Here is a 72,089-nt window from a genome sequence, read left to right as displayed (position 1 = left end):
AAAGGAGGGGGATACCTTTACAGATTTAGGTTCTGCTTTTAGACAAATGGGGAAGGCAGGGAGCTTTTCTTATATCTACTTCTTAATTGCCTTCAGCTTAAAATAATCTTGTTGCCAACATGGCTTATATTGGAGAGGCATATTATTCTGCTATGCTTCAGGGCCCACTCAGATAATCTAGTACAATTTCCCATCACAAGAGACCTTATTGAATCACATCAGCTGTGTAGAGTAACATATTCACAGGGATTTGGACACAGGCTTTTCTGGGGGGAAGAGAGGGGGCATTGTTCAGGCTACCTGATGCCTTAAGACAGAGTTCTTCTGCCAGGACACTTTGCTGACTGACAGCCTGCCTGGAGAGCATGACTTGTCAGTGGTGGATAGAGCAGTTAAATCACAGAATGCAACTCAACTTGGCAACCTGTGGATCAGGAGGCACCCCAAGAAACTGGGTTGTTGTAGATGCTCTCCTGGGCCATGCCTGCAAGGCCTGCCCTGATATTTTCCCAAGACTATTTATATTTTTGAAGATAGCTTTGGATTAAACAGCTAAAAGTCAAAATGGCAAGGGGGGTATTGGGGATAGAGCCTTTGCCTTGAGACAGCAGTAACCCACTCTATTAAAGGAAACAGACAAGCAATGTTCAAGCAGCCAGAAACTCAGAAAACTCCAGATGCAGCAATATCCCCCAGTCTGACCCCACTCCTCCTTCTGAAGTTGAGCAAGATATTGCTTGGGGGAAGTGAGGTCACCCGCTTCACCATCACTTTAGCCAAAGTGCAGCAGAGTGCAATATACAAAGTGTTTGTGGAGGTTTGGATTCGTTCATTTTCTTTCTCCAAGAGCAGATTTTCCCCCTAAAAGCATGCTTTTAAAGAATGGCCCCCAGCTAGTCACAAGGAACTCGAATGCTAACAAACACATCATTAAACATATATGACTTCCTTTCAGTATATTCCATCCAGATGCAGGGGACAGTTACCACATTTATTTTCAGACCACTCTCATTATTGCTCCCACCCATCTCTAATTAAATTGCCTTCAAGCAAAAAAAAAAAAAAAAAAAAAAAAAAGTCATTAAGATCTAACTTCTGCTTCTCCTTTTCCTTTATTCCATTCTGTGAAGTTAAATAGGCAATAGTTGGTTCAAACAACCTAAGATATTTCCTAATTTTCTGTATTTTGCAAGTCCTGAGAAGCTGCCATTACCTCTCAAGGGTTTGAGAGTCCAGCCAGTTTCTCCAGAGTGAAGTCCCCCTCCTCGGAGGAACAAATGCTTTCTGAGAAACTCGCCACTGGGCAGATCCCGCTGCCCACCCACCTGCCGCTGCAGAGCAGAGCCTGCTCAAAGAGCCGCCATCATTCCTGGCACTGCTACATAAATGCTGAGTGTGGTGGCTTGAATTGTGTCCCCTGAAAAGATATGTTACAGTCCCAATCCCTGGTACCTGGGAATGTGACTTTATTTGGAAAGAGGGTCTTTGTAGATATAAGAAGATGGGGTCATGCCAGAGTAGGGTGTGCCTTAAATCCAAAGGCTGTGTCCTCCTAAGGGGGAAATGTGGACACAAGCACAGAGGTAAGATGATGGAAAGACACACAGGGAGGATGTCATGGGGATGGGAGGCATTTACTGCAAGCCCCGGAACCCCAAGGATCCTTGGCAACCACCAGAAACCAGGAAGAGGCAAGAACGGTTCTTCCCCGAGTCCCCAAGAAGGAATCAGCTGATGCAGACTTCTGGCCTCCAGGACTGTGAGAGAATACATTTCTGTTTTCTTTTTGGTTTGTTTTTTTCTTTTCTTTTTGGAGACAGGGTCTCACTCTATCACCCAAGCTGAAATACAGTGGTGTGATCACAGCTTACTGCAGCCTGGACCTCCTGGGCTCAAGCAATCCTCCCACCTCAATCTCCTGAGAAGCTGGGATTACAGGCAATCACCACCACCATGCCCAACTAATTTTTGTATTTTATGTTGAGATGGGGTTTCTCTATGTTGGCTAGGCTGGTCTCAAACTCCTGAGCTCAAGTGATCCACCTGCCTTGGCCTCCCAAAGTGCTGGGATTACAGGCATGAGCCACTGTGCTCAGCCCCATTTCTGTTGTTTGAAGCCACCAGGTTTGTGATTGTTATGGCAGCTCCGGGAAACTCACACACTGAGTTCCACCCTAAAATGCCCCTTTAGGTCACTTTAACTCAAAGTAAGTGCCTATCTCTATTTTTTTTTTTTTTTTTTCCCTGAGACAGTCTCACTCTGTCACCCAGGCTGGAGTGCAGAGGCATGATCTCAACTCACTGCAACTTCTGCCTCCCGGGTTCAAGCGATTCTCCTGCCTTAACCTCCCAAGTAGCTGGAATTACAGGCACACGCCACCATGCCTGGCTAATTTTTTGTGTTTTTTTAGTAGACATGGGTTTCACCATGTTGGCCAGGCTGGTCTCAAACTCCTGACCTCAAGTGATACGCCCACCTCACCCTCCCAAAGTGCTGGGATTACAGGCATGAGCCACCATGCCTGGCATTATCTCTATACTTAATACATCTCTTCTGCTGTTTCTGTCTGCTTCTGAGGTTTCAGCCTAAGCCCGATTTGGACTGGAAATCCAAGTAAGAACCACTAAGGCCCTCTGGGAATTTGACTAGTTCCAAAAGGGGTCCTGGGAAATGAGCTATGTCCTCCCCAACCTTCCCTCCCTCCAAGTTCTCTTAAAGTAGGATGGACCATGTTGAAGAATGCAAAACAAAAGCAAAATAATGCCATACACATTGCCTACAAGGGGCAGGGCCCAAGGAGGAAGGAAAGAAGGTGCTGTTAGGTGTCTAGTCATGCCTGACTGTCTGCTATGAGTGTCCCATAGAATGTCTGGTTCTCACCATCATAAGGTCAGGGCCAAGGTCCCCATCCTATAGGTGCAGGGTGTCTGGGCTGGGATCCAAGCAGAGTATCCTTGTTCCGAAGATCACATGAAAATTCCCCCCACGACCTGGTGTTACAGCAGCCTTCTTCTGTATCCAGGGTCTGTGCAGGGCCACTCGGTTTAAGTTCAGTTCAACATAATTACAGCAGCAGTTCTCAAACTTTCAGGGGCATCAGAATCACCTGACGGGCTTGGTGCAACACCCGTTGTTCCTCGCCCCACAGTTTGATTCCATGGGTCTGGGTAGGGCCTGGGATTCTGCATTGCCAACACGTTTCCAGGCAATGGTGAGAGGTCAATCCAGACTCTACAGTTTGAGACCCACCACTTCGTGTAAACGTGGGATGGTATCAGGTATGAGCCAAGTCCTGGTGTCTACACCCTCAAATGATGGATGGAAAAGACCAGAAGATGCAGGGCCCGGCCCTCCTTCTTCAGCCCCCCTCCACCCACACACACGGCTTTCATGACCTCCCCTTTGTTAGCTGCCTCTGCCAGGCAGTGACCTAAGTGCTCTCACTCACATCCTCCATCCTTCCTGTGCCCAGACTCCATTTCCCTACTTCCCTCTATTCACGGTTAATTCATGTGGAGGGAACGTCCCTGAGCTTATGTTCACATGAGCAGACACACCCTCAGGAGCCGCCATGTCTTTTCCCACCTTTCCCTGTTTACCTTGTCCTTCCCTTCTGGATTTGTTTTGCTACAGATTGTGTTATGAGTTGGACTGTGTTCCCCTCAAAACTCATGCTTATAATCCCAGCACTTTGGGAGGCTGAGGCGGGTGGATCATCTCAGGTTAGAAGTTCAAAACCAGCCTGGCCAACATGTTGAAACCCCATCTCTACTAAAAATACAAAAATTAGCCAGGTGGTAGTGGCGCACGCCTGTAATCCTAGCTACTCGGGAGACTAAGGCAGGAGAATAACTTAACCCGAGTGGCGGAGGTTGCGGTGAACCGAGATTGCGCCACTGTACTCCAGTCTGGGTGACAGAGTGAGGCTCTGTCTCAGAAAAACAAAAACAAACTCATCTCTTGAAGCCCTATCCCCCAGTAGCTCAGACTGTGACTGTATTTGGAGACGGGGCCATTGAAGAGTTGATTAAGGTTAAATGTGACTATCCCAGGGCCAGAAGTCTCTTTTATGGCTGGAGGCTTTTCAGAAATGATGGGTTTAAGGATTTTTTTTTTCTTTTGAGACAGAGTCTCATGCTCTCACCCAGGCCAGAGTGCAGTGGCATGGTCTCAGCTCACTGCAGCCTCTGCCTCCCGGGTTCAAGCGATTCTGCCACCTCAGCCTCCCGAGTAGTGGGGATTACAGGTGCCCACCATCATACCTGGCTAATTTTTATATTTTTAGTAGAGATGGGGTTTCACTATGTTGGCCAGGCTGGGCTTGAACTCCTGACCTCAGGTGAACCACCCATCTCGGCCTCCCAAAGGGCTGGGATTACAGGTGCGAGCCACCGCACCAGGCTGGGTTTAAGGATTTTTCAGATGAAGAGATTGTCCTGGTATGTCCTAAATGCAATGACAAGAAGCCTTATAGAAGAACTCAGAGGAAGATATGCTACAGCAGCAGAAGGGCTGTTACCAAGGAGCAGGATGCTACGCTGTTGCTTTAAAGATGGAGGGAGGGGCCATGGGCCAGGGAATGCTGGCAGCCACCCTGGGCCAGAAAATACAAGAACAGATTCTCCGCTAGACCCTCCAGAGCGGGACAGCCCTGCCAATGCCTTGCCTTTAACCCAGCAACTCTAACTTCAAATTTCCGCTCTCCAGCCCCATAACAGAATGAAGCTGTGTTGTTTGAAGGCATCAGGTTTGTGGTCATTTGCTAGGACAGCCACAGCAAACTCCTACAGATGGAGGAGAAAGGACTTAAACCCAGGCCGTCTGTCTTCAGAACCTGTACTTATTAATAAAGAATTTTACCATTTAAAACATTCTTAATAAGGCAAAGTTTCATTAAGTGAAATTCACAATACGATTTGACAAATTTAAGCACGTGCATAGCACCACCTGAATCAAGATATAGAACAGATCATTCCCCCAAGAAAACTCCCCCCTGCCCCTTTCTAGTGGATCCAGTCCCTGTCCCGAGACAGCCACTGTCCTGATTCCCATCACCATCCATCAGTCCTGCCTGTTCTTGAATATCATATAAATAAAATAGTACATTGCTCCTTTTCTCCTATCCATGGTTTGAATATTCCACAGATTGCTATCGTTTGCCTGTGAACTAACTCTTGGGATCCAGTTTTTGGCTACGAGGCATCAACCTGCTGTAAACCCTCTTGGGCAGGTCTTTTGGTGCACACATGTTTTCATTTCTCTTGGGCAAACCCTTCTACGAGTGGAATTTTTGGGTCATGGGAGTGGTATGTGTTTCATTTTACATGAAACTGCCATGCTGGTCTTCCTAAGTGCCTACCATTTGATGGTGCCCCCACAGTGGGAGGTCTCCCTGAACTTCATGCCCTCCATAGCGCTCACTGTCGGGCCCCTGCACTCTTGACCACTGTACACAATGAGGTCTAAGCTTTCGTGGAGTTTGCTGCCAGGTTGAAGTGAGGCGCCCCCTGAAAAGCACCCAGCAAAGCTCCAGGCAAGCACCTGCCTCATGCGCCGGAATATTCCTTTCTGTTCCTTTTACTAAATAAATGAGTTCACTCCTCTGAAAAACTAAGCAGCTTTGGACCACAGAGCCACCAAATGATATTTTTGTAAATCGTATTTCTTTTGAAATCTTGCTGAAACATTTGAGCCGCTACTTAAGTTCTCTTACTACCCAATTAAAATGCACAGTCTCCAGGACCCGTCCTCCAAACTCTGCTTAGCACGCGCAGACCTTTGTTTACATACATCTCAACAGTTGTGTATGGGGACAGCGCTCCTTTCCATGGAACCACAGGTGAGACGCAGGCCGCTCCTGAAAGACTGCTTGGAAAAAAACAGCTCCAAACGCTGTCTCTCTCTCTCTCTCCTCCCCGTCTCTCTGTCTCTATGTTTCTCTCTCTGTCTCTGTCTCTGTCTCTCTCTCTCTCCTCCCCGTCTCTCTGTCTCTATGTTTCTCTCTCTGTCTCTGTCTCTGTCTCTGTCTCTCTCTCTCTCTCTCTCTCTCCAATGTCAGGTTCAGAGAAATAGATTACCACCCTCTTCTTATTGGAAGCACATCTAAGTATGTACACATCCCCACACATCTGCATACTCTCAGCCCAGTGAGGTCACCAGCACCATGTGTCCCGAGCCTCAGCACCAATTCACACCCGCTTACGGCTCCCTCTTCCTGTAGAGGCACCACTTGGGCTGAACCTGTGTTTGGCTTTTTTTTTTTTTTTTTTAACACTGTAGTTTTATCCTGGGTAGTTATTCCTAAAAACACACTCTTTAGTTTTAGTTTTTTCATATTTTTCTAAAAGGTTATCATGGTGCCTGCCACTTTCGGGGATTCATGTTTTCAACTCTGTTAGGGCTCGCAGTGTCCAAGACCCCTCCAGTCCTTGGACCACAGAGGAAACCGAGCCTCAGAGAAGGACAAGCTCCTCCCCACTGCACAGCCATAACCCATCACATAGATTGACATGCAACCAACATATTAACATGGAATGATCATTTCTTAGAAGCTGTGGGAGGAACTTCCACCCCCACATAGTTTCTCTGTCTTGCCTTGACCTGGTATCAAGGTTGTTTTGTTCTATATTTCACAGATGAGGAAGCAGGGACTCAAGGCAGGTGAATTTAACTCTGGTCACATGGCTGGCAGAGCAGGCCCTGAACTTGGGCTTGTCTGACCTGCTGCAGGAGCCCATGTCAGCCTGACTCTCCCACGTGGACACGAGTTCCCAAGGCATGTGTGGCATCAGAGGTCCTGCCAATCAGAGTGTTGGATGTGTGCTTCCACCATCAGGCTGGCACTGCCTGTGCAAGAGGGAGACCAGACACCCGCAGGAGGAAGGAAGGGGCAAACACCTGTTCCTGGGAGCAGGGTCAGGTCAGCCTGAGGCAGCAGCAATTTCAGCAAATCCAGGTTTTCTCATCTCTGGACAGCACCTTGTAGCACCCACTCTGATGGTGCCAAGGCTCAGGCCGAAGCCAGTCCCATGAGTGCACCCATGGCAGTCTCATGCACAGCTGTGTGTGGTCAAAGTGACCTGCCCTGAGGTGTCAGGGCTCTGCACACACACACACGCGCGTACACACACACACACACACACTTCACATGATGCATCTCTGAATCCTCACAACAACCTTTGCTATGAATTGGTGATTCCAAGCCACCCCATTGTACCGATGAGTGCACTGAGGCTCTGTGGGGTAGAGACTCCTGTCCGCGCAGTCAGCTCATGACAGCAGAGCTGACATTCCTCTCCCGTGAAGAAACCACAGGCTTCTTACACCAACCCCAAGACAAGAACATCAAGGACACGCCTCAAGTCTACACAGGTGCCAAGACTCTCTTCCAATCGCCGTGCATTTCCATCTGTCTGTCAGGGAGTTGGTCTTTACTGTCTTCATCAAAGGTAAGGAGGTAAGGATAGGAGGTCACTGTTGCATGTAAATACATTTGGAAGAGCCTCCCACCCACCTTATTGCAAAATAGAGACTGTGGGAGGGAACGGGCCCCTGCAGTCGCCCTGTTGCTTTGTTCATGTGAGCAGAGGCTCCCCTCTCTCTAGGTAGACACAGCTGCTCATCAGGGCTCAGGGATACTTCAAGGAGCACAGGCAGGCTCCTGTGTCCTCTTCCGGGTGTTTGGTGCAGGGCACAGCCTGTGCGACTGTACGTAGCAGCCCTGCGATGAAAGAGGAGGCCAGCCTTGGGTGCTGTGGGCTGGAAGCAGCTTTTGCTCTGTCTGGTTCTGCCAAATCTGGTGCCAGGCTCAGCACAGGGAGAGAGACACAGAGTCAGCCTACTGCCAGCACTGGCAGCACGTCTGTCCAAAGAGAAACATGCCTTTTCCTAGCACCACCAGCAGCACCTCTCCTCATCTGTCAACCGTCTCTGTTTTTCTCCTCTCTCTCTCTCCCTCCTCCCTTCTTCCCCCTCCATCTATCTCTGACTTTGTCTCTCTCCATCCCTCTCCCCTCCTCTTTCTGTCTCTGTATCTTTGTCTCTCTCCATCTCTCTATCACTCTCTCTGTGTCAGTGTCTCCCTCTGGGTCTCTGGGTCTCTGACCCTCCCCAGTAGGTTCCATTTAGATTTGTTGCAACAAATAGATGTCATATTCACATCGATGGCATTTTAAACCATGGAGGTCTTCAGAGCAACAGTTTCATTCACACTGCAGGCCAGGGACACTGTTGCCATGGTAACATGACTCTCCACTTCCTGCCTTACCCAGGCTCCTGCATTCAGCATCACCTTCATCTCCCTCAGCAACACCACAGATGATTAAATCAAGCACTTTAATTAACTTGGCTTTGGTGTGGGGGTCTTCATCATTGCTGCTGGGAACAAGCGTTTGTAAACCCTTGGGGCTACATGTGCCACTCTCAGAGGCAGTTTGTGAACCCACACTGGCCATTTCTCACAATTTGGGCCATAGGAAATTTATACCCAAGTAACACTTGATGAGATTCTAAGGCAACAGCCGCAAGCCACCTCCTTCGCAAGGCGTTAGCTTCCTCCATCTGCGGAGACACATTAACTTCATGGAAATTATAATGTCTTTGAGATGAAAATGCCTTAGCCTGTTCAGGCTGCTATCACAAAATACCATCAAGTAGGTGGCTTACGAACAACAGAAATGGATTTTCTGCAGTTCTCGAGGCTGGAAGTCTGAGATTAAGGTGCTGGCCGAGTCAGTTCTGGTGAGGGCGGCTTTCCCTCCGATGGCCTCTGCTCACCCTAACTTCACATGGGAAGGGGAGAGGGGTTTCTCTGGGGTCTCTCTCATGGGATCGCTAATCCCAGTGGTGAGGGTTCTCCCCTCACCACCTAGTCATCTCCAAAAGGCTCCAACTCCTAATACCATCACCCTGGGGGTGTGGATTTCAGCATATGAATTTTATGGGGACATAAATATTCAGATCATTGCAAAAATCAATGCATTATTAGGCATGGCTAGGGAGAATCGATTCTGGATCTTTTAGATTAAGGGACTCTGGTGCTGGGGAGACAGGCCTGCCTTCCTGGTTTTCACTCCAGAAGCAGGCAGGAAGGAGAAAGGAAAGAAGGGAAGGGGGAGGGAATGAAAAGGGCCCTAATGACACAGGCAGGGGCCTCTGAACCTGGATCCAGGAACTGAAAGGGTAAAAATCACATTTTTATTTTTACCAGCCTTTAACTGAAATGTAGCATTTCCTTTCAATAGGTACCTAGGCAACAACCACAGTGGTATGTTAGCATCCTTGTGACTTTGACATCAGCAAAAATCATTGGATACCATATTATGCCTGTCCACCACTTCTGCCCATCACTGCTTCAAAGTTCCCATGTTATTAGTCCCACCTCTGAGGCCTGTTAGAGATCTGGTTAGGTATATTAATAGCACATGTGTTGCTACCTCATTCATTGTTTTATAATGGTATCTTAACATTCATATAAGTGGTTTCCTTTGTAACCTGTGTGTTTTATTTTGTGCATTCAAAAATCTAATTCTGAAAAGTGGCCCAAAGGTTTCACAGACTGCCAAAGAGGTCCGGGTGCATAAATGTCTCCAGAAAGAAAAAAATCTAGTATTATTAATACGATCCATTATTACTGGTGTTTTTGCCATTCACAGGTGTTAGTCATTGGCCTTTCAATAAAAAGGATATCTATATCAATCAATCAGATAGATACAACATTCTGAAGATATTCATAGAAGATATAGATATACAGGTATCTATATCTACCTGTAGGTATGGATCATTTGTTTGCCATGAAAATTGAGGATTTCATCATTTATTTGTCTCTATTTGTTTTCTATTGAAGTCCTCAAAAGTGATGCCGATATGACATGTGGAAATGAGAACTTGGGAAGCTGGCCTGGAATTTCTAGTGGGAAAAAGTATACTTTAAAAATCAAGGGCTGGGCGCAGTGACTCATACCCATGATCCCAGCACTTTGGGAGGCTGAGGGGGGCAGATCACCTGAGGTTGGGAGTTTGAGACCAGCCTGGCCAACATGGAGAAATCCTGTCTCCACTAAAAATACAAAATTAGCCGGGCACAGTGATACCTGCCTGTAATCCCAGCTACTCAGGAGGTTGAGGCAAGAGAATAATTTTCCCTGGGAGGTGGAGGTTGCAGTCAGTGAGCCAAGATCGCACCATTTCACTCCAGCCTGGGCAACAAGAGGGAGACTCCGTCTCAAAATAAATAAATAAATTAATTAATAATAATAAAAAGACCCAAGGCATGAGAGAGATAATACAAGGCTCATTACAGAGCACAGAAGCCCTTATGCTTGTTATTTAAAATCTAGGCCTGTTTCAATTCATTTTACCAAAGTAGACACTGAAGCAGGAATACCACTCTTTAACATAAACGGACACACACAAAGGTCCAGAACCAGTGCCAAGAGTTTTGCATCCATTAATTCGTTCCATCATTTGTTTATTTGACAAATGTGCAGATAGTTCTTCCCATGTGCCAGGCACTGTTCTAAGTGCTTCAAAACATTATCGTATATAACCCTTTGATATGGTTTCGGTCTGTGTCCCCACCCAAAGCTCATCTCGAATTGTAATCCCCATAATCCTCACATGTTGAGGGTGGGACCTGGTGGAAGGTGATTGGATCATGGGGGTGGCTTTCCCCAGTGCTGTTCTCATGACAGTGAGTTCTCACAAGATCTGATGATTTTATAAGTGTTTGACAGTTCCTCCTGTACACGCATTCTCTCTCTCTTGCCTGCCGCCATGTAAGACATGCCTCTTTGCCTTACGCAATGATTGTAAGTTTCCTGAGGCCTTCCCAGCCATGCAAAACTGTGAGTCAATTAAACCTTTTTCCTTTATAAATTACCCAGTCTCAGGTATTTTATAGCAGTGTGAAAATGGACTAATACACCCTTATAACAATACCAAGAGGTAGGTACTATTATTGTTGTAGATTTTTAGATGAAGAACTGAAGAACAGAGGGTACAGAAACTTGTGAGAAGTTCCTACAGCAAGTAATTGGTAGAGCCAGCATTCAGCCCCTAAGTCCACCCACTGTGGGTATTTTGGGAGGCTTGTCACACTGGCCTTCCTACTTCTGGCTCCCCCTAGTCTTCAACAGCTAATGGTAGGATTCAAGCCTAAGTGGTCTGAATGAGGGCACTGATATGGTTTAGCTCTGTGTCCCCACCCAAATCTCATCTTGGAGCTCCCATAATTCCCACATGGTGGGAGATAATTGAATGATGGGGGCAGTTTCCCCCATACTGTTCTCATGACTGTTCTTATGGTAGTGAATAAGTCTCACAAGATCCGATGGTTCTATAAAGGGTTTCCACTTTTGCTTCTCTCTCTTTGCCTGCTGCCCTCCATGTAAGACATAACTTTCTCCTCCTTGCCTTCCATGATTGTGAGGCCTCCCCAGCCATATGGAACTGTAAGTCCATTAAACCTCTTTCTTATGTATATTGCCCAGTCTTTGGTATGTCTTTATCAGCAGCATGAAAATGGACTAATACAGGCATGAACCCTATCACCTCTAACTTGCCAGGGCAATTGTCCAGGTGGGGAAGCAGGCATCCAAGAGTTCAAGGAGATCAGTGAGATCCTGCCCTGGGCTCCTCAGGACACCCTCTGTGTGCCTCATCACCCGTCCATTAATGCGAGGCAAAGAGGAAACTCACACTTTCCTAACTTTGCTTATTTTTCATCCTTCAAAGGACAGCTGTTGTGCAGATCCCAAATCAACATCAGATGAAAGTACGGGAGCAGCATCTAATCAGCCATCTCGACTTGGGTGGCTACTTAACAGCCACCTGCCCCGACCAGTCCTTCATTTGCAAGCAAGGCTGCCACTCAGCATTCTCGCCCACTCGGTGGTTAGTTCTGAGAGCCACATATTGACCAGTGAGCCCATCTGCACAGCCCTTTGGAATTGGGTCTAAGCTACCACACTTCATTCTGATGATGGAAAAGCAGGAATGTGGAGTCCAAGTGACTTGGCCCTGGCTCAGCGAGATCTGAATTCAACTCAATCCTGCAATGCTTCCTTCTCCCAAGCAAAGCCTGTGGCATTCCTTTCTAAAAAATCATTCCTGCTATGAACTAACACACAATAAAATGCATCCATTTTTATTTGCACAGCCCGAGCTTTGACAAAGGTAAACATACATGACCATCACAACAATATAGAATTGTCGGCCAGGCGCGGTGGCTCAAGCCTGTAATCCCAGCACTTTGGGAGGCCGAGGCGGGCGGATCACAAGGTCAGGAGATCGAGACCACAGTGAAACCCCGTCTCTACTAAAAATACAAAAAATTAGCCGGGCGCGGTGGCGGGCGCCTGTAGTCCCAGCTACTCAGGAGGCTGAGGCAGGAGAATGGCGGGAACCCGGGAGGCGGAGCTTGCAGTGAGCCGAGATCGCGCCACTGCACTCCAGCCTGGGCAACAGCGTGAGACTCCGTCTCAAAAAAAAAAAAAAAGAATTGTCCCGTTACCCCAAAAAGTTTTCTACGTTCCTTTGCAATCGTTCCCACTCCTGGCCCAAAGCAACATGGGAGATCTGACTTCCGTTTTCTAGAACTTTGTATAAATAGAATCAGATAAAACTTCGTAGACATGGAAGCTAGAGACAACGCTGTCTGCACATTGACTATCTGCTGTGCTCCGGGGGGGTTGGGAGGATATTTACATCAATGCCCTTTGAAGGCACTTCTCTACCCTAACTAGGTGCACGTCTCATGAGCTACCTGTGAGAGTCTCGTTGACACAGGACTGACAAGATAGTGCGCTCTTAGTCCTCCAAGCACTGAGAACCCAGCACAACCTTCCACACACAGCTTCCCCCCACCTACATACACCTGTCCCTTAGCAGTCTGGTTGCTAGGAAACACTCATTCCATTTCATCTTGCACATGACACGCCGTATTTCCCTAAGCGCCCAGAGTGGGCTCTTGTCACCTCTGTTTCATTTCTCCCTACTCAGCCCACACCTCTCCCAGGGCTCCCCGTAAAGCACATTCCCACTAGAGGAGCACAAGCTGGTGGTTCCTCTTGTTTCCTTTTAGGTGAGCATGAATGAAATGCGCGGGGGCTGCTGTGGGAGAGAAGAATCTCACAGAACATCTTGGTTTAGAGCACAGGCGGGCGTGCACTGAGCCCCAGGTCTCCCACTCTCGGATGAGAGAGGCTTGTCTTTGTGAGTCTGGCTTCCCGCATTAAAAAACTCAGGCTAAAAGTGGTCCCCATCTCCAAGAACTATGTGGGGACCGTCATTCCCATGCCTTGCATGTAGCATGTGTGCTCAGTCAGGATTTACCGCTGTCAACACCCGCCTCACCATGCCCATGTGTGGCATCAATGAAGGTCAATGCAAAGGATCTGCCCTTGTCAAGCTCAACACAGGGTTCCCTGTATAAAAGCATCATGCTGGCCTGGTGTGGTGGCTCAGGCCACTCATCCCAGCACTCTGGGAGGCCGAGGTGGGAGGATTACTAGAGCCCAAAAGTTTGAGACCAGCCTCGGCAACATAATGACACCCTTTCTCTACAAAAAAACTAGGTGGGTGTGGTGGTACACATCTGTAGTCCCAGGCCACCTGAAAGGCTGAGGTGGGAGGATCGCTTGAACCTGGTAGATGGAGGCTGCAGTGAGCTGTGATTATGCTCTTGCACTCCAGCCTGAGCAACAGAGCAAGACTCTGTCTCTAATAAAAATTAAAACTAAAAATAAATAAGTTAAATAAAAGCATCATGCTCAGAAAAATAACACCACGTCTTTTGTTTCAGACTTTGGTAGGCAGAATAGTCCCCAAAGATGTCCACGTCCTAATCCCCGGAACCCATGAATGCGCTTTGCTACACAGCAAAAAAGACTCTGCCAATTGATGAAGGCAATCTCTTCATCTCCTTTTTGAAAGGGCGATCGTCCGGGATTCACTGGGTGGGCCCAATCTGATCTCATGAGGCCTTAAAAGCAGAGAAATTCCTCAGGCTGGAGGCAAAAGGAAGGTGGGAGACACTCCAAGCCTGAGAAGGATTCCCTGGGTCCTTGTGGCTCTGCGGTGCAGGGGCCACATGCAAGGACCAGAGAGGCCTCAGGAGCTCGGGATGGCTCCCAGCTCTGACAGCCGGGAAGGAAACAGGGCCTCAGCCATGCAGCCACAGGGAACCGGAGGCTGCCAATGGCCTGGAATGGTTTAGAAGTGGATTTCCCGGAGCTTCCTGATGAAAGCCCAGCTGGTCAACTCCAGGACTGCGGTCTGTGAGAGCCACAGCAGAGAAACCAGCTGAGCCGAGCGGGCCTTTGGGCCCACAGGCCTGTGTCAGAGGACAGTGGTGGGAGGGAGCCATCCGCCTCGGCCCACTGTGACCCCAGCGCACTCGGGGTCCCACTTCCACACCCTCTGCAAAGGCCCTCGCAGCTTGCCCGTGTCTCCACCTCCTCCCCGAGGTCTCCTCCCGCCCACTTATCCAGCAGATGGGCCCCTGGCTTTGCACTACTCCTCTTCTCCCCTCCTCAGGACTCTATTCCCGTATCACCTCTCAGTGAGACCCACTGTCACCTCATCAGTGCCCTCTCCACCCTCCCCTGCTTTACTTCTCCTTGTCATCCAGCATGTGTCTATTCACTGACATATTATTTATCACCTGGCTTTTCTACTAAACAGATTCTCAATTGGTGGTGACAACACTCCTCACTTCCCCAGGGGGACAGTGGGCAGTACCTGGGGTCATTTTTGATTGTCACAATTGGAGGAGACCCCTGGCATCTGGTGAGTGGAGGCCAGGGACACTGCTTCACATCCTACAGTGCACAGGAGGGCCCTGCCACAAAGCACGATCCAGCCCAAAACGCTGGCAGTGCCTCGGCAGAAACGTCACCTCCTATGTCATCAACTCTGTGAGAGCGGGGATTTGTCTGTCACGACTGCATCCTGGTGCCCAGACCACAGCCTGCACATCACGGTACTCTGTGGATGGGTTTGGAGCAGACCCGGACCAGGGCGCGCTCTAGGCCACAGTGAGTGCCGGCCCACCGGGAACTGGCCACTCAGTGGTTACCCGTCTCTATCGCTTTCTTTCCCAGTGTCGGAAACCTGGAACCACTTTCAACTTTTCCTCTTCTGCTTCCCCTCTAGGGGTGCCTCACTGCTGGGCAGGGCCCTCTGGGCTCCTCCATCCTCCTCCACCCACCTCTTGTCTTCCCAGCGAAGAATCTTCTGCGGAACATGGTGGGATCCCATTGTCCCTGCTACAGGAAGTGGAGCAAAGAAACCGAGGTAGGGGGCCTGGTGTGATGGTTCAGGTCTGTAATCCTAGTACTTTGGGAGGCCGAGGCAGGTGGATCACCTGAGGTTAGAAGTTCAAGACCAGCCTGACCAACATGGTGAAACCCCATCTCTACTAAAATACAAAAATTAGCCGTGCGTGGTGGCAGGCACCTGTAATCCCAGCTGCGCAGGAGGCTGAGGCAGGAGAATCGCTTGAACCTGGGAGGCGGAGGTTACAGTGAACCAAGATTGTACCACTGCACTCCAGTCTGGGCGACAGAGTCAGACTCCATCTCAAAAAAAAAAAAAAAAAAAAAAGAAAGAAAAGAAAAAAAGAAAGAAACTGAGGCAGAGCCATTTCTCTCCCTTCCTGCTGTGGGCTCCCTTTCCTTCCCTGGCTTAGCTGATGTTCATCAGCATTCCAGAATTCTGCACTGAAGGAATCCCATGCAAGTCTGTCTCACAGCGGGAGGGCAAGGCCCCCATTTTATTTACACAGGTTCTGGGAAGACCAGGGTCAGCGCAGCATGATTTACACACGCTGCCTGAACCAAATCAGTGAATGGAACAGCCCTGGAGTCATTGTAAACAAACCCAGACCCGCTGGATGCCCGCTGAGCTGAAAACCACAGGAAGAAAAGAGAAGACATGCAAACCTCTTTCTCAAATGAGACTTTCTCCCAGAACCTAATGTTCTGGAAAAATCTTCCTAATTACTCATTAATTGATATATCATCCGTGCTATGTGCCAAGGATTAAGTGGATAATTCCCATTATTTCTAGAGAGCAAGGTAATGCATCCACTCAGCCCAGGCAGAGTGCACGCAGCTCTGGCACTGTCACCACTGAGGCCTGTGGGCAGCCCCGTCCGCCAGCCCAGTCCTCAGCCCTGCGGAAACGCTGGCTGCAGTGTTGAAGCCAACTCCTGAGACTTGCATTTTTCCAACAATGTGAAAAAACATTTCATCATTCAGGCTGATTTTCATGTCTCACTTCTTAGGTATACATTTTGGAAAATGGATTTTCCTCTTAAAGAATAATTTATTGAGTACATCAGTCTAATTCTCCTGCTCTGGAACTTTGCGTCTGGAACCTCTTGGTCATTCAAGTAGGACACTGGGGTCATTTAAGCGTTGCTAATTGGCTCGATAAAGAAATGTATTTTAAACAACTATGATTCAGCACTTAATCATAGCATTTGATGATACTGTCATTACAGAAACCTCTATTCTCCATTAAAAATAATTAAACCATCTTCAAGTTTGACCATCCCATATTGGTCTAAACTTTCTATATTACTCGAATGTTTATGGACAAGAGAATTGTGGTGCAGAGAGAGAGAAGAGAGAGAAGGGAGCATGCACCTTGGAACTTGGGTTTAAGTCCCAGCTCTTCCATCTGCCGACTATGTCTGCAGAACAGTCCTCACCCTCTGAGACCATTTCTTCTTCTCTGTGGGGAGGATGTGCTGGGACAAGGTATCAGTACATCCCTGTCCCAGGGGTAGGGAAGAATGACCTCAGAAGGAAACGAGGAAGAAGGGGAGCTGGGATAAGGCAGGGGTCTAGTAGGGTGAACCAAGCACTCCTGTAGGGCAGGTGCACCAGGAAGAGGCAGTACCTGGCCAGGAGTGTCCCAGGAGGCAGACCAGGGACAGAGCACCTCCCAAGCCTGCTCTGTCCAGTGGGGCCCACCAGTGGAAGGGAAGAGGCAGAGCGTGGGTAGAAAAGGCTACAGATAGGAAGAGTGCTGGGAATCAGAGAATGCTGAAGGTCTCTTTAGATTAGAAAACAAAGCGCTCTTCCTTGTCTCTCTTCTCCTCCCAGAACTGTGAGAAAACCAGACACCCTGAGAAGGAGTACAGATGGCCCAGCACTGGCTCTGTGCTCCTCTGCATCCTCTGCCCCAGCTCAGCCACCCCCCAGGAAAGGAGGCCAGGGCGTGAGCCTGCCGGGACCACGATGGAAATGCGCACCCCCTCGGATGAGTTAGCAGGTCAGAAAAGAACCCTGCTTATGAAGTGCTGGGAGGCACCTAGGCAGGAGTGCCATGAGATCCCCCGACATTGTTCCTCCCTTGTTTTGCTTTTTCTGTGCCTCTAACTTCTTGTCACTTACACTTAGAACACCCGCCCCCCGTCACCTATGAGTCAGGTTTATCATGATGTTCTGCTTTCCCTTTTTATTGAGGGGTTCTGGGCATCAGTGCGACACCCCTGCAGTGTTCTCAGGCAGCTCCCTGCACGAGAGATACACGATACAGGCCAGTAATGTTCTCGGGAGTGATTCAAGAGATTTTCCTTTCCAGAGTCCTCGCCCTCTGAGACCATTTCTTCTCTGTGGGGAGGATCTGCTGGGACCGCAAGGTATCAGGGCAGCCCTGTCCCCAGGGGTAGGGAAGAATGACCTCAGAAGGAAAAGAGAAGGAAGGGGCACTGGGATAAGGCAGGGGTCTAGTAGGGTGCACCAAGCACTCCTGTAGGGCAGGAGCACCAGAGGCATATGTGAAAGCACATACATCTTGGGGACTATGTGGAAGCGCATACATCTTGGGGACTATGTGGAAGCGCATACATCTTGGGGACTGTGTGGAAGCGCATACATCTTGGGGACTATGTGGAAGCGCGTACACAACACATGATCCCTCTCTCCTTCCTAGGTGTCTGCACCATGGGACATGCTCTCGGAGGCAGCCTGCCAGGAGGGCCACCAGTCTCCAGTCACTATTCAGGCAGCCCTCTACTTTAGCCCCCAAAACTTTTAAAAGGTAAAAGTCTGAAAGTCCAAGAATGAATTTACCTATTTTACCAGTTAGGATCAGGTTGGCCGCAAGTATCATAGACACCAAATCACAGTGGCTTAAACACCACGGGACTGGGTTTCCTTTTCCCTGCAAAGTGTGGCAGAAATGATCCAGCTCCTCTTCACTGAACCTGCGGGACCTGGCTTCTTCATTCTGCCACTTGGCCACCTCTAAGGTGAGGTCCTTGTCTCACAGTCCAAGATGTCACCCAGCCACCACATCCACATCCACATCTACAGTGGGGTTTGTTGCTGTCACCTCATTGGACAGAACCAACTACGTGTCTTCACCCAGTTTCAGGGGAAGCAGGAAAACACAGTGATTGCTTCTAGGCAGTCATGTGCTCAGCCAAAAATTCCACTCTATAGAAGATCTGGGGGAAATATAGCAAATTCTGCCTCTCACATTAGGGTGCAGAAAAGTGGTAGTTCTGTTTCTGGAAAACAAAAATACCTGTAATGATGGTTTCATAAGTGCTGGCAACTCAGTAGGAAGGGGAGAGCTGCAAGAGAGCCTGGCCAAGGGGGGTTGGTGCTGGTGTCGCCTCCCTGCATCTCCCCACACTTCTGGAGAGGCCACGACAGGCATGTCCCCTCTACATGGACACATTGGGTGCCTATAGCCAGGCTCGAGCAAAAGTCTGTCTTCTCCATTTTCCACAATGCAAGACCTATGGGGCTTCATCTCCAGTCCCTCCCCTCCACAAGCCCCCTCTGCAAGTACCCTGAAGAGTGTCCACGGCATTTAGGACTGCACAGGTCTTTGTTGAGGGAGCTGTCTTGGGCACTGTAGGAGGCTGAGCAGCATCCCTGTCCTCTACCTAAAAGATGCCAGGAGCACCCCTCAGTGTGACAACCAAAACTGTCTGCAGAAGGTGCCAAATTTCCCCTGGGGGGTAAAATTATACACACACCCTCCCCCACTGAGACTCACTGCCACAAACCCGGAACCAGCTACGTCTCCATCTCCAGGTGAAGCACCCATTTTCATAAGACACAAAGAAAGGAGGCAGGGCTGGAACCTCCTCTATCTGCAGTAGGGGTGGTGTTTGTTGATGAAGGGGCACAGGATCTCAAAAGAAAAGGTGGGAAACTTGGGGGAGAGAGAGGCAGATAACAAGAGGGAGTGCCACTAGAGACATGCTCAGTTGGAGACCTCGGACTGGAGCCATGGCTGCCCTGAGATGCAGGTGGTACAGGTGACACACCCCTCGCAGCACTTCCCACGTTTCATTATAATCTCGTTTCTTCAGTACCTTCTGCCTCTATAATTATGAGCTCCTTGAGGGCAGGTCTGGGTCGAGGTCACTGCTGCATCCCCAATGGTAGGCAAGTACTTGACCCTTCACTGGTACTTAATATTTGATGAATCAATGAATGAATCAATGGGTGGATACTTATTTCCCTACTAAAGGGACTGTTTCATATCAAAAATATGTGGCTTAAACAACACCAGGCAGAAGCCACTCAACTACGTAACATTTCCATATGCCAGGCGCTAATCCAAGGGTTTTGTATGAAGTAGCTTATTTCATTCTCAAAGCAATCCAATGAGGTGGGGTACTATTGTTACCTTCACCTCGAGGAAGGAGAGTGAGACACAAAAGTTAAGTAACTTGCTGAAGGTCATATCGCTAGTAAGTGGTATAGCCAGGATAGAAGCCCATATCAACCATTTTACTCCCAGGTTACGCTGAGTTTTTGATATTTACTCTGCAATACTGCCTCTTCATCAAACAATAATACAATTCTGACATGTGTTACCTGTCCTGCCTCCTTTCCTTCCCAAACTGCTCTTCCTCCCTTCTACACAGGTCTCTCCACTGGATGTCATGACCATGTGATCCACTTCACTCACCCTAGGAGTGGGTAGTCACTCAAGCCTATGAAATTGTCCCACCCCAGTCCCACCCACACTGTGATTGGCCCAGAGCTGGCCCAATCAGAGCTCTTCGGGGGAACTGAAACGGAGCTTAAGGTAAGAGGTCATACTTGGTCTGGAGGTCCTACTATGTATGTAGTCACAGAAGCTACTAGGGACCATCTTGAAGCCATATGAAGAAAATCTGTGAAACTGAAGTTAAGCAGAGGCAGCTAGAGCTGAGACAGTCATCTCGATGATATCATCTGAGACTCTGGATCCAGCTGGACCCAAAGTCCCTCCTTCCCTTCTGCCTTCCCCTTTTTCTTAAGCCAGTCTGAGCTCAGTTTTTGTCACTTGCACCTGAGTAAGTCTTGAACGTTTTAACAAATATCTAGATAGTATTAGTTGACTCTATGAAGGCCTAGTATCTATGGACCAAAATGGTCTTGATTTTATTGAATTTCTATTAATTGAGTGAGATGCCCTTTAATCCAGTATTTGCATCTCCTCAGCATGAACATGAAGAACAGAAACAAGAGCAGCCCTTATTTCAAAATGGAATCTCAAGATATATTTGGCTTCTGGGGGGAAAAATGCCTTATTGACTTTAGCATGAAGGATGGGCTTCGTTGCATCATCACCCCCAAGCATCAGTGCTCTGTGCTTGTTCTGAACGATAGAGCAGGGCCTCATCCACACCACTGATTCAACACAGAATGTACGGCTCATTTCCTTTGCTTCAGAGAAAGCATTTAGATGGTAAGATTGGTGAAACTCTCAATGACCTTTGCATTTTCAACACCTTTGTAAGATCTGACTCAAGGCTGATAGCATACATGCTCAAAAAGTAGTACTGATTCATTGAAAGAGCATAGGTGACAGGTGTCAGATATATGAGATGGTTCTTTGATTTTGAACCATGTGTTATTAACTATCAGTATCCATTGAAAAGCTTCTGATTATAAGCAATTCTTCTTAGTTTCACATTTTAAGCTGAAGAATAATCGTTTTGTATTTATTATGAAAATTTGCTATATATGAAACAACTCAAGCTACAGCAAAGAAAACTCAAAAAGTGCAAATGATCAAAAGCTTAGAGATAACGGAAGGAAAAACTTCTCATTGTAATCTGAATAATACCAGCAATTTTTAATTAGCTCATTTGTGTTCCAGAAATGCAGGATGATTCAGAAAGGTGAATGTGCTTAGGATCTCAGAAACATTTCTTTTTACCTTTGGCTTTCTTTTTAAACACTTGATATGGTTTGGCTGTGTCCCCACCCAAATCTCATCTTGACTTGTAGTTCCCATAGTCCCCTCATGGGAGGGATCCAGTGGGAGGTAATTGAATCATGGGGGTGGTTACCCCCATGCTGCTGTTCTCATAAGATATGTTGACTTTACAAGGGGCTTTTTCTCCCTTTGCTCGGCATTTCTCCTTGCTGCTGCCATGTGAAGAAGGACACGTTTGCTTCCCCTTCTGCCATGATTGTAAGTTTCCTGAGGCCTCTCCAGCCCTGCAGAACTGTGGTCAATTAAACCTCTTTCCTTTATAAATTACCCAGTCTTGGGTACGTCTTTATTAAAGATGTGAGAACATACTAATACAACACTCAAACAGTCTCAGAGATATCATCCCAGTGTTTTAGCCTTTCTGTTTGCGTTAAAGAGGGGATATTTTATCATAACATGCCTATTATTTCTGATTCATAGAACAGGAATGGATCAATCAAAACAAAAGCTTTGGTTAATGAAAAACTTCATTGGCAGGAGAAAAAACTTCCTAAGTACAGCAAGTTTCCATATGTTTACCATAAAATAACCTAGACTCCACCTTGGAGCATGTAAATATACAGACTGTTCATTGTATATGTTGGCAATGGTTTAAAAAAAGATTTGGAAACATATCCTATTAAAATATAATTGCCACTTTTATCATTTACTCAAATAACATATGAAAGAACTGGTACACATTCATCAAGGAAGTAGTCATTTTACTACGGTCAAGTGATGGGGTGATGTATTGTGCAACATGCCCTGCCTTCCTGGTTTATGGGACAGTTAGAGTACATTGCCCATGAGTGTTATCTACACACAGCTGTAAAGAGCCTTTTAAAGACCATCCAGAAACATCAACTAGTTAAATATCTCTATGTATAAGTTCGTGTGTGTATATTTTTCAATTTCCTAATTATGTTTGTTTAAGAGAAACCCAGTTTAGTATCTTTAGACCCAAAAGTTGGATTTCAACTCTGAATCTAAAGTGAAATGGGAACTTTCCCCAGGGTTGAAACTTACATCCAGGGCAACTCCTAGAGATCCTATGAAGCCCTAAAGATGTTAGAGTGAGATTTACCCAATTTTTCATGGAGTGATTGATTCCCCTGTGTTCAGGACTGGGCTGAAGGCAGCATCTATTCCTAAATTCTGCTAGATTCTGCAAGATGTTTTTTTTTGTTGTTGTTGTCTTTGTTTTTCTTCTTTTTACCATGAGGAAGTGTAGTCAGGTACTGACCTTCAGGCCTTTGAACTTGCCTAGTTACCAGCATTTTTCAAACTTTAACACTGTGACCATCACCTGGGAAATCTCGTGACAATGCAGACTCTGATTCAGCAGGCTGAGGGTGGGAGGAGGCAAAGGGGAATTCATCCCATCTGTCCACAGCCTTCCCATTGGAACCTAAGTCCCACGTGCCTAGAAACTGCCCTGGCCAAAATTTCTCCGAAGACAAATAAAATGGCAAGAGCCAGGGGTGCTTTCCATTTTCATCTGCCACATGAGGTTATAGAAGGCTGTTTTAGAAGGGCCACAGCCCAAAGAGGTCTAAGTGATGCTGAAAAATGACACTTGGCCGATTCCCAAAGAAATGATAGAATTTCCCATCCAGCAAAGACACCAGAAAGCGGAGCTCACCTTTCATCATTTTTAAAAAAGGAAAGTCCTTGGGAAGTTTTTCTTCCCATGAAATCTTACTGCCTTCCCAGGGTATCACACACTTAAAGTAGAGCTGTGCTCATCGAAGGAGAGAGAGGATGGGGTAGGTAAAACCTTTCTCCCGCCCTGTAGGGGCCTCTCCCCAGAATTCCTCAGGACCCACAGAGGAAAGCTGAAATGCTTGCATTTAATACAATGCCCCATTTTTTAAAAACCGAGGTGAACATAAAATTAAGCATTTAAAAGATTCAGTACATTCACAACATTGTGTGACCACCACCTCTATCCAGTTGCAAAACATTTTCATCACCCCCCAGTAATCCCCAAACCCATTAAGCAATCAATCCCCATTTCCTCCTCTCTTTACCCCAGGACACCACCAATTTTCTTTCTGTGGGTACAGGTTTACCTATTCTAGTATTTCGTATCAGTGGAATCAGACAATATGTGCCTTTTTAGATCTGTCTTCTTTCACTTAGCATAATGTTTTCAAGGTTCATCCACACTGTAGCACATATCAGGATGTATTCCTTTTTACGGCTGAATAATAATCTGTTGTAGGGAGATATTCGTCTCTCCACTGATGGACATTGGGGTTCTTTCCACCACCTTCTGGCTACTGTGAATTACTGTGTCTCTGAGCATTAGTGTGTAAGCACTTGAGTTTCTGTCTACAGTTCCTTTGGGTCTATACCTCCATGCTCCAATGTTATAGATGAAGGACCAGGCCACAAAAGATCCAGTGACTTGGCTAGGCTCACTCAGCAAGCTCATGGCTAAGCTGGACCCCAGGTCACCGAGTACCTGCTCCAGCTTATACTGAACCCCAACGTTGCATGAGAGCCTGGGCTTGGCCCCACCTCTCCACTTACGGAGATGCCAGTTCCCTGGCTGGGAAAGCCCCCTCTGGTTTCCTTTCCCTTCCAAATCTTCCCACCTCAGATCTCAGCACTCCGTCCTCCTTCCCCACAAGGTGTTCCCTGACCACTGACAGGCCTTCCACTTCCTCCTGTCATTTCCAGCCTTATGATAATCTAATTATAAGCCCACATGGCACACAGTGTGTTTCACGGGTATCTTGCTGACTCGGGTTGACGGTAAGATCTTTGAGGACAGGAGTTTAGCAAATCTTTATGACAGATTAAATACGTGGGCAGAGGCCTGCAGAGCCAGATGGGTGACTTCCTCTGGCATCCATTTTGGCTGACATGACTGGTGATGTCACAGTCGCTACACAGCTGACATGATGACAGTGTCATTCAACAACACCAAAAGGTCTAAACGGCGCATTAGATCCCCTGGCTGGTGATGTTCACAGCAGCGAAGTCACCATGAATATGCAAAGACACAACAAGCCTTGTCAACACCACCTTGCCCCAGCTGGAGCCACTAAATATGTGGACAGAGTCCTGGCCCAAGAGTATAGCCCAGGAGGGGAATGGACATCCCTCTCCCCACCTTTGAGCAGAAAACAACCACTAAGCCGGGCATGATGGCTCACGCTTGTAATCCCAGCACTTTGGGAGGCCATGGTGGGTGGATCACCTGAGGTCAGGAGTTTGAGACCAGCCTGACCAACATGGTGAAACCCCGTCTCTACTTAAAAATACAAAAATTAGCCAGGCGTGGTGGCAGGTGTCTGTAATTCCAGCTACTCAGGCGGCTGAGGCAGGAAAATCGCTTGAACCTGGGAGGCCGAGGTTGCAGTGAGCCAAGATTGTGCCATTGCACTTCAGCCTGTGCAACAGAGCGAGACTCCATCTCAAAAAAAAGATAAAAGAAAAAAAGAAAATGACCAGTGAAGGCAATACCAAAGAGACCAATGACCTCGTCAATTACAGGATCATGCTCGATTACTTAAAACTCAGTTTACCCTGTTGTAGAACTTGATCTTTCATAGAGATTGTTTTTACAGAAGTACTTTAAGGACTTCAGAAATATGCCAATAAAACACACACATTTTTTAAAATTCATCCCAGAGATTTCCATTCCCCAATTAGGTCCTCATCATAGTCATCAAAGGAGCAGCACATCCAAGAAAGTCCAAAACAGTCAGATTTCTTTTTAAATGACGCATTAGAAAATCTGAACCCCCGCCTTTTCTTTGTCTACTTTCTCACATTTGTAGGTTTAGAAAACAGATTGTCTTTCAGTCTCAACACTTTTGGAAAAACTAATGTCCTACGTCTTTCATATCAAATAAAAAAGACAAATAGGTTGATCGTACAGAGCCAATCTCCTCTTCACATACTGAATAAAGAGAAATTTCCATTCTTTTGGCCACAAAACAGGTCAGTTTCTTCAAAATGTACACACTCAAACACACAAGGGGCTGCGACCTCTTCACCTGCTGAGCGAGCCCTGCCACCGAAGCAACCAGCTGCCCACAGGTATTGTGTACGCAAGACTCCAATAAGGGGACACCTGTGTGTATCCAATTTTCTACCAGCAGCAGCTGATCCATTGGGTATGAAAGGGAGGAAAACTACTCAGCCAGTCGTTAGGTAAATAGTTGCTGCTTATCTCAGTGCAAAAAACAAGCACCCTTCTGCAGGAGTAAAGGAAGTGTGGAAAGGTGGAGAGAGCGAGGGGCAGGAAGCAGACCGTTCAGAATCGGGAGACTTCTCTGCTTGTGTGGACAAGCTACTCACACTCTCTTACCTCGACTTTCCTATCTGTGAATGGGGCTGGCAATCAAACCACACTACTGTAAAAAGGATACGTTTGCCCAAAATAGTCAAAAGGTGGAAGCAAACAGGTGAATAGATCAACAAAATGTGGTCTCCACATACAATGCAATATTATTCAGCCTCAAAAAGGAATGAGCTTCTGACACAGGTCACACCACAGATAGTCCTTGACGGCATAATGCCAAGTCACAAAAAGGCAAATACTGTATGATTTCAACTAACATGAGGCACCTGGAGGAATGAAATCCATAGACAGAAAGTAGAATGGTGTCCTTCCAGGGGCTGTAGGGTATGGGGAGTTAGGGTTTCATGCATAGAGAATTTCACTTTTGCAAGACAGAAACAGGCCTGGAGATGGACAGTGGGGATGGTTGCACAGCAATGTGAATGTACCTAGTATCATAGAACTCTCTGTAAAAATGGTTAAGTTGGAACATTTTATGTTATGTGTATTTTACCACAATGGAAATTAATACTAAAAAGAAAAACATGTTTGCCATGATTCTGTCATCGTTGCTGAGGACAGAAAAAACCACCTTGTATTGTGGACCCAATCAACTCAAATTAGAATCTCTTGGGATGGAGCCCAAGCACAGACATGTTCTAGAGGCTCTATCACACCCACGCCAGAGCTGAGCATCACCCAGCGAGCCAAGTGCTCAGGTCACATCAGTGACTCATGTCCCTCAGCCTGACACTTACTCATGCTGCTGCAAAACAGCAGGATACTTTGGGAGCACCCGGGCATCTGTGTGCATTGAATTAACTTTTATTTAGTTTAACTCGAGAAACATTTCTTGCCTATCAACAGGGCTGGAATCACAGACACCTGCAGGTCGTGCCACAGGGGGCGCCCTCAGAAGGCCCTGCTTGTGGTTTAATGCTCAGTGGCTGCCATCTTGAAATTCTTAATTTTTGAACAAGGAGTCCTGCATTTTCCTTTTGTACTGTGGGCCCTGCAAATTGTGTATTTGATTCTGCCTACAAAAGCCAGATCCTGTTCTAGGCCTGGGGAAACCAGAGATAAAAGGCAAAGTGGCTGTGGGGAGGCCATAGGCCGCAGAATGCCCAGGGCAAGGTGAGGCCAACCCCATCAGGACCTCCTGGTCCACCACCCACCCCACCCTCTTCACCGGAGAGCCAGACATGGATTTGCCTGCAGAGGAGGGAGGAGGAGAACCCCTGACTGTGGATGGATATAAACAAGCTCATGACGAGTGATAAGTAACATATACAACAGGAACAATGACGCAAAACATGGGTGCATGTTGGGCTTTAGGACAGGGCAAAACTATACACAAAGCAGGCATCTAAGAAGCAGAGTTCTGAGTTCTCAGCTCACCCCATGCTCACTCTTCTTGCCAGCATTCACGGAGCATCTACCATCGCGCACCGGAGTCCCTGCAGCTTCCAGTCTCAATCAGCCGTGGCCACAAATAAGCACCAGCTACCACTTACTGAAAGCTTCCTTTGCGCCAGGCACTGTGCTGAGTGCTTTATATAACTAGCTGCAAGTGCTTCCCATCATGGCTTCCTAGCTGGCTATTAACTGAACTGTTTTACAGATGAGGACCAGGAATGATCAGAGAAACCAAGGAACATTCCCAAGGTTACGTAGCCAGTCAGCAGGTGATCAGATGTGAATTTGGGTCTTTTGCTTTGAAATCTGTAACTTTGCCCTTCACTGTAAATTACCCTTAGGTTGAACCACACGCAGCTGGTGTTTGGCCGAATATTGTCAATTTCATCGGGCAGCGTGTGATGCAGCTCAAACTGAGACCATCCATAAGCCCTGTGGAAGGCCAGTGAACCCACAGATAAATCCAGATCACTCCCCGTTCTGTAAATCGGCGTGCCGGGCAAACAGCTCTCTTAAGCAGGGAAATGAAGGGAATAAAAAACAAACAAGTGGGAAGCTCTGTGAGAACAATACCCGGTGAGCAAGCTGAATGAAAGCACCTGCCTTCCTCCCCAGCCCAAGCCAGCTTGCTTAATAAATTAGACTGCTTGTTTGTTATAAGCACCTTTTTAAAAGGTGAGTGTAGACAGCTGCACTCCAGATAATGACACTAAGCAGAGCTGTTGCTACCAAGCCACACTAGAGATAAGGCTGCTTTCCCAGAAATCCATTTTGGGGCAGGGTAAATTGAAAGTGCATACTTCTCAGGTAATAGGTAATAAACGTTCCGTTTTTGGAGCTTTCTATATTGAGTTTCTGCACCTGGTCGCTGGAAGGCTATGGTGTCAGCACCAAGCCTGCAGATTGCTTTGTATATCAACCGCCCCTGTTTTTCCCCAGTAAAATACCACTCCTGACTTGGCCGCCAGCTCCTTCCTCTTTCTTGGTGGAAATCTACTGCCTTCTTAAACTGGTGCATGGAAAATTACATGGTCAGCACCACCCTTGGGGCTAGAAAAGCACACATCCCACAGTGATTTCAAACGATCCAGCCTTTCATCATTAAAAAATAAATTCTGTGGGCGAGGAGAAAAGAAGAATCGTGAGGCCCCTAAGCAGGTGACTCATTTCAGACAGAAATGACAAAGCCATTTCGGAACAGATGGGTTGACAGGACACTTAGCAAATGCTGCTTTTAATTCTTTCCTGCACTCATTCATTCATTCAACAAAAATTCCTCCAGGCTTACGGAGCACGGGGCACCACTGTAGGCACTGAGGAAGTAGCTGCCAAATACAAAATAAAACCCAAAAAATCCCTTCTTCCCTAGAGTTTCCACTCTACAGGTGGAGACAGAGAGGAAACTGATGAGGAAACTCTAAGCGTTATGGGGTAAAGCCAGTTGGGGAGGGGCAGGAGGAGGGGCTGCCTTGTTGGAAAGGTGATCTTAGAGCAAACAGGGACGGAAGGTGCAGAGGGAGCTCTGTGGTTACCTGGGGGGAAAATGGTCCTTCCAGGCAGAGGGAGTGGGAAGGGCCTAGGGGGAAGTAGGGCCAGCTTGAGCCTGGGAGCCATGTGGCTGCGGACATGGAGTAAATGAGGATGAGCAGGTGAGAGGTGAGGCAGGTACACTGAAGCCAGACGGCCACCAGGAGCACCTCGACTTTGCCTGTCAGTGGGTTGACAGTCACTGCTCTGTGCAGAGGAAAGTCATGACTGGACTTGCTTTTTGCCAGACACACTTTGAGGCCAAGGGGGAGCAGGGAGAGGAATGTTGACATCGTTGGGGTGTAGGATGGTGGAGCAGGGGACGGACATGGTGGAGTGGGAGCAGAGGCCAGGATCTAGCTAGGTGTCAATGGGGATGTTACTGATAGAAAGACTCTACGATTCCTCCAGGTGGTGCATACCCTCAACATCAGCCCATGGATGGATGTTCCCGGACCCCAGGAGTCTCACCATAAATTCTCCCTGGGACAGCCTGTGGGTGGCAGTGGTCGCCATCTGTCCTTGGCTGGCAGGTGCCCGGAGCTGTGGCAGTGTCATTCGCAGCAGCCCCAGGATTAGGCTGTTATCTCTGTTTACCAACAGGAAGGGACACGTGACGAAGGATTCAAACTGATACAGGAGCTATGGATTGCCACCTGCCTCTTCTCCTATGCCCGTCATAAGTACACACACCAGTCCTGTCTGCTGGCCAAGCCCCCTTGCTCCCAGGTGGGAGGACAATGTGTAGAAGCACAAATTATAAACCAACTCTTGTTTTTTCTAAAGACAGTCTGTTTTTCAGATCATGATTAGGAATGAGTAGACGGTAAGTCTCAGAGTCTTCAGGGGCTTATTATACAGGGCTTATCAGAGTAAAACTAGAAATTACAACAGCTCAACATGGAAGAAAGGTTTCCTTCCTACTCCCAAACTTCAAACGGAGTCCAAGGGTTAGGTTGTGGGCGTATCTTTTGGGGTGGCCACAATTCAACCCATTCCAGCTAGCTTGACTGAGTACTGATGCCTTTTAAACAAGCAATGGAGTGATCATCAGAGATGAAGAAGCAATTTAAGCTCAACCCTCAAGTGCAACCCCTTCCAAAGCAAACATCCTAGGAGGTGCTACTTAAGTTAACCTCGGAGATGATTAACCTGGGTTTTGCACCACTGCCCTGAGCCGTTTTCCACTGAACAGAACATAATTCTTTGTTATGTTTCTCAAGATGCTGCTTTTCTACACTGCAGTTATTTCAGGCATGACTCATGTTAAAATGAGTATGATAAGATGTCTTGGTAAAACCCCTGCGAGGCTTTGAGTAGAGAGTTTTTAACAGTAGCTCCCCCAAGCAAGGCAGCTGGAGTGGGTTGAATGGTTGCCCCCAAAAGACCATCCCTGTCCTAACCCTTGGACCCTTATTTGGAAAGAGAGTTGACAGATGTAACTAAGTTTGAGATCTCAAAATGAGATCACCCTGGATTACACAATGGGTCCTAAAGTCAATGACAAGCGTCCTTATAAGAGCAGAGAAGACACAGACACAGAGGGAAGGCCATGTGAAGGCCGAGAATGCAGTGATGCAGCCACAAACCAAGCAATGCCTGGAGCCACCAGAAGCTGGAAGAGGCAAGGAAGGGACTCTTCTTTAGAGGGAGCAGGGCCCTGCCCACACCTTAGCTTCAGACTTCCAGCCTCCAGAACTGGGAGAGAAGTAATGTCCTTTGTTTGAAGCCACCCAGCTGTGGCACTTTGTTACAGCAGCACGGGAAATGCATACAGCCTCCAAAAGAGAACACAGCCCTTCTGAGAGCTTGATTCCAGACATGCAAGACCCTGAGCCCACCGCGCCTGGGTTTCTCCTACAGAACTGTGAGATGATCCATGGGTGTTGTTTTAAGCCACTCCAATTGCAATAGGAGAGTGAGGATGTCATGTGAGTGACCAGCAAGGCATGTGGCCCAACCAGACAGCCAGCGAAGACCTTTAATGAGTAACTTGAGGCTGAGAGTGAGGTGGTGAGTCGTGGAGAAAGTCCCAGCTCAGGGTTCACTGTGGACCAACAGCTCTTTATTGTGGGGTCCTACCTTCCTGGAGAACTTCCTGGAGAGTATAAGGCCTGACGTGGGTCTTCAAATATCTCAACAAGAACAATAAATCCCTCCAGAAAACCATATTACTCCACTTTCTTTCCAAAGGAAATTCAAGTCTGTTGAAATGCTTGCTCTAAAACAGTCTCCAGTGATATTAAACAAATTAGTGGCTCTCAAAATACCTTGGGTGAGGACCAATAAGTGTTGTATGCGCTTTACATGCTGATAATCACACCTAACCCACAGCATTTGTCTGATGCCTAAGTGGGCTCAGATTTGCCCGAGGCCCTGGTCTTCTGAGGGACACAGCCTCGTCACTCAGAGAGGAGAGCCCGACTCAATGCCAAACAAAGGCCAAGGGATTCTGCACATGAAGACAAAACAAAGTCTTCCTTCTCAACTAGAGAATGGCTTATCTAAGAAAAAAATCAACTGGAGGGGAAAAAAAAAGTGAGGATGTCAGCGTTTACCAGGAATCTTGAAACTTTGACAGGAAGGGTGACCCTTTTCATTCAATCTGAAATGTACACAGACAGGTCACAGATATATTCCAAATACATTTTTAAATTGCTAAATATGTTTAAAGAAGATTTTAAAGTAAAACTCAATGGACCAGTTTATACACAGCAACTTCATTACATTTTTCCAACCACGCAGAGCTAGGCTGAAACTCAATTATACTGAAATTTAAACTCAACTATTACCAGTGTTATTCTATCCCAAAGAATGAGCCAGGTCTAAGCTGATGTTTCCTCCTGTTGTGACAATAAGAACTTTCCCCATTGGCTTGCACCTTTCCCCTTCTTGCTCCATTTCCAGCTCTCCATCACGCAGGGAAGGCAGATTAGAGTTCGCTAGAAACACAATACCTCAGACATAAAGGCCTTGCGCCTACCTGCCTAGAAGTACAACTCAGATGTACTCCTTTCTAATGAGGAGTGGCAACGGAGCTTGCAAGCTGAAGAAAATATAACTTGGGTGTGATTAACAAAAGCTTAGGCTAACACATGCCTGCTTCTATAATTATATTCTGTTTATCTAGAGAGAAAAAACAAAAAAACAATAAATCATCCAGTGGTGCATGATTGGCTTAGTTCTTTGTCTCTCTCTCACTGGGAAACTCACAATGAAGTTCTTCCAGGCAGAGATCGCAACTCAACCTGCCCACCATTCTCCCTGACACCTGTCACTGACCAAGATGACTGGCACATGCAAGAAGCACATGGGCCCCTGCAAAATCTCTCGATTCATTTTACTGTTTCTTGGTGAATTGACTTCTATTACCTCCCTTTTCTCTACCCGTATTAGTTTCCTGAAAACCACTACAAGTTAGCAGCTTAAAACCACACATGGCTGGGCGTGGTGGCTCATGTCTGTGATCCCAGAACTTTGGGAGGCCAAGGTGGGCAGATTACGAAGTCAGGAGTTAGAGGCCAGCCTGGCCAACATGGTGAAACCCCATCTCTAATAAAAACACAAAAATTAGCCAGGCGTGGTGACACACGCCTATAGTCCCAGCTACTCAGGAGGCTGAGGCAGAAGAATCACTTGAACCTGGGAGGAGGAGGTTGCAGTGAGCCGAGATCGCACCACTGCACTCCAGCCTGGGCAACAGAGCAAGGCTCCGTCTCAAAAAAAAAAAAAAAAAAGGTACTATCCTACAGCTCTGGAGGCTGGAAGCTCAAAAATCAGCCTCGCTGGGCTAAAATTAAGGTGTTGGCAGAGCTGGTTCTTTCTGGAGGCTTTAAGGGTGAATCGTTCCTTTGCCTTTCTAGCTTCCAGAGGCTGCCCACGTTCCTTGGCTCATGGCCCCTTTGTCCATCTTTAAAGGCAGCAGCAAAACCCAAGTTTTCTCCACCTTCCATCGTCACATCACCTTTTCTGACTTGGATGCTCCCAAGTTCCCCTCATAAAGTCTGTGATTACACTGGGCCCACACAGATCACCCAAGACCATCTACCCGCCTCAAGATCCTTCACACAATCACGTCTGCAAAGTTCCTTCTGCTGTGTCAGGTGACACATTTGCAGCTTTGGGAATATTACTCTGTCTACTTCCTCTCCCACTGCATTGGCCAGCACAAAGCTGAGACATCTCACAAGAGTGAGCCCTGATCTGGGATTCGAGAAGTATGGTCACTAGAAGTCAGACAGAAATCTGCCCACCTGCACTGTAGGTGTCATCCCAGTATTCAAAGGTCAGCTAAAAAGCTCTAGGGTGTCTGCAGATGCCATCAGCCCAGCTTCAACAATGACCATATCTGCGTGGGCCTGTGTGCTTACCCACTGCAAGTCTAAACAGCTGTCACCAAAACGCCCCAGATCCATCCCCCTCTCTCTGCCCTATTGCTCCCCCTGGTCCAAGACACCATAGTCTCTCCTGGGGACACCTACAGCAGCTGCCTGAACAACCTTCCCATTTCCTGCTGGGCCCGCTGTAGCCCCTGGCCCATGCAGCAGCCACTGACCTCCCCAGAAGGTACACCCAGTCCCATCAGTTCCAGCTCAGAAGCCCCCACTGGCTTCCCAGCACATATGCAGTTAAATTCGAGGCTTAAGTGGCCTCACAGCCCTCATCCTATGGCCCTAGCTCCCTCTCCAACCCCATCTCACTCCTCATCTGCTTAGTTCATCCTCCCTATGCCCAAAGTTTTCTCTTCAGTTCTTCTTATGACACTGGGTCTTCTTTAGGCCTCTGGCCCCAGCGGTTCCCTCTGCTGAATCCACCTCCAGGCCCCACCCTTCTGGCCTGGGGTGGAGTGTGTTGACTTTAATCACCAGCCATTCTATCCTCCTCCAAGGCCACTTCCGACTGCCTTGAGGAAGCTGGATGTCATGTCTCCCCAGGTTTCACATGCCGAAGTCCTAACATCAAGTACCTTAGAATGAAACCGTATTTGGACATGGAGTCACTGCAGATGTAATTAGTTGAGATGAGGTCATTAGGGTGGGCTTTAATTCAACATGCTGGTGTGCTTATAAAAAAGGGAAACTTAGACATGGACACAAACACAGGGAGAACACCCTGTGAAGACAAAGGCAGGAATCAGAGCAATGTGTCTACAAGCCAAGGAGCACCATAGATGGCCGGCAACCCAGCAGAAGCTGGGAAAAGGCCTGGAGGAGATTCTCCTTCACAGCCTCAGGAAAACTAACCCAGCTGACACTCTGATCTTGTACTTCCACCCTCCAGAATGATGAGACAAAAAATGTCTGTTTTGTTGTTGTTGTGGTGGTGGTGGTTGTTGTTTGAGATGCAGTCTCACTCTGTCACCAGGCTGGAGTACAGCGGTGCGATCTCGACTCACTGCAACCTCCGCTTCCCAGGTTCAAGCGATTCTCCTGCCTCAGCCTCCGAGTAGCTGGGACTATAGGCATGTGCCACCACACGCAGCTAATTTTTTTGTATATTTAGTAGAGCCGGGGTTTCGCCACACTGGCCACGATAGTCTCAATCTCTTGACCTCATGATCCGCCCGCCTCGGCCTCCCATAGTGCTGGGATTACAGGTGTGAGCCACCACACCAGGCCAAATGTCTGTTGTTTAAGCCACCCAGTCTGTTATGGCAGCTCTAGGGAGCTGATATGCTGGGAAAGCTACCATTGTATTTTCTGATCCCCTGCGAGGACTCTAGAAGAGTAGGCCCCCCAACTCAATGCACTTGCGTGAGGTTTGGATGGTGGAGGTCAGTGGAAGCAGGCGGCTCTGTTGCTGCTTCTTGGCTGTTGCTCTTGGGTGGCCCAGCTGTGGCAGCACTGCGGGTTCCTACAACAGTGTCGAGAGTCTTCATTTTGTGAGTGTCATGAGGCAGTTCCCATGGTTACGGGCAGACTGCTCCCAGACCCCTGGATCCAGCCTGTAACACGTTCGTGTGTGTGTGTGTGTGTGTGTGTGTGTGTGTGTGTGTGTGTGTGTGTGTGTGGAGAGAGATGGAGTCTCACTATGTTGACCAGGCTGGTCTCAAACTCCTGGGCTCAAGTGATCCTCCTATCCTCCCACCTTGGCCTCTCAAAGTGCTGGGATTACAGACATGAGCTGCTGTGCCTGGCCTATCACACTTTTTTTTTTTTTTTTTTTTGAGCCAGTCTCGCTCTGTCACCAGGCTGGAGTATAGTGGTGCAATCTCGGCTCACTGCAACCTCTGCCTCCCAGGTTCAAGTAATTCTCCTGCCTCAACCTCCCAAGTAGCAGGGACTACAGGCGTGTGCCACCACACCCAGCTAATTTTTGTTTTTAATAGAGACAGGGTTTCACCATGTTGGCCAGGATGGTCTCGATCTCTTGACCTCGTGATCTGCCTGTCTCAGCCTCCTAAAGTGCTGGGATTACAGGTGTGAACCACTGTGCCCCGCCCTGTCACACATTCTTGAGCTGGTGGCTACTACCCCAGCTAGTGGTTCCTGACTTTCCTGACAGCAGCTGTGAGCACAGTTCCCGGCAGCCCACTGGGGTGTGATTTGGGGAGCTGCTGCGGAGGCCTAGCCTTCTGAGGGATTCTGAAAGCACCTAATACCCTGCATTAAATCCTGTTCTGCTCAACTTAGCCAGAAGGACGGCCTTTTCTGCAGGTGGACACTGGCAGCCTCACATTTAGAAACAGATGCTGCTTTCCTCATGGACGCCATCCACTCTTACACCACCCTCCCTCTCACTGAGTTGTTTTCTATTGCACTCACTGGTATTTAAATGTGCTGCGTTTACTTGTTTGTTTGTGCACTTACTGCCTGAATTGTGACCTCCATGGAAACATCGACCTTGTCACTGGGCCTCTCTTCTGACATCCTCACGCCTAGAACAGCACTTGGTGCAGTGGCCGCTTTGGGGTATTTATGGAAGAAGAGAGAGAGAAAAGGAATTTCTAAGTTTGGCTTCTCTTTGAAGAAGCTTCCAAAGGCGTTTCTAGAACACTTAAAATATGTGAAAATAAGGGCTACCTGGGTTATATGTTAAATGAATTATGCTAAAGAAGACTCAGCAGTTGCTAACTTTTCTCCTCTGCTCTTAAATATCCCGTTCTGTTGTTTCAAATTAGAAACTCAGAGATCCAAAACAGTGAGATCGTTTACTTCTTTTTCTAAAAAAAAAAAAAAAAAAAAAAAAAAGTCATTGGAATAACGGAAGTACTTTAAGAATCTATGGGGCAAGAATAGAAGCTAGTCATCATTGTATAAACCAAAAATAAAATTCTAATGCCCCACAGCTATCTTAATGGACCCCACCTCTTGGCCAAGGGCCTTCCAGAGTTAACCTGAAAATCTAGTTTAGGTCAGGACGGGAAGCGGGGGTCAGACATGCCTCATCACCCCAACATCAACACAGACCTTAAGTCTGATAAGACACATGTACAATATCTTGTTTCTGAAGCCTGCTACCTTGAGGCTTCCTCTGCATGATGAAACCTTGGTCTCTACAACCTTGCATGGTAACTCAGACATTCCTTTCTATTGATAGTAACTCTTTCGACCAATTGCCAATTGGAAAATGTTTACATGTGCTTATGACCTGGAAATCACTCTGCCTCTGCCACCAACTTTGAGTTGGCGGCCCTTTCAGACAGAACCAATGTACATCTTGCAAATATTGATTGATGTCTCATGTCTCCCTACAATGTATGAAAGCAAGCTGTGCCTGACCACCTTGGGCACGTGTCCTCAGGACCTCCTGAGGCTGTGTCACGGGCACGTCCTTAACCTTGGCAAAATAAAACTTTCTAAATTGACTGAGACATGTCCCCGATACTTTTGGGTTCACATCTGTCACTGAGATGGTAACTGTGGTCATTTGAATACCCCTCACATTATCCTCATCTACTCACAGCAGCCCTATTCATCTGGCAAATTGAGGGATATCACTTGGAATATGATGTTTTTATTAAAAATACGATTTTGGTTTTCTAAGGGATGCTCTGGGCTGCTGTAAACCAGGGTCTGCAGGGCCCACCGGTTTCTGCAAATGAGGTTTCACTGGCACTCAGCCAGGTCCGGTTGTTTACATATTGCCTAGGCTCCTTTCTAGAGCTGAGTTGTTGTGTCAGGGACCACATGGCCTTCAGAGCCTAAAATATTTACCCTCTGGCCCCTTAAGAAAATGTTTGTCAGCTCCTACTCTAAACAAAACCTCTGGCCACGTGGCCTCTGGCGCTGCCTAAAGTCTTTGCTGTGCCCTTTGCGGATGTGCTAAGGATGAACTGAGCTCAGAGGCGGCCAGTTTCAGGCTCCTTCCCGGAGCGATAGGAACCTGGAATTCTCAGCCCATGTGACCAGTACTGGCCAATGAAATGCAAGCGGAACTGACCTGCGCCTCCAGGCTGAGGCAGTGAAACGCCCCTGAGCCTTTCCCCAGTCTCACTCTTCTCCCCCATGGCAACCAGCAAACTTCCGGAGAGCAGAGCCAGGGTCCCTGCACGGGGTAGAGCGCAGACTCCGCCACTGCTGACCTGTGATGAGCTTGCAGCGAGCAAGAAATCAGCTGTTGCATATTATGGCACTAAGATTTTAGGGTTGTTTGTTACAGCACAATAAGCCTAGCTCACTCTGACTAGGATGGTAGTCTTTTTGCTGTCATAATTAATTTGCATTTCTCAGAGTTTAAAAGGGTGCACCGCCCACCCCCCCAGATCTCAGGTAGGCATTTTTGAACTTAACTAGATAACAAAACACAAAAGATCAGTCCTTTTCTCCAGCAAAGATGACAATGCTTTAATACCTCTGAGCATGTTAAAGACCCTCTGAGACTCTAGCCTCTGCTGCAAAAACACATACGAATACCTACTACTACTGCTGCTGTGATGATGATGACGACAGCAATAGTGAGAATATTTTAAATATGCCAGGCGCTGTGGCAGCTGCTTTCCGAATATTGTCTTATTTAATCTGATCGTTACCCTATTAGGTAGGGAGTGTTCTGATTCCCATTTTATAAATAAGGAACCTGAGGCTGAGAGAGCATCAGTGACTTGTTCAAGGTCACCCACAGCTGTCAAGTGATAGAACTTGGATAAAAATCCAGACTCCTTTCATGGAGTATGGAGGGAGGTCAGAAAACAAAGGAAGTAAGGGATTGTGATTGACAGCGTGTCCTTGCAAAGGGACAGGTTGAGAGACACAAGGGCAGCTGTCTGAGGTGTGCCATTCGCCAGCTTCAGGAGAGAAGTGGGAGGCTACCTCCAGCTATCCAGCCAAGGAAGCTTGGGGACATGTTAGTTCCTGCCTTCATTTCCATCAGCAGCCTCAAAGCCACCCCTTGACGTGATGAAAATAACATTGTTTGATAAAGAGTTGATATTCTCAATCCTATGAAAATGTGGATTAAAGCATCTTACTCATTTATTTAATCTGAAACAAAACAGCTGTTTTGTGAACTAAATACGGCCTGAGAAGGAGCCTGTACTTTTTTTTTTTTTTTAAGATGGAGTCTTGCTCTGTTACCCAGACTGGAATCCAGTGGTACAATCTCGGCTCACTGCAGCCTCCGCCTCCCAGGTTCCAGTGATTCTACTGCCTCAGCCTCCCAGGTAGCTGGGATTACAGGCACACACCACCACGCCCAGCTAATTTTTGTATTTTTAGTAGAGACGAGGTTTCACAAGTTGGCCAAGCTGGTCTCGAACTCCTGACCTCAGGTGATCCACCCACCTTGGCCTCCCAAAGTGATTACAGGCATGAGCCACTGCGCCCAGCCAGGACTCCATACTTCTATATTTGAGTTCTTGTGGACGAACTGCAACCTAGCTTAATAGGTAGGCAAGATTGAAAACCTAGGAGAATGTATCTGTAACAGGCTGAGTCTTGGCCAAGCCCAGCGGCTGTACTTCAACCACTCATACCCTGCTGAGTCTTCAGGCTGTGTTCAAATAAGGCAACCACCATACTGCAACCAATCCAGCTGTCCTGTACGTCACTTCCAATTTCTGTGTATCATTTCCCTTTCTTTGTCTGTAAATCTTCTTCCACCGCGTGGCTGCATGGTAGTCTCTGCTGTGACTCTGGGGGCTGCCCGATTTGCAAATCGTTCATTGCTCAATTAAACTCCTTTAAATTTAATTCAGCTGAAAATTTTCTTTTATCAAAGCTAAGTAAGAATTTGCCAACATGATACGTAAACTTAATCATTTCTTCCAACTAGATTGCATCCCCGAGTCTCTCCTTTTGGGAAATGTCAGAACCTACACTGCCGCTCAGCTCTCTGCCTTCCTACGACTCAGCCCCCGCCATGACTGCACCTCATTCACGGCCCAGGTGTCAGGGACAGGGCAGAGGTAAGGGGGGTTCATCCCCCTGATAAGAAGAAACCCAGTGCTTTTCCTACCTTCTTGGTAGAAATCGCCTCTCTGGGACTTGACTTCCTGACAGCCGCCTTTCCTATGGCATACAATCATTTCTCGTGTTTTAGTGGCTTTGGTTTGCTTTGGAATGTGTGGTGGGAAGTTCCATGAAATTTATTAAATAACCAGGATATCCTGTTACCTGATCAAGGCCTCTACAGAAAACCATTGCCCTGGGAGAAGGATGAAAGCACCTGAGACATCTTCCCATGTGAATCGTGATGGCAATGTCTCCCCTGCCCTGAGACGGCAAGACTGAGAATCAGGAGAGGTGGTTCTCATTATCCCTGAAAGCATTTTAGCTTGGATGTGGCCACTTTGAGGACTATAACTCTAAGCACCCTAGTTCGTGTTTTGTGATTATCAAAATATCTTCCAAATCCTGGGCAGACCATGACATCGTTAAGCCCAGTATTGTGAAGTCACGTGGAGGTGGTGTCAGATACAGATCAGAGAACATTCGAGAGGTACTGGGTTGTCTGGGGGGACCTCTGGGCTCCAGGAAGGTCCACATCTGCAGGGAGAAAGTCCCATGGTTGATTCTGGAAATCCAAACTCTTACGAGAGCCGACCGCCAGCTTCCACTTCACTGTAATTACCCAGGCAAAGTGAGTGAACAATCTGAGCCTCCCCGTAAAACTAGCCCTCTAATTGTTGTGGTTTAACAGCCTCAGACCTCAGGCTGGGTGGAGAGGAGGGCAGGGCTCGCAGAAGCCAGACACAGCCACCCCCACAGGCAGCCAGGAGCCAACACAGTGCAAATACAACTGGCTCAGTCCTACAGATCCTGTTCGGTTTACCGAGAATACCACCTCCAAAGCCATTCGCAAGCGTGAGGTCACTCCAGTGAGAAAAAAGTAAAGCTGAGCTGTTGACAAAAATATCCCCAACCATCTAACCAAATAGTAAGCCCAGCATTATTCTATTCCGGTAAAAACCCAATGACATAGGCTAGGGCCACAGTTACTATCCCTTTGGTCGATGATTGCACTGAGGTTTAGGAAAGTCCTACGGCTTATAGGAGGTCAGACGGCCACAGCAGCAGCCCCGGGCAGCCCGGGACCAGGTTCTAGACCAATGCCCAGCCCACACGCCTTTTTCAAAACTAAAAAGGAAGCGCACTAGCACCTTCTCCTCCATTCTAAACTCCTGTCACTTCCTGGGAGACCAGGTAAGGCTCTCCTGGATGTCTTCACAGCGTAGGCTTCATACGGGGTCAGCCTTGACCTCCATTCATACAGACAGGCATGGCAAAACAAAGCCCGAACACAGCGTTCAACAAACAGACCCTGTGCCCAAGCTTGGAAGTTCCTAGTTAGGGCTGGTGATGGACAATGGCCCTGAGAAGTTCATTCTGTTTGAACAAAAGAGGCCGTGTCAATTTCAGAACCATGTATCTCTTAAATCATTCATAGTAATGTCCTCCATTCCTCTCTCGTGGAGGATCATCCAAAGGGTGATAGCATCAGAGCTTTGATCTTGGATTTTTGTGTCATCTATTCTGCCAATTTCTGATTCATTCCTCTCAACAGTTTTGCCACCGTCTTTTCCTGGATCAGGTAAAGCAACATCCAGATCAGCCCAGGCCTGTTTGCAAACAGAAATGCAGAAATGCTAAATCTCAAAGATTCTGTCCTGCCCAAGGAGTGTCCTTACTTTACACATAAATGGAGCGAAGCCTCCTGCACCTGCTACGTGGGCTCGTGTGCACACTGAACCCAAAGCTGCTTTCGGGGCTCACCATGTAGTCTCTCTACCTGAAGCCCCCACCCAGCCCCACACTATGGGTCCACCTCGCAGTGCTGACATTCATCCCCCCTTTGAGGACATTCTGAGTGTCAGGGTCTGGGCTTACACCTTTGCAAGGGCGTGTTTGTTGTGACTAACTTTCTTCTAATGGAAACTGAACTCTTATGTCTAATGGAGATGATAGTGATGTCAAGCGCCCCCATCACTTTTTTGTGGATGACCAAAACCTCGTGCATAGGGACGCAGCCCACGCCTTATGCAGGGTGGTGGGCATGCAGAAGTGTTTGTGGGCTGGATTTGAAAAGCTCCCACTTCAAGGATTAGGGGTCCATTAAATCCTGTGTTGTAATGTCAGAGCAGAAGGTTGAATCAGAGAGAATCTGAGAGGAGAAATTGCAAGCATCGCTGCTGATTGCTTTGCCTTATGTCTGGTGGTATCGCTGTGCCTGAATCCACATCACTAACAATGGCCAGCTGTCTTATGCCACCTACACTCGTGGTCAGGGGAGGCAAGGTCTGACATCAGAAAGGAGGGCAAGAGGTCTGGGAAGGCAAAACCAGCATCCCCTCCAAGAAGAGAGAACCGGCCTTCCTGCAAGGTCTACCCTTGGTGGCCCTACCCAAGGCCCACTTGACTTCTCTTCCCACTGAGCCCTCTAGTCTCCCCACAGCACCCATCTACACCCCCTTATGGGCCCAGCCACCATCTTCCTAATATTGCCTTCATTGACGGACAGTGCTCATCACGGCTGCTAAGAGAGTGAGCAGCTTACGTCAGCATAGCCTGTCGGTAAATGCTAGGTGATTGAAGGAAGGAAGGAAGGAAAAAGGAAGGATGATGTGTTCTCACATCTGTCTGCTAAAACAATAAAAAGTCATTGCTTCTGTCATGCTGTGATCACCAAGCCCCCTTTCCTGCCCTTAACTCTGGGAAGCTGGACTCCAGCTCAATCCTGCCCTTACACAGAGGCAAGCCCAGTAGGCCCTTGCTGTGTTGTTGTTGGTGTTGTCCTTGTTAACCCGAGTGTTGGGGCTGCTGGGAGAGGAACCCAGAGAGAGATCAGTGGCTTAGAAGGGCCCAGACCCAGCCAGTCTCCAACAGCACGTGAGGACAGAGGAGGTTGTCCTGCTGGGAAGGGTGAGCACAGCCTCCCCAGAGAGGCGTGAGGCACGAACAGGTGTGTTTCCGCCCACCTGCACTCGCGCCCCTCCGCAAGGCCCCAGCCTGCATTTTATGCCCCAGCCTTGTCTTCAGGGCTTCCCACCCCTTTCACTTTGTCCATTAGAGCCCTTAGCCCGGTAGTGACAGTTATTTGAAACTCCCCATCTGATCGTTCCAACCTCTCTGCCACATCTGAGTCAGATTCTGATGCTTGCTCTGTCTCTTCTAACTGCTTTTTTTTTTTAAATCTTTTAGATCCCCTTGTAATATTTTATTCAAAACCAGATATGTTGCACTGGGTAAATGGAACCCAGTGCTGCTTCCCACAGAGACTTTTGCTCCCATAAGTTGTGATATTCTGCATTTACCTGTCTGCCTCTCCAGTTTTGGGGTCAGCGGTTTGCTCTGTGACCTCAACTCCCTGACAGATCTAAGAATTGCTGCTTTGGGATTTGGTCGGGCTCTTTTCTTACTGTGTGTATAGGAGTGATGATGTCCAAGCTCTTCACATGCCAGACCAGAAGCTGCAAATGTCTCCATTCTTTCCATTCCCAGAATCCGCTCACCTTCTGGTATCTATGGCATTGCCTCCGAGGCTCTGATGACTGTGAACCCCACGTGGGGGCCCTCTCCCTTCCCCACTCTCCGTTTCTATGTTTGCAACCTCTGTTAGGTCTACTGAAAGGCTCTTTCCTCTAACAGAGCTTTCCCTGACATTCTGACTAAAACTTTGGATGCCCCCGCTCCATCCCCGTCTTGACACCTCGGATGCACATAAGTCCCATGATTAAGCACTGTCATCTGAGACGGAAGGCACCTTGAGCACAGAGGATGGGCCTGGTCATCTTCCCTCTCCTAAGAGTGGATGCTTCACAAATATTAGCAAGATAAATATCTATGACTTTAATATCTCAATACAGCTGCTTGGGGTGGAAATTAAGAATATGAGGACATGGATCAATATAAAAGAAATCACTGAATTGTGGCATTAGGAATTATCTTAAGAATTTGAGAAAGGGGCCTGCCACAGTGGCTCATGCCTGTAATCCCAACATGTTGAAAGGTCTAGATGGGAGGATCACTTGAGTCCAGGAGTTCAAGATCAGCCTGGGCAACATGACAAAACCCCATTTATACAAAAAATACAAAAATTAGCTGGGCTCAGTGGTATGCACCTGTGGTCCCAGCTACTTGAGAGGCTGAGGTGGGAGGATCATGTGAGCCCCAGGAGTTCAGGGCTGCAGTGAGCCGTGATCACACCACCATACTCCAACCTAGGAAACAGAGAGAGACCCCATCTCAAAAAATGAAACAAAACAAACTAACAAAAACAGAATTTGAGGAAAGGAAAAGAGCAAAGTAGAGAGGCAGGAGAGACAAGGGGGCAGAGAGCTGAAAACCGTGAAGGGAGTTGGGAGGCTGGAACCCAGCAAATGGCCTGTGAAGGATGCTTTTAAGCACAGAAATACATTTCCCAAAGTTGTTGGTGTTGCTGGAGCATAAATGCTCCAGGTCCCCAAGCCACTGGCCAAATCTGCACACACACACACAATGCTTTGTGTGCCTTGTGTGTGAGTGTTTTATAATGGAGTGTATTTATAATGAACTCCATGTCTCAGTAGGCACAGAAAGAAATGGAGATTGTGCATGTGTGCAGGTGATGAGATGGTCCCTAAACAGAACCAACTCAGCCAAAGCAGGAATTCAGAGGAACTGGACTTCCTGTGACCAGTAGAGTGGGTTTGATGCAGCCTAGAGTTTAAGAAGCCGAGTTACCACAGTTGACATCTGTGAACAGATGCACGAAAGAACAAATGAATGAACTCACACAACATTCAGAGAGGGCTCGATGTGTGGGCTCCATTTGTGATGTGAGGGTCCAGACTGGCCATGGGATAGAGCATCAAAGAAATACCAATCAAGGCAGAAGTCGTATGGAGAAAGGAGGCCTGGGCAGGTCTGTCTGTTCCGTTGTATTTTGCAAAGCAGACTTCATCTGCCCCAAACAGGGAGAACTGGTAGGGATTTGCAGCTACAATCCGTCAGCCATGAGCTAGGCAGCGACGCAGATGAAAAACAAAAACAATCTGACCACTGGATTCCTGGCCAGCCTCCTGTGTGGGCCTTCTGGGAACCCAGGGTGACTGGTCCACTCTGGAGGACAGAGCCTGGGCTCAGGAATGGCCAGGAGTTGGACCACCTGCCTGGGTCATAAGCCCACCCTCATCTGGGTGCCAGCCTAGACTGGCATGCTGCCCAAAGTTGATTAACCTGGGATTAAAGAGGTAAAGAGTCAATCTTCCTCTCTCTCTCTCTCTCTCTCTCTCTCTCTTTCTCATTTCTATTATTTCTTACCTGGAGCCAAAGTTCTGAGAAGCCTGCACCCTCATATCCCATCTGTAAATCTTCTAGCCAGGTGTCCCTTCGATAATCGCATTATACAATGCAAGAAACTCAAGATGTTCCCCCAAATACATAATACAATGTTAATGTAACTGCCGGAAGACATCACCAGAGAGTGCATGGAAACTCTACAAAAGCAAAGCAAATCCAAACAAAAAGCCCTCTGCACAAGGCCAAGGAGCTGAAGTAAGTTAAAATGAAACATCAGTAATATTGTTTGGGAAAACAAAGAATCATATAACACATGGCTTCTAAGAGAAATTTATCGAATGCTTTCAGACAGCTTGAACAACGGGCTTGGCAGATTAACAGCCGTAACTCTACCTGCAGGTGTATATCAAGTTCAGACATCTGATGCCAGGTCCCAGGCCCTGGGAAGGCCAGAAGGCCCAATATTAGACATAATCATTCTTGCTTAATGCCTTTTTCAAAGCCCATGTAATTCATTGCGGGGGTTGTATTTCATGTTTAGGTTGTCTGGCTTTCTTTGTTCTTAAGAAAACAACCAACCAATACCAGCAGGCCAAACATTCTTTAGAATCATGAAACCATAGAATGTTACCACCGGGAGGCATCTTGGAAATTCAGACTCCAATTCTTCTGTTTTTCAGAAAAGCTAACTGGGGCTCAGGGAAAGAAAGCAAGTGGTCTCTTGGGCCAGAGGAAGGAGGAATCCGAAAGAAGGAAGGGACAGCCCTTGGGAAAGAACCGGATTCCAGAGGGCACACAAAATACTGCTGCCTGGTTTCACACCACCTAGACTTCATGATAACGACGACACCCACTGTGTGATTTTTATTTCCAGTTTACGTGGAGCTCTCAGTTGGAATTTCTTTTGACATTCACAATCTGTCTCTAAATGCATGGATATGACCTGCATATTTCAGAGTAGGAAACCAAGATGTAGCGAGATTGGACCAGGATTCCAAGGATTGGGGCTTAGTTAGCCACGTCCTTTTCAGTTTTGAGAGTTGAATGGTCACTAGTATGAACAATGACTGTCCCAGGCAAACCAGAGGACTGGGTTACCCCACCTGTACCCCAAGCCCATGCCAGTCCCATTCAGCCATGTGGCTCCCAATCCCACCCTCCATTGCAATAGGCCTCATATTTCTCAAAGCACTTTTATGGTTTTCTTGTGCCAAGTAACCCAGTGAGTTGGGCAGGGTGGACATGCTGTGCCATTTACACAAGAAGAAATGGAGTGTTCAAAATCTGCTTTTCTGAGGCCGTGTAAACCACGAGAACTGTGCAAAGGCATTAATTCAAATGCACATCCAGGGGTCTTTAGTCCTGGGTACATCAGGGTACCTTGGGCCTGCTGTAGATCCGGATGTCTTAGCAAATCCAGAGTTCCTTACTCCTGCTCTGGCATTCTCTTTCTCATATACATTTACTCCACCCAGGGAAGGAGAGAGGAAGGAAATATTTAATAGATTGTAACATACGAGATTCCCCCAAAAAAGTGTTTTTAAGTTAAAGAAATCAATGATGAGGGGAGGGAAGAGGCACCTACCTTCAGTGCAGCCTCCAGGCAAATTTCCAAAAGGCCGGCATGTTGGAGTCAGCTCTGGGACAGCAGCCCCATCCCACTGAGTCTTGGGGGAGATGAGAAGGGTCTCAAGTCCCAACAGTCACGGACCCTCAGCTAGTGGTCTCCTAAAAAGAATAAAGCCTCAGCTTGGTCAGGTCGGCTCTCTGGGCCAAATGGCAACCTGCACTGTAGGCCCCAAACCTGGCAGCCCATGGAAATCGCTTGGAAGCAGGGGTTATCCCAGATGTGCAGAATCAGAGTCTGCCAACTCTCCAGGCAATTCCAATGAGCAGCCAGATGAGAAGCAGGGATTTGAACAAGACGTCATTACTATTACAATTATGTAAAGTCATTTCTAAAATCTCCCTCTTCTTTCGCATGAGATAATGAAAGAAAACCCACTTGATACCATTTTTTACATAAACTATATGATCGCTTTTTTTTTTACAACGTAGTTTTAGGGAATTTAGGGTGAAGCATGGGTTTGGGAAGCAGGACCTGAGTTGAGACTCTGGCCTTGACCCTAATGAGCAGTACGAGACCTCAGGCAAGACATGCGACCTTCCCAAACCTTGGTTTTCGTAACTGTGAAATGGTGGTGATGATTGAATGAGCAGTGCAGGGTTAATGTGAGAGTCGAATTATATAGTTTTTATAAACTGCCTTGTGCACTGGGAGCATTTGGAAAATGGAAGCTTTTAGGAACATTGTTGTGTTGTCTCTATGCTTGGCAATGTGGGCAGTTCACAATGTGAAGGGTAATTTTTGCTTCTCTCACTGTATCACCATGTCAGCAGCCCAGTGTGAGCCAGCACAGTTGAGCATAGACTCCCTACACTCTACTCTCAGCCCTGCAGTCTAAGACAGCATCTTGTGGGGCTGAGTCTAAGGCAACTGCAGGGGCACAGATAAGTCCTTTTACTGGGCATTTTCCCCAGCTCAGGGTCAGACACGGATGCTCTGGGGTAACTAAGGAAATCCCCTCCCACAAGTAAAGTAGGAAAATCACCATGGCAACTCCAACCTGAAAACAACGTAGGCACGACAATGGTGCAGTGGGGGTTTAAAGGCGTGATTGGGAAAGTGTCGTGGAAGTGTCTCAGCTAGACTTTGATGAATGCATGGGATTCGTGCAGGAGGTAGACATGGCAGGAAGGGCTCTCCAGGTAAAGGAACCAGCCTAAAGAAGAGCTCTTTCTCTTCTGATGGAAGCCTAAAGAAGAGCTCTTTCTCTTGGTGGGTCTGATGAGACTTCATCAGACTGGTTGGTGCTGCACCCACACTTGGGGGAGGGGAAGCATGTTGTCAGCCCTACCCACCCCCAGCAGATCCAGCAGATCGGGGCTGCCTCTCCAGCAGATCGGGGCTGCCAGGGAGCTGGGATGGGCCCCTTCCTCATCCGTGCAGGGTGTTTCATTCCACAGGATGTGGCCGACCTGAACCAAGGCCACGGCTTTGGCTCTACAATTAAGAAACCACCACGGTTCTGACTGTAAAAAACAGAGGTGTGTATCCCAAGAGTTATCCAAGTTAGACTGGAGGGTGCCTGTATGCTAGAAGGTTCTGTGGAGGCACTGAAGAGGGGTGAAGCCACCATGATGTAAATTAAAGGTGACATCCTAGTCGTGTGGTCTTTCCGATGGACAGCACCAGAGTCAGGTCTGGATTGGTTTAAAAAGGTGGAGTTGGTTTCAAGGGCTACAAAGACAGCCTTCATAACTTTAAGACTCATTCCATATGGGTTTAATACTTACAGGTCCTGAGAACTAGATGCTTTGCTTAGGCGCTGAACGCACTGCCTTGCATTCGGAAGCCCCGCATTCAAGACCATGAACTGTGAGTCAAATTAAACTTTTAGTGTTCCTTTTCCTGCAAGACAATGGATGCCCTAGTTGAAGAGACAGGTAAGAAGTGCAGAAAAAGAAAGCAAAGCAATCAGCGTTTCAAGATAATGATCTCATTCCGTGGAATGTGGGCTCCAGGAAGCAGGCATGGGGTCCAGTCTCATTCACCTTTATGTCACCTGTGTCTGGTAATCGGCAGTGCCCCCATAAACAGTGGTTCGAGGAACGAAGTAAGAGAAACTCCTCTCCATCTAATGAAAGTGAATGTTTCCGTGGGGATTGTGGCTGTTAGGAGTGGCAGGGGCACTTGCTTTGTATTTAGGCTTTTGCATTTCCTTTAGCCCTTAAAAGAACATTCTCTAGGTAGAATATTTATCAGGACTGGCCCTCTTTTGAGAAAAATTTGAAATATTGGCACTTAGTATCAAAAGCACAGGAGTGAGAACATGTGGTGTTTGGTTTTCTGTCCTTAAGATAGTTTGCTCAGAATGATGGTTTCCAGCTTCATCCATGTCCCTACAAAGGACATGAACTCATCCTTTTCATGGCTGCATAGTATTCCATGGTGTATATGTGCCACATTTTCTTAATCTATCATTGATGGACATTTGGGTTGGTTCTATTTTTATATTTTATTTAGAATAATGTACATCTATATTAATAAATGAGATTAACTTAAAAAAAAAAAGCACAGGAGTGCTACTGTGCCCTCTGGGACAGTGTCACATGGAGAAAGCTTGCTTTCCTGACCCTCAGCAGGGTTCCCCAACCTGGAGTTCACCTGGAGGTGCTCATTAGAATGCAGGTTCCCAGGCCTACCAAACCTGGGACAGAGCCAAAAATCTGCATTTTAAAAAATAATTTCAGTTTTTATTTTCGATTCCAGGGGTACATGTTCAGGTTTGTTATGTAGATATGTTGCATGACACTGAGATTTAGGATAGGAATGATCCTGTCACCCAGATACTGGGCATTAGCACCCAACAGTTAGGTTTTCAACCCTTGTCCCTGTCTCTCCCTCTCTCCCTTTGGAGTCCCCAGTTTCTATTGTTGCCATTTTTAGGTCCATGAATACCCGTTGTTTAGCTCCCATTTATAAGTGAGAACATGTGGTATTTGGTTTTCTGTTCCTGCATTTCATTCCCTTAGCCTATTGGCCTCCAGCTACATCCATGTTGCTGCAAAGGATATGATTTTGTTCTTTTCTATTGCTATGTCATATTCCATGGTGTGTATGTAGCACATTTTCTTTATTCAGTCCACCATGGATAGGCACCTAGGTTGAGTCCCTGCCTTTACTATTATGAATAGTGCTGATGAACATATGAGTGTGTGTCTTTTTGGTAGAATTATTTATTTTCTTTTGGGCATATACCCAGTCATGGGATTTCTAGGTCAAATGGTAACTCTGTCTTACGTTCTTTTTTTTTTATTTTTAATTTTTGTGGGTACATAGTAGGTGTATATATTTATGGGGTACATGAGATATTTTGGTACCAACACACAATGCGCAGTAACCACATCATGAAAAATGGGTATCCATCCACTCAAGCATTGATCCTTTGTGTTACAAACAATCCCATTATACTCTCTTCTCTTTTTTGAAAATCTGAAATATATTGGAAAACATGGCTTTTGTTTAGTTTTTTATTTAACTTTTAAGTTCAGGGGTACATGAGCAGGTTTGTTACATAGGTAAACTTGTGTCATGGGGGTTTGTTGTACAGATGATTTCATTACTCAGGTATTAAGCCTAGTATCCATGTCAAGTTCTTTGAGTAATCTCCAAGTTGCTTTCCTCAGTGGCTGAACAAATTTACACTTCCGCCAACAGTGTATAAGCCTCCTCCTTTCTCCCCAGCCTCGCCAGCATCTGTCGTTTTAGCCATGCTGACCGGTGTGAGATAGTATCTCATTATGATTTTGAGTCGCAGGGAATCTGCATGTCTGAAAGTTCCTCAGATGAATCAAGTAGAATGCTAACACTTGTGAGCTAGCACTGACTTCTTCAAGCAGCATGCCTATCACCTGTGACAGCTCCCTCTGGGGAATGTGGTGCCCAGGGGACACAGCCACCTCTCCCAGGACCACCCTTTGACGTCTTTCAGTGGTGAAACCATCCCAGCTACCAACAACTGCAGAGGCAGCAAAACCAAAGTAAACCAGGAAGAGAGGCAGGCAAGACCATATATGTGACTAATAAAGTTTCTGGGGAAAAAAAAAAAAAAAAAAAAAGGACCTGTTACTTGTGTCTGCAGTGACCCTGACCCCACAGTCGTGAGTGAGCAGGTTTACAAGTTCTTGAAATACATGTAAGCAGCACTATGGTATAATTATCTTTTCAAAACTGCATTTCATAACCAGAAGGGTGGCCTCCAGTGGGGCCATTCCTGAGGCACCGTCCACCCATCCCTGGGAGCAGCCCTCAGTGGGCTTCAGATAATCCGCTCACCAACCTTTGCAATCAGCTCTTTATTCCTTCCTGTGTTCCCTCACACCACATTCCTTCAGCTAATTGTGGCGTGTCTCCTTTCCCTTGGCAATTAGCCATTATAAAGAAAAACGTTTCACCTCCTGCAAGAAGCCTTCCTAGATTTCAAGAGAGCTGGTTCCTCCCACCTCCCCACCCCAGCATCCCCAGTGAACATTTGCAGATCCCTAAGTTACTGAAGCCATGCAGGAAGAATAGAAAAACAATTAAAAGGGAATCGAGAAGCAAATGCCAATTTTTTTTCTCTGTTTCCTGATGGGCTTCGGCAGACACAGGCTGAAAAATGCATAGGCAAGGTCACCTGTGAGCTTTTCCTGCTGGATTAGACAAGCACATCCCAGCGTCAGCCTATGGGACATGGATGCACCTTGGTGCAGGGAACCATACTGAGTGCAGGATGTGGATGGGAAAGGATACTCAGGCCTTGTCCCAGGGCGCGGGGGGGTGCCTCTGCCCATTGTCCATGTGTCTGGGCACCTGGGTGATGGAAGATGCCCCACTGGGTCAGGGGACAGGGCTGCCTGCACTGAGCCCCCAGGAGGCTGAAGAAAGCATTTCCCCACCCCACCCCAGGCTCTGTTTGTGGATTTAGCCAGGTGACCTCAGAGGGCCGGCTGATCTGGGTGGGTGCAAGGGGCGGTTTTATACGTTCAGGGTTCCTGCCTCTCCGCCATCCCCAAAATGATTTATTGGCATTTTGGCAAATCTCAACTTGGTTCACTGCTGCCTCTTCTTCCCTAAAGACTTCCCAGGACTTCTTGGAGTGTGGGGGTGTTTTCAGAAGGAATCTGACAGCACCTCCCCATCTCCCGCACACATACACTCAGCCTCCAATGGTCTCTGCCATGCCGGGCTAGAGGAACCAGGCATGCTGAGTGACCCGGGCATGTCCCCATGTTTTCAGGAAAACGGTACAACTCGACAGAGAGGCATTGAAGCCACTCTTTCATGAATGAGTCAGGATGACAGGTGTGGAGAAGGATGTCCCCAGACCCCGGGGTCCCCAGCCCTTCATGGGAGAGATGGGAGCATCCATCGAGCCCTCCCTTAAAAAAAGGCCACCTGCCACTGCAGTTTGGCTTATGCCACAATATAAATTCCAAAGCAGCAACTTGGTGAGAAAGCCAACCAGGGAACCCAAGGCACAAAGGGCAGGGGAAGGTACCTAGAATGGCCCCGCAGGCCTCCAGCTGCCTTGTGGCTCTGGTGCCCCTGAGGACAGCAGCCCAGGGATGGACTTCAGCGCACCCTCATCCTGTGACTCCCACGCTTTCCTGTGGGTGCGTTCTGGACCTTGATCACGGGCTTCCTCAGTTTCCCCAGCTGTCAGTAAGAACACAGAGTGGGTGATTCTTGTCTGGACCAAGGTATGCACACAGGTGATTACTATGGCCTCTGAGATTTGCCTACAGCTTAAACCTGCCTCACCTAAAAGGGCACAGGTTATGGAAGTCACCTGTGTACCTGCCAAGCCCCAGCCCCAATCAAAAGTGCTAAGCAACCCTGGGACAGAGCCAACACTGTCTCTCTTTTCAATGCATGCCAGCCACAGTGAATCCCTCCGCCTACTGGTGCCTTCTGTAGCCCCTCTCCACACCCTGTTCTTCCAGCAGCTCCCTGTTGAGGAACCAAGTGTGCCCAGCCAGTTTCCCCCAGCACCCACTCCCTAACAAGCCTTGCTCAGGCTGTCATGGTTGGAACGTGAGAGTCAACCTCCCTTTGGAAATTTTTTTCACTAGCATCATCATAAAACACAGATCAATGTTCAAGAAATCCCCCAACCATGAGGAAATGAAGGAATTGGGGTTCAATGGCCAGCAATTGCCCTTCCCCCAGTCTTTGAACACAGTTAAAACTTAATCAAGTGCAATGCTCAAAAATGAAGAGTATAAGCTCATTTTCCCAGCTGGTTCAAGGAAGCCATTGCAATCTCTGCACATCAGTGGAGAAAATCACAGTCTATCTTCTTGCCTTAGCAAGGGCAGTAGAGTGTATATAATTTTATCTTGCTTGTTCGAATGCGGAGGTCTGTACCTGGGGGTCACATTTCTCTCTCTCTTTTTTTTTTTTCTTTTGAGACAGGGTCTCACTCTGTCACCAGGCTGGAGTGCAGTGGCGCGATATCAGCTCACTGCAAGCCCGCCTCTTGGGTTCAAGGAATTCTCCTGCCTCAGCCTCCTGAGTAGTTCGGATTACAGGTGTGTACCTGGGAGTCACGTTTCTATGGCAATTCCACAAGACCCCGAGATGGTGCTATAGTCGGCTGCTCCCTGGTGTTCATTGGAATGCGGCTGCATTTTCTAAATTCCTTTGTCCACTTGTCTGCCTCTCCTTTGCTTCTTTCTCCACAAAATTATTTGTCCAAAAAAAAAAAAAAAAGTTGAGTTAACTGAGGATTCTGGTTAGCTGTTCTGCAATTAATGCAGGTGTAATTATACAAAACACGTGAACATTGGTCTAGAGCAGCGCCGCCCGGTGGAGCTTCCTGTGCTGATGTTCATGATGCACCCCCTCCGAGCTATGCTGCGAATGGTAGCCCCTCACCCCAATGGCAATGGAGGAATTGGATTTTAAATTTTATTTAACTTTATTTTATTTTATTTTATTAGTTTCGAGACAGAGTCTTGCTCTGTGCCTCAGGCTGGAGTACAGTGGCACGATCTTGGCTTACTAAAACCTCCACCTCCCGGGTTTAAGCGATTCTCGTGCCTCAGCCTCCAGAGTAGCTGGGACTAAAGGTGCGCATCACCGCGCAAGCCACCACACCCGGCTAATTTTTTATATATACTTTTTTTTTTTTTTTTTTTTTTTTTTTTTTTTTTTTGAGACGGAGTCTCGCTCTGTCGCCCAGGCTGGAGTGCAGTGGCCGGATCTCAGCTCACTGCAAGCTCCGCCTCCCGGGTTTACGCCATTCTCCTGCCTCAGCCTCCCGAGTAGCTGGGACTACAGGCACCCGCCACCTCGGCCGGCTAGTTTTTTGTATTTTTTAGTAGAGACGGGGTTTCGCCATGTTGCCCAGGCTGGTCTCAAACTCCTGAGCTCAGGCAATCCACCTGCCTTGGCCTCCCAAAGTGCTAGGATTACAGGCTTCCGCCACCGCGCATGGCAACTTTAATTATTTTAAATCTGAATAATCACACGTTCTTTGTGGCTAGCTTCCTGGATGAAGCGAGAAGAACAATGATAGGCAGCTCACGGGAGCGCTGGGCAGGAGGCTGTCTGGATTCAAATACAGCAGCCCTGTGCTGTCCACGTGTGGTTGTGGGAATTCACTGAGACGACTTAGAGGGAGCCCCACGCTCCGTGTGGGGCACAGTGTGAATTCTCAGGAAAACAAGGCTGTGTTGTTCTGATGGAACCAAAGGTTTGGGGGCTAGATTAGGCCAGCTTCAGCTTCTGTCATCCCCCTGGTTTCCATGCTCCTTCAGGCTCTTCCTAACTCAGGCATTGTAGCAGGCTGGCTTGTGTCCTCAAAAAGGGTATGTTTAAGTCCTAACCCATGGTACCTGTGAATATGACCTTGTTTTGAAATAGGGTTTTTGCAGATGTGATTAAAGGTCTTGAGATGAAATCATCCTGGATTGAGGGTGGGCCCTCCATGCAATGACTGGGTGCTTTCGAGAAGAGAGGATACACAGGGAGACACAGAGAATGTCAGGTGAAGTAAGGGACAAGATTGGAATGATGCACCTACAGGCCTGGGGACACCAAGGCACGCTTGGAGCCACCAGAGTGAGGGGGAGCCATGAACGAATTCTCCCTAGAAGCTTCGGAGGGAACATGGCTCTGCTGACTCGTTGGTTTCAAACTCTGGACTCCAGCACTGTTCAAAAATCCCTTTCAGCTGTCCAAACCTCCTAGCTTGTGCTATTAATAATTCGTTATGGCAGCCCTAGGAAGCTAAGACAGGTGCCGTGAGTTCCCTTCGCTGAAAACCAGACTTCCTTATTTGGTGTCTTGCTTCTTTGGGAAAATATTTAGAATGGAATGGACCCATTATATGAGGATAGGTCCATCTAAAAAGAACCTCAAGAGGTTGCAGTGAGCCGAGATCGCGCCTCTGCACTCCAGCCTGGGCGACAGGGCAAAACTCCGTCTCAAAAAAAAAAAAAGAGAACCTCAACATTCCATTGTGTTTGACTCCTTGAAAGGAGTTAAATTTCTTTATTTGTAACTTTTAAGTTCAAGAGTACAAGTGCGGGTTTATTATATAGGCAAACTTGTGTCGTGGGGGTTTGTTGTACAGATGATTTCCTCACCCAGGTATTAAGCCTAGAACCCATTCGTTGTTTTTCCTGATCCTCTTTTTCCTCCCACCCTCCAAAAGGCCCCAGTGTGTGTTGTTCCCCTCTATGTGTCCATGTGTTCTCATTATTTAGCTCCCACTTATAAGTGAGAACCTGTGGTGTTTGGTTTTCTGTTTCTGCGCTAGTGTGCGAAGGATAATGGCCTCCAGCTCCATCCATGTCCCTGCAAAAGACATGATCTCATTCACTTTTATGGCTGCATAGTATTCCATGCTGTGTATGCACCACATTTTCTTTATCCAGTCTACCATTGATGGGCACTTAGGTTGATGCTGTGTTTGCTATTGTGAATGGTGCTGCAATGAACATTCACTGACATGCGTCTTTATAATAGAATGATTTATATTCCTTTGAGTATATACCAAGTAATGAGATTGCTGGGTTGAATGGTATTTCTGTCTTTAGGTCTTTGAGGAATCTCCACACTGTCTTCCACAATGGCTGAACTAATTTACACTCCCACCAACAGCGTAAAAGTTTGAAAGGGGTTACATTCCTTAGCCTCATCATGAGGACCTGGTTCAGCGAGCAGAGTTGAGGGAAGGTAAAACAGGACCTGGAAATGACCAGAGCTACAGCACCACCCGAGTTGCCAGGACCAGGCTGGACTCTGCACACGAGGTTGTCTGGGGCAGGGCAGGGCCAGTGCATGCCTGGAGCTGCCACCACTGTATCACCGAACACGGGGTCTTAACCTGGGTGAGGAGTCAGGAGGAGGTCTGTGAACTTAGATAGGAAAGAAATTCCGTTTTTATTTTCCCTGACTTCTAACTACTAATTGGCCTTTTCTTCCATTAGGAGCACAGCAACGAAACACACCGTGGGGGACACACCTGTGATTGTCGAAATCACGGATATTTTCATACTGCATTGCAGCTGTTGCAGGTATCGTCAATAACTTTCATCCTTATCTCTGCTTTGTAATGATGGTAGTTATAAGGTGGACAGCTCAGTCTTGTCTTAAGCTATTAATTAAAAAGCACATGCACTATCATATCACAGTTTGGGGGTTGGGGGTGGGGATTGTTACGCTTTGTTACATTTTGTTAGCTGTATTTTAACATGCTGGTTTCCTTGGGAAGCCCATGTACTTTATTTCATGCATTTGAAGTCTGAATTCTGAGAAAGGGTCCATAGGCTTCCCCAGGCTGCCACAGGGGTTCATGACACAGAACAGGTAAGAGCCACTGGCATGGACAATAGAAACCTACACCAATGCTGTTGCATCACTTTTGAGACGAGCTCTGTGCAATTGGAGTTTTTTAAAGATGCACTGTCACTTGAGGAAGACAGGTGATCTTCCTGCGGCACAAATAGAAGCAAAGCGATTTCTCTCTTTCTCTGTAGAGCAACACAATTGATAAATGGCCGATAATCTCCACCAAATTGGCAGCAGTAGGCTGCCCAAAGGCAGCAGGCATATTCGTCTTTGTGAATTGTTTTACTGTGACGCTGTCTCATTTCCAGGAATCAGACGGTTAAAATGATATATTTTTGTGGTTTGGCATTTGCAGCTTTGCTCTGGCTTCGCTGGTAACTGCCAACATCTGCAAATTATTATGTTCTTAAAAAAAATCAACCGCCACCGCAGGCTGCCCCCGCGGTCCCTGGCTGGGCCAGGCCTCCTGCCAGGCCACAGGGCAGAGTTCTTAGACCAGGAGGCAGCAGGGTCAAAACCCAGGTTGCCTAGGAAGCCCCAGAAGACAGTTATGGATAGAGCTAGGAGCCCGATACACACACGGCAGTCTCTCAGTTTCCAGGTACCAGTTCTCACATCGTCCACGCATGTGTTTGAGGAAAGACAAAAAAAACAAAAAGGATGGTTGCCAAAAATAAAAATGTTTCCATGTCAAAGTTTATCAGTGTCAATGTCAAGAGACTCCTGGTTCTTAGACTCATTTTGGCTTGAGGCCACCAGAAGTGAACTCAGGTTTCTGAATGCAGAAGCAGAGGCACTGGCCGATCATGGAAGATGCACGGAACTGTTCAAGAGGTCCAAGCCTGGTGCTCAGAAACTTGGCAGGATCCAGCATCTCGCCCAGGAATTCATCCCCTGCTTGTCTAAGCCGGCTGGCTCTCGTGACTGGCTCGGAACAACAGAGCAGATGTTTGCGTGGGAGGCAAGCCTCACCCAACATCTGTCCTGCGGCGAGAAGGCCCGGGTGTTCACAGATAGAGCTGGAGTTCCCCGGTGGGTGGCACAGACAATTAGCTGGTGCTGCGTCACGTGTAATCTAATTACAGGGGGAAATAGGCTCAAACACCGGGTGATAAGCAGTGCAACTGCTTCGGGTGACTCTGGAATTCTTCCTCCGTTAATTTTCTCCATAACGCACATGATTGTCATAAGGGTTAATTAAAAAGAGCGTGAGTGGCCTCATGTCACGTGTAGCTGGACCAGAAAGTGTTGAGTACCCGCTCATGCGTGCAAGAGGAGGAGGGAGGAGCACATCACTGAACTTCACATGAAATTGAGTACTCCGGACTAGAGATGGTAGAGGGTTTTGGTGAAATCAGCACACCGCGATAATCCAATTAGGATATAATCAGATAGACTGTATAAACGAGGAGAACGGAAGGCAAAAGGGTGATTCCAGGGAGGCTTCCTGGAGGAGGTGAACTCTTTAAAGAGGTGATGTGCACAGGTAGAGGAAAGAAATAGGGGAAAAAAAAAAAAAAGAGCACTAGAGCCAAGGACAGGGAGGATCACAACCATAGGGACAAGGATCCAAAACCATGTGGTTAGAACCTGAAGACAAGAAACCAGACTCAAGGAAAAAGTTTCCTTCAAAGATAACAGCTTATGGGTGCAAGGAGGTATCGAGGGATAGAGGATGTCCAACCCCAAGCTATAAGCAAAGGTCCAACAACTGATCTCTCTTGTTTGCAACCCATCTCAAAGCCACCAAGCCTTGTGTAAATATCACCCAGAGTGGCCAAGACACCAAGTGAGCAGAGCCTGGTGACATCCAGGATTTGCACATAGTGGGTGATGAATAAACCCATGCTGTCTGACTTGGGAGCTTTGACCTCAAGCTCATCACCTCTATTATTTGTGGATGAAGTCAATGATAGAGTTAGTTCTCGCTTGTTGATGAAGTGGACGGTGCATTATTCTAAGCAATGCGTAACACATCTGTTTTTAAAATGTTTTTGTATGCATCTTGGATCACATTAAAATTACTATGCATTTTGGACCATACAATAACTGATGGGTTGGGAATAGGGAGTGGACACTCCAACCTTTCCTGCGCTGAAAGAAGGGATGTGCAAGCCACATGCTCTAAGAGGGTGGAGGCATCCTCTTACCTAAATACTACACTGGCATCAGCAGCTGCAATCCCCGATCTAGTTGCCTTGCTGACAGTATCTCAAGCAATTGTTTTAATTTGAGACTTCATAATGACAATCCAAAGCTCACTTGATTATGATCATCACTGAGGAAGGCATTATTCAGAGTGTAGCAAATAGATAATATAGTTTTATCTACACAGCATCGTTCAGAGTGCGGCAAGCAAATCCTATGGCTTCAGCTACACACACACAAACACACACATGTGAAGTCCGGAATATCCGACAATGCAGTTCTAGTGTCCCCAAGCCTGTGACGGGTGTGCAAGATAGCCCCGTTCTGGGTCTGGCCTGATCCGGGGGGTTTGGGTTCTGGGTTTGCTCATCCCGTGGACTGTCTCTGCTTCTGCGGATCCCACTCCAAAGAGTGCTGGCATTGCCTCTTTCTTCAGGCTCTGAAGCCTCTTTCCATTCAGAACTTGAAGTTAATTGCAGAGAACCCTCAGTCCTTTTGTCTGCAATCAAGTGATGGTGACTGCATTAGTCCCTGGGGCTGCCATAACAGAGCACCACAAACGGGAGGCTTAAAACAACAGGAATTTGTTCTCTCATCGTTCTGGAAACCATAATTGTGAAATCAAGGTGTCGGCAGGGTTGGTTCTCTCCAAGGACTGGGAAGGAGGATCTGTTTCCTCCCTTGCCTTTAGATTCCGCTGCTTCCAGCAGCCCCTGACTGTCACATGGCCTTCTCCCTCTGGAGTGCGTCTCTGTGTCTGTCCTCCTCTTCTTGTGACATCACCAGTCATACTGGAATAAGGGCCCACCAGACAGGAGTATGAGTTCATCTCAGCTAACTGCATCGGCAGTGATCCTGTTTCCAAATAAAGCCAAATGCCGTAGCAGCAGGGGTTAGGACTTCAATGTATCTCTCACGGGGACACAGTTTAACCCACGACAGTCAAATGCATAGTCCTCATTAACCATACATGTAGGTCTGCTTTCTGCTGTGTCTAACAGATGCGCTTTTCTGTCCGAGGTTGAAAATTAAGGCAGCTCCCTCCCTGCCAAGGTATCCCACGCACAGGCCCCTGCCACAGCTGGTGGTTACTAGAAGTCTTACATGCGCTTCAGTCTTGCGACAATAATTTCGTGTTTCCATGCACCCGTATATAGACCCTAGCGCTTTTGGCAGGAAGAGAAGGATTTCTAAGTTGAGGCTGTTTAAAAGCATCTCCCCAGTGAAGGGTCACCAGATTTAGCAAATAAAAATACAGGACACCTCTGTTAAATTTGAATTTCAGATAAACAATGAATAATTCTTCAGGATAAGCATGTCCCATGCAATATTTGGAACACACTTGAACTATAAAAATTATGAAAGTTCATGTTGCCGGCTGTCCTGTATTTCATCCGGGAAGCCTACGCTGCTGGCACCAGAAAGTCCTTAAAGGGAGTCTCCTGATCCTTCACCACCCCCACCCTCAGTCCTGGCTCCATCTGCCCAAGAGGCTGAGGGCTCTCTATGTAACCCCCATGGGGACAGGGCATTACAAGATACAAGGATGTGAATGGAAAAAATCACCAGGTCTATACATTTGCAAAGGGGATCTTTATTTCCTCTAAAGGATTACAGCCTGCAGGGTGGCCTTTCTGACAGGCTGGGAGACAGCCTCTGGCAGAAACAGCTGGCAGGCATCTGGAAGGAGGGAGCATTGGGGAAGCAGCCTCATGCTGAACTGAATTGGCCAAACATACATATTCAGGTTCCAGGAGGAGCTATGAATATTCACAAAGAGAGTCCTGAGCCAGGCCCACTGAACATACCTGGGTCCCATGTTCACTTTGGGGTGGAGGCTTCACATTTAAAGGCATTACAATGAGTCCCTACACGTCAAAAGGGGAAGCAGGGACTCAAAGGCGTACAAGTGTGCAGCTTCTGTAAACCGGCCTGAACCGGGTCTCTGGTTGGTGGGTTCTTATCAGGAGACCGAAATCAGCCTCTTGTCCAATCAAAGCTATAGTCACGGCTGTGGAACGGGGTCGGCCGGTGTCTGCAGGTGGATGAGCTGCAGTCGCCTCAGTCTTGCTCACCTCGGAGCCAGTGCGTGTTTAGTTGCTGGAAAAAAGAAGACGCTGTGGCGTGAGCGCGGATCCGTTCGCTAAGTGTAGAGCGCACGGCTCGACTCTTGCCTGGCGTGGCCTCAGGTGCTGCTTATAATTTGGTGTCTTATTGCCATCAAGAGTCTGTGCTGTTGGTCTCGTGGTCTCTATTTTAGCATGACTGCCAGTCATTGTCGTCTAAACCACAAAAGGGAGGGACTGTGACGAGGCATGTCCGGTTGCCCGTCCCGTCATGGCTGGGAACTCAGTTTTCAGGTTTCTCTGGGGTCCCCCTGGCCAAGAAGGGGTCTGTTCAGTCACTTGGGGAACTTCAGATTCTGTTTTTAGTTCTGAAAGAGTAGCAGATGGGGGCCAACATGGAATTTCAAATGTATACCAGGTAATTCCCAAAGGAAACCGCTCCGTGGACGTGCTTCAGATCTGACTCCGTGACAGCGCTGCCCCCTTCCCCGCCACCGTACTCCTCAAGGAGCTGGACGCGCCTCGCAGGAGAGAGAGCTGCCTCGTCCACACCCACAAAGAAAGAACTCCTCTCACATATTTCCCTGCAAATACAGGGGCTCTGTATGTAATTAACTGACAAAAACGCGGGTGGAATTGCAGATTTAGAAATAAAGTATGAGGCTCTATAACTCAGCCTGGCTCCGCACACACAAGCTGTCAACTGACATCTGAGCTGGACTAGAGCGGGAAGGGGGCTGGCCCCTGGTCAACACACGCTGAACCCAGCGGCCAGTCCACACCCTGCTCAGCTGGCATGGGCTCTGCAGAGAATTCCAACTCTCTCTGTCCCCCACTCCTCACAGAGACACCTCTTACCCAGTTTGAGAGAGGTGCGTGCATGAATGGATGCACGTGCGTGTACAGGCGTGTGTGCGTGCTTAATGAAAAGCAGCTTGTTCAGTTAGTCAAAGGCTTTGGGAATGAAACATGGCTTTGAGCCTTTCCACAGCAGCTTTGAGGGGAGGCGTGTGTTGGTCAGAGCATGGAACCAGACGCCTGGAACACTGCCCAGCCAAACCCACCCGCAACTCTGATGCGGGGGCTCGCACAGAGCACGACACGTTTCTCTGGGTTTGTTTTTTCTTTATCTACAAAGAAATAGAAGGAGAAGGGAAAAGGATAGGAGTCCTGAAAGGCTTATTACTGCCCACGAGGGTCACTGGAATGGACTCGAGTCAGTGAAACGCTTTGAAGATTAATGGGCCCATATAAATGTGAATTTGTTATGAGGTTTCTGCTAGGACGTTAAACAGAGCGGGGAAGACTTGCCTATAAAACACAGCATGGAGTCCTTGGGTATAATTAGTGCCTATAAAGGTCTCTGTATCGGATTCAGTCAAGGGCCTTGCAGGAGGGCTGTACGGAGCCATTCCAGCCCTGTTTCTTTTAGGGGCAAAAGTGGGGCTGTGGACGAATAGGTTCCTTAGAACAGTCACTGCCTGGGAAGCAAAACCACGGAATGAAAAGCTAGGGACAGTCCCCTAACGTGGGGGTGGGGCAATCAAAGGGAGCTGCCTTTGAAGAGCCCTGAGTCCCTTGAGGGGAAGGCGGCAACAAAGTGCCGCTTGTCCACCATTACCTGCAGCATGCTTTCCTTAATGAGGACAAGACCCAGGTGGCTCGGTCACTGCGGGTCCCTGGAAGGGACCCTCAGGCCCCCAGACTGGGAAGTCCCCACCTTCCCACAGATGCAGGATGCTTCTTGTGGGAAAGCACAGCCCACACTTACAGTGACAGCAGTCACGCTGACCTCGAAAATCCTCTATGAAAATAAAAATTAAACCAATTCACAGGATGTTCCCCAGAGTCCTAGTTTAACAAACTGGAAAACAGCGCGACCCAGCTGTGGTCCAGAGGTCCTGGTGACCTGGTAGCGACAGAGCCTTCTGAGGCTGCCTCTGTGCCACGCTTCTGTGCTGGGATGCACCTGCTGGGGGAAGCTGGGGTTAGGAAACCCAGTGGGTGACCAGGGGGAACTCAAGAACCAGCAAAGAAAAGCAACAGCAGACATATTCACATTTTAAAATGTTTCAGGTGCAGTTTACATACTCTGTAGAGGTTGGTAAAAGTTACACAAATTATGCAAATATCGTGTGGCTCACCTACTGTCATGGGCAATACTATGCCCCCCACAAAATTAATATGTTGAAGCCTAACTCCCAGTTAGGGGTGACTGTATTTGGAAGCAGATGATTAAAGAGGTGATTAAGACGAGGCCGTTTCTGGGGCCTTAATCCAATCTGACTGATGTCCTTATAGAAAGACACAGAGACCCCAGGATGCACAGAGGAGGGGCCTCTGCAAGCTGAGGAGGGGACTCAGGAGAAAGCAAACCCACAGGTGCCTTGACCTTGGACTTGTGACGTTGAGAAAACGTCTGTGAACTGTGAAAAATAAACTCCTGCTGTTTAAACCTCCAGTCTGTGGTCCTTTGCCATGACAGTCCCAACAAACCATTACAAAGACAGCCAGAGGCCACGGGGCTCCCACTGGCCTGGGTGCCTTAGGCAACACGCCCCATCCCTGGGGTCCTGGGTGCACCAAGCCCACCCCTGGCTCCTGGACACCAGCTCACAACCACAGCTCCGTTCATCCAGAGGTCAAGTGGGCAGCACGAGGCAATAAGAAGAATAGTCACTGGAATGAGCCGTTCAGGGCTTTGGGATCACCTCCTCCAGGCAGCCCTCTCTGACTGCAGCCACCCTCCTCTGAGCCAGGTACCCTGCACTACTCCTCCAGGCTCTCAAAGAACCCCGGAGTCCCATGTATCGGAGCATTTGCCACACCGTGTGCTGACTTCCCGGCTCCCAGAGCCCAGCCCCAGGAGATCCTTGTTCTGGTGCACGTTTCTTCCTTTCCTTATCCCTGTGTTTCTCCTCCTCACTCAGCACCTGGCCCTGGATGAGCAGGGTTCTTATATTTAACAGCTGTCCACTGGCCATGACATCTGGATGCTGGAGGGAGCAGTAGCACGGGCACTGAAGCCTGCCGGGGGGTCCAGATGCTACTGAGCGGAGGAGGAAATGTGTCTTGGCAGAGTGAAGAGCGTGTGTGCTGTTCACCCAGAGGTGAGCCGCAGCAGCTCCAGTGGCTGGAGAAGTTCAGGAGGGTTGTGGAAAACAGCAGGAGGAGATGAGGAGGGCTTCAGAGGGGGCTGCAGAGGTTGGGAAGGGCTAGGCCACCAAGGACCCTGTGAGCAGTTCAGGGCTATCTACTGAGAAGGGAATGACCCTAGGGGTTCTCTGCAGGTTGCAAGCCCTCTGGCCCCCAATGGCCAGGAGTCTTCAAATCCCATAACCCCCACCCATGGTATTCTGCCCCTAAGGATGTCCACGGATGAGAAGATTGGCCTCCAAGGTTCTCCATCCACCCCTCAGTGAGGCTTCAGCGGCACTGAGCCCAGTGGAGACTCCTGTAGCACCTGAAAGCCTCCTTCTGTCTTGGAAGCCTCATCTGATCTGCCATATCATTTGTCTCTGCCCTCTCCTCTCTGGGGCCTCTTTCCTTCCATCATCAGGGGAACTTGCTCCCCTGAAAGGAGAGGGCCAAGATGGGAACATTGTGCTACGTCAGCAGCCAGACACACAGCTCCCTGAGCTCCGAACCAAAGAAGTGCCAGGACCCAGCCAGGCACCTTTGTCAAAAGACAGCCAGTGTAGCCTCTGCTCCAGGAAGGCTCCAGCCTGTGGCCTGTGGGGGTGAAGACAAGCTCCTGTACAACCTGGCCCACTGGATAGAAAACATCTATTTGACTTCGGAGAGGGGAAAAATACATCACATTGCTAGGATGTCTTTGGTTGCAGTGAATAGCCCAGGGAGAGGTGGAACAATTCATTCCAGAGAACAGCATGAGTGAGGAAGTTGACAAGGACAATGTGGGGCTTTCCAAACAAAAGAAGGAAGAAGCCAAGATAAGGATTTGGGACATTTGGCCAACAAATGGAGGAAATAATCATTTCCAAACCACTCTTGAATGTGCATTTCATCCGCATTTATAAGAATGCAAGGCTGTACACGCTTTCCACCCTGTGTCACCCCGTCATGGGCAGGGACCTGGTTTACAGACTTTTGTATTTGCAGATGGCATCTCTCGTGCACATACATTTTGCGTATACTTTGACATAAATAAACCCGGTTTGGTTTTAAGAAATTTTAAACAAGTGATGTAAAAATATTGAAGTAAGATGCTAAGGTTTATTTGGAGTTCTCCTAGGATGCTGAAGAGGTGAAAAGAATAATTTCCAGAATGAAATTATTCCTCAAACATGTCAGACATTATATCAACTCTAGCACAATGCTCTGTATACAGCAAGAGGGTGATAATATCTGTGATTGGCTGAATTAATCAATCAATCAATCATAGGCATTCAACATCTACTTATTAAACAGTTAAATGAATAAATGAATGGAGGCAAGGGACAGGATTGCTGCATTTAAGTTCACATACTAATGAACCCCCATAATAAGCTTCAGTAGTTTTGCAATTTGTTATTAGCATCCTAAGTTCTGAAATGCAACATATTCTACATTTTCTCCCCCTTATTTCCTTTCCCGAAGTTTCTAAAAAATGAAACAAAACATCCGTGTGCATTAGTGATCCCTGGCAACCCGCCATTGTCCACATTCCTTCTCTCTGCAACTCTCTCTGATATTCCGTTCTTGGCCTCCACTTGTCCCCAAATCATGTCCAGATGGCTGCGGACTCCAAATGCCCAGAGGTCAGCTAATCCCGGGATCGGCAACAAGCCTTGGTTCTGGGCAGACCTCTTACCTTTTCAAGAGTTTTTTCATTGGGTCTTTGATTTTATTTCACCAACTCTGTGCATCAGGACAGGCATGTTCTCATATTCTCGCTCTCTGTTTCATACAGACACACACACATGCACAAACATGAACACTTACCGCACAGGCTCACGCTCACCTCGTCCAAGGAACCCAAGGCCCTGGTGTCCAGAGACCGAGAGCCCCCGGGGCCAGCTGCTGAGGGTCAAGGCTGAAGCCAGCTCAAGACTTCCTTCCTCCACCAGTGCTGTCCCTGTCCCCATGCAGGGCAATGGTCCACCTGTTCCCAAGAGAAGGCCTCCAACTCCCTTCGTCCAGTTCCCTGCCCCGGGCCTGTCCTCATCCTAGCTCTGCTGAAGTCGACACAGGCCTCGGTCCTGTGCAGGGGTGGGGCACAGCGGGGGAGCTGCATTTAGACAAGGAAAGGCCCCCAGGCTTCTGAGTGTGCGTACACACAGACAGGCCTCTGGGACACATTCTGGATGGCTCTGGGCAGATGGCTGTGTTTCCTCCTTTTTCCAGGAAAAAATTCCAGACGACACATTGATCACAAATGCCAATATCCTAGTAATTGACAGGACTGCATCACACTATGTGAAAAGAAAAGACGCCCAACAGGCTTTATATACATGTGCACCGTGCACGCTCTCTCTAGCTCTGTCTCTGCCGACCTGTCTCAGTGCTCTGTCTCTGTCTCTCTGTGTGTCTCTGTCTCTCTCTGTAGCTCTGTCTTTCTCTGCCTGTGTTTCCCTGTCTCTGTCTTTCTGTCTCTCTCTGTCTCTGTGTCTCTGTCTCTCTGTGTGTCTCTCTGTCTCCCCCCCTCCCTCCCTCTCTCCCTCACACACGCATCCCCCACTGTGCGTCCCTCACACTTCCTATAAGCCCCTCCTGGAATGGTCCACCCCCAAGGGGCACTCAAAAATGGGGACGCATTAACTCTCAGAATACCTGACCTCGCCACATGACCTCAGCCTGACGCTGGGTCCAAGCAGTGAGTGGATAATATCCCCACGTGTAGCGGAGATGAGGCCACAGCAGTGCAGACGGCACGGACTTGGTAGAGGATGTGCACGGCGTGGGAGAGAGGGCTTGATTCTGGGTCCCTGGCTGCAGGCAGCGGTTGGGTTGCGAAGCTGTTCACCCAAGTGAGGAACCAGGAGGAGGAACTAGTCTAGAGAGGTCAAGGTCAGCGAGTGGCATCTAGGGTACTTGGGGTTAAGAGGTGAGCAGAGAAGAAACCAGAGAAGAACATTAGAAAGAAGAGATTTGGAAAACTTTCTTTCCTTCAACAAATGCCTGCCATGGCCAAGCACCTTTTGTGTGTGAGGTGCTGTTCTCGTCACCGGGCCTGCGGCAGGAAGGATGGGACTGCACACCCACAGGAGGCTGACTGGAAGGGAACAGCCTCGGGAGACAGACGAAACACAGGAATGTAGCACTGGGCACAGCCAGCGGTAATACATGCAGCAGAAGAACGAAGCAAGGTGAGTGAAGAAAGCGTAGGGGGTGGCTGCAAACTTAAGCAGTGAATTCATCCACTAGGGCTGCCATCACCAAGTCCGCAGACTGGGCGGCTTGAACAATACACATTTAGTTTTTCACACTCTGCAGGCTGAGTCTGAGATCAAGGTGCCCATGAGACTGGTTTCTCCTGAGGCCTCTCTCCTTGGCTTACAGGTGGTCTCCTCTCCTCCCCAGGTCTTCAGACCGTCTTCCCTCTTTGTGTGTCCTAATCTCTTCTTATAGGGACACCAGTCGGATTGGATTAAGGCCCACCCCATGACCTTCTTTTATCTTAATTACATCTGGGAAGGCCCTATCTCCAAATTCAGTCACATTCGGAGGTGCTGAGGTTTGAGACTTCAGCCTATGGATTTTGGGGGACACGATTCAGCCCATAACAGGTGTGGTGCAAGCCGGACACTTTCTGTGTGGACCCGCAGACCCACCCTTCCTGCTTTTCCTCTCTGCCCTTTGCCCCAGGACACCGACCCACAAAATGCATTTATGACTCCCGGCCCCATGAAGCGGGAGCACATGAAGACATGGCGAGGAAGGAGGAGGCTGTTTATTCCAGGCCCCTCCCTGCTTGCTTGCTTTAGGCAGGCCGCATCCCTCTACCCTGAGGTAACAGCAGCTCTTAGGAGATGCACCTGCTCCATCCAGCTCTCTCCCCAGGTTCTGTTGATGATAACTGCTGCCTCCCCCGGCCCTTGAGACAGAGCACTGGTAAGGGCTCCCCACTGTTTCTAGACCTGGGATGTTGCAACAACCTAAATCCTGCCCCCAGCTTTGTAATAGTACCTTTACTCTTAAATAGTAGAGTTAAATAGTAACTCTACTCTTAAATTGCCACATCTTAGTGGGCCATCCGACCAATACAGGGGGATCAGACAGGAAGAATCAGAGGAATAAAAAGGAAATCAAGAAAAAAATGGTGTCCCAGAAGCCAACATCATTTCAAGAAGTGGGGCATGATCTTATGATAAGAGTTGCAGAGGTTAAGAACTTGAAGAGAGGCCATGTACGTAGGAAGATGCGGGGCCCAGGCAACCCCGGTGGTTGGGGCAGTGGAAGGCAGGATGCTCATCAAAGCAAAATACACTTAGTTAAGGAAAAGTAAGGGCAGATTTCATAGAAAACACGCAACAACCTTATCCATGCCACAGTCCACATTCAACAAGCACTTGTTGCCTTGAAGCCCTCATGACTCTCCAGTCCTGTGTGCAGGACACGCGTGACTGTGTGTGCGTGTGTGTTGTGTGTGTGTGCATGCATGTATGGACACGTACACAAACGAATGACCTGTGATACGGGGCTTTATTCAATTACTGTATATAATATACAGATATCTAACTCTCAGAATGCAAGGCTGAGCAATACATATAAATATTAATCTAGCTTTGACAATAAAGCCTTATTGATGAAAGTCACACCTCTCCAAAGATATGTTTTATATTACTCGTTAATTTATGATACAATCTTTATATTTTTGCTATTTTGGTATCAAAGCCCTTTCTTTTTTAATAGACTTTATTTTTAAAGCAGTTTTAAGTTCACAGCAAAACCAAGCAAAAAAGCACAGAAAGTTCCCATGTACTCCCTGTCCCTGCCACCCCACACAAGCCTCCCTCACGGTCAGTATCCCACACCATAATGTCCAGTTTTAAAATGTGCTTCGACTCATTTAAGCAACCATAGAATGTTCCCAAAATCTTCCTGACAACAAACAGCATGAATACGTGCCTACTGGCCGGGAGTGAGAACAAAGCGGTTGAAGATTTTCTTCCGTATTGTTCTCAAAGCCAAGACTTAGGCCTACAGCAGACATCCAGCCTCCTCCCTCTGCCTTGGCCATTCTGTCTTGATCACCACAGCCGTGTACTTCAGCAGTTGCAACCACTTGCTTTCCAAGCCTACGAAATCTTCCTTTTGCTCCAGTTGCAAGGGGGAGGCATTGGCTAAAGCAACTTGTAGTCTCTGTGGGTGTATCTGGGAGGCAATGAAACCAATAGCTGAATGCCTCCATCCCCACAGAGACAGAGTTACAGTGGACTGCCATTCACTCACACTGCAGAAACATCTTTGTCTAAGCATAACATCGTCCAGCCAGTTACAGGAGTAAGTGGCTTCATCTCAAAGTAAAAGTTAAAAAGAAAAAAAATTTAAAGGAAACTGGGATCTTTTGGCTCAACTAGCCGGTCTTGCATCTGGAACTAAAATCAGAGGCCAGCCTCAAAAATGGGCGAAGGACTTGAATAGATGTGTCTCCAAAGAAGGCATACAGACAGCTGGTGAGGACCTGAGAAGACCTTCAACATCACTAACCATTAGGGAAACGCAAAGCAAAACCACCATTTACTACCACTTTTCAACCATCAGGATACCTAGTGGGTTTTTTTTTTTCCATTCCTTTCTTTAAAAAAAAAACAAAAAACTTGTATTTTAGGTTCGGGGGTACCTGTGGAGGTCTGTTACATAAATAAACTGCTGTGTCATGGGGGTTTGTTGTATAGATTATTTCATCACCCAGATATTAAGCCCAGTACCCAATAGTTATCTTTTCTGCTCCTCCTTCCTCCCATCCTCCACCCTCAAGTAGACCCCAGTGTCTGTTGTTTCCTTCTGTGTTCATGAGTTCTCATCATTTACCTCCCACTTATAAGTGAGCACACGTGGTACTTGGTTTTCTGTTCCTGTGTCAGTTTGCTAAGGATAATAGCCTCTAGCTCCATCCATGTTCCCACAAAGGACATGATCTCATCCTTTTATATAGCTGCATAGTATTTCATGTGTATATGCACCACATTTTCTTTATCCAATCTGTCATTAATGGGCGTTTAGGTTGATTCCATGTGTTTGCTATTGTGAACAGTGCTGCAGTGAACATTTATGTGCATGTGTCTTTAAGGTAGAATGATTTATATTCCTCTGGGTATATACCCAGTAATGGGATTGCTGGGTCCAATGGTAGTTCTGTTTTTAGCTCTTTGAGGAATCGCCATATTGCTTTTTACAATGGTTGAACTAATTTACACTCTCACCAAAAGAGTATAGGAGTTCCCTTTTCTCTGCAACCTTGCCAGCATCTGTTATTAATTTTTTTTTACTTTTTAGTCATAGCCTCTCTGACTGGTGTGAAATGGGATCTCATTGTGGTTTGGATTTGCATTTCTCTAGTGATCAGTGATGTTGAGCTTTTGTTCATATGCTTATTGGCCGCATGTATGTCTTCTTTTGAGAAGTGTCTGTTCATGTCCTTTGCCCCACTTTTTAATGGGGTTGTTTTTCTTCTGTATATTTGTTTAAATTCCTTATAGGTCCTGGATATTAGACCTTTGTCAGATGCATAGTTCGCAAATATTTTCTCATTCTGTAGGTTGTCTGTTTACTCTGTTGATAGTTTCTTTTGCTGTGCAGAGGCTCTTAGTTTTAATTAGATCCCACTTATCAACTTTTGCTTTTGCTGCGATTGCTTTTGGTGTCTTTGTCATAAAATCTTTGCCCACTGCTATGTACAGGATAGGATACCAAATATTTTTTTAAAAGAAAGAGAGAAAAGAAGAAGCGTTGTCAAGGATTTGGAAACATCAGAACACTCATGCATTGCTGGTAGGAATATAAAGTGGTACGGTGTCTGTGGCACGGTAATTCCTTGAAAAATTAAACATGGAATTACTACATCATACAGCAATTCCACTTGTGGATATCTACATTAGAAAACTGAAAACAAAGACTTGAACAGATATTTGCACAACAATGTTCATTATTCACAATAGCCAAAAGGTAGAGACAACCCAAATGTCCATCAGTAGATGAGTAAAATGTGATACATGCATGGAATGAAATATTATTCAGCCTTAAAAAGAAATGAAGTTCTGACTCATGCTGCAACACAGATGAACCTTGAGGATATTATGCTAAATGAAATAAGCCAGATACAAAAGGACAAATACTGTATAATTCCATTTATATGAGTTACTGAGAATAATCAAATCATAGAGACGGAAAATGGAACCGTGGTTACCAGGAGATGAGAGGAGGAGGGAGGGAGGGAGTTGGTGTGTCGTGGGTACAGAGTTTCAGTTCTGCAAGATAAAAAAAAAAGTTCTGGAGATGGATAATGGTGGTAGCTATGCAGTAGTATGAATGTCTTTAGTGCCGCTGAATTGTACACTCAAAAAGGGATAAAATGGTAAATTTTATGTTAGATATTTTACCATGTTTTTTTTAAGTTCACTTAAAAAAAAAAATCAGGAGCCAGCACCCCTTTTTGCACCAAGTCTTCCCATCAGAGCAGGGATAGGCCAGGGAGGCTGCCTGTGTCGAGTCACAGGGGACAGTGGTTTCAGGTGGGGATGGGCCTGGGAGGCAGAGCCAGCCTCATTCCCTCCTGCTCTCTCTCTCGCTGGGGATGACATGCAGGTAAGTGGTGGAACCAGCATCCAACCCAGAGACCCTCGTCCTTATCCACCTTCTGCTGTTTCTGCCCACAACCCAGTCTCCCCCACTGTGCCGAGGTCCGTCTGCTCAGGCCCTGGCAGATCAGGCACCACCATACCTTCCTCTCTGTTCATGAGTTCAGTATTTGCCTCAAATGCCCTTGGTTCTCTCACGCTGGAAAAAGAACATCTGAGAAAGATATCGATGGCTGACAGTAGGAAAATCAGAGGTATCTTTGCAAATTAGAAAATAAAGTGAAAGACCTGATAGGTGATACACTTTCTACAGAAAATCAGCTTCATTTCCCTATTCTCGTCCCATCATTGTTACCTTCCTGGCCCAGCTCACCCTTGGCACCAGGCGGCACCACCCAGGAGTGAAACTGTCCCTTACTTGGACAAGCGGGGGGAGACGTGCAATCCACAGAGCCCCCAGTTTATTTGGCCTCCCCGTAGGTTTCTGCTGTAGCGTGAGTGAGGTTTACAAGAAGACCCTCATTCTCCATCTTATAAGGTTCTTCCTGAAATATTCCAGACAGGAATGGAACTACGAGATGCTTGGAAGGGTACAGGGCTGCATGAAGCCACCTGTCCATGTCCCCACCCTGAAACAGGGTCGCAGTGGATGAGCGCCCGCTTTTAGGGACATTGGAGGTGGGAAGTCCATTGTTACTCCTGTGTTGACATCACACGCTAGAAGGGAGTCCTGTTTTCCTCGCCCTGAATCCCTGACACTGCAAGGAAGCTATTTCCTCGAACTCTTGGGAAGTAGGGGAACTCCTGGCCACCAGCCTTTGTTTAACAGCCCTTCCTGTTGTCAAGGACTGATGCCCCCACCACCCCCTGGCTCTGCTGCAAAGCAGGTGATTTAACTTTGAGTCATCTGGGTGACTTCTCAGAAGCCGTAGAGGCTCACCATGACCTGTCACAATGGGAAGACAGCTGAGTGTGAGACGCATGGAGACCCAGCCTTGACCAACCACTGGGGAGAACAAGCTCAGGAGAAGGAAGAGGTGACTGGGAGGGAGGAAAACGCAATAGGGCAGTGGCTCTGCAACTTGAGCGCCACAAAATCCCCTGGGGCTTGTGAGAACACAGATGTCGGGGCCCCTCCCCAGCATTTCTGATTCAGGAGGGCCAGGCAGGGCCTGAGAATCTGCATTTCCAATGAGTCCAGGGTGGCGCTGAGCCTGCTGATCTGCGATTGGATCAAGATGCCCCGTGATGGTCGTTTCTGGAAGGGACCCACCCACCCTCCACTGCCTCAGGACCAGCCTTGGTGCCCACCCACCTCCATCCTCACCTTCGTGCCCCCCCAGCAGGGCTGAGTCCTCCCCACACCCACCAGCCACCCCATCTCTGCCGCTGCTGTGCTGTGCTCCTCGGACAGTCCTGGGTATTTCCCTGTCCTGCTCTGCATCTCTGAAAGCTGCCTGGGCCTACACCCTTGGCAGGGAGGGGCCCTGACCTCCGTGACTTGCCAGTTACCTGCTCCTTATAAAGCCCCCACCTGCAATCTGACTGACAGACTCAGGGATCCTCTTACCTGCCTGTGATGTCTTTTCCTACCCAGACTGACCTCCCAT

General features: G+C 47.7%; 2 long non-coding RNA genes across 2 annotated transcripts; both read right to left on the bottom strand.

Moving 5' to 3' along the window:
- Nucleotides 1–44,433: 44,433 nt before the first annotated feature.
- LOC135969806 (uncharacterized) lies at nucleotides 44,434–47,799 on the bottom strand. Its single transcript, XR_010585211.1, has 3 exons — nucleotides 47,735–47,799; nucleotides 47,477–47,591; nucleotides 44,434–45,847 (listed from the first exon to the last, which is right to left on the bottom strand). It is a non-coding gene; the product is annotated as an uncharacterized lncRNA (long non-coding RNA).
- Nucleotides 47,800–49,199: 1,400 nt separating this feature from the next.
- On the bottom strand, nucleotides 49,200–52,421 carry LOC135970008 (uncharacterized). Its single transcript, XR_010585368.2, has 3 exons — nucleotides 52,264–52,421; nucleotides 51,223–51,380; nucleotides 49,200–49,774 (listed from the first exon to the last, which is right to left on the bottom strand). It is a non-coding gene; the product is annotated as an uncharacterized lncRNA (long non-coding RNA).
- Nucleotides 52,422–72,089: the final 19,668 nt, after the last annotated feature.

This window comes from Macaca fascicularis, chromosome 3, assembly GCF_037993035.2.
Source record: "Macaca fascicularis isolate 582-1 chromosome 3, T2T-MFA8v1.1".
Taxonomy (NCBI): domain Eukaryota; kingdom Metazoa; phylum Chordata; class Mammalia; order Primates; family Cercopithecidae; genus Macaca; species Macaca fascicularis.
The sequence above is the reverse complement of the archived record's forward strand: the minus strand, read 5'-3'. Positions and strand labels throughout refer to the sequence as shown.